Below are 72,089 nucleotides of genomic sequence, written 5' to 3' on the forward strand. Positions count from 1 at the left end.
ATTTTGTTGATCGCCTATGTGATGCTTTCGTGCTAACTAAACGAACCTGTAGGGAAACGCCCTTCTCTTCTTTTGATCTTTTCTATTTCATCTGCCAGTTGTGTCCGGTAGAGATATCATACTGACTAGCAATATTCAAGTAAAGGTCGAACTGGTGTTTTGTGAACTACTACCTTTGTTGGTGAAGTACACTGCCTGAGGATTCTTCCAATGAAACTCTGTCTTGTTAGATATGAATTTTATGTGGTCGTTTCATTTCAGATCTGTCCGTATGCGTACTTGGACATTGTAATTAAAAATGCCCTCAAAATATTACGACCTTAACACATACGGTGGCCTGTAGCTCAATGCAGAGTGGGATCCAGTGATCGCAAAGTTGAAGCCGGCACATCGAACATGAAATCAACACATGTCCATTTATGGCGACGTCGCGAGAATCAGTCGGCAGACATAGTATATGAAGGCGTAAACTCGCATACCATTCGACACTGGCGGAGAGCTTTGTCGAAAGCTCTTGGCATTTTAACCACTTGATGCGGCTGGAAGTTCCAGAATATTTTACTCACAGTCGCTAGATAATTCGAAGGAAGTAGTTTTCTGAAAGGTGGCTGCGTGTGAAAATGTGCAACAGTAAAATTATTGATTGTAAGACAGCATTCGACAGCAAAGCTTCTGTGTAACTTCTACAGCCTCCTACATAACTAAAGTACGTAAGAGTATGAATAAGCAATATGAAATATAATGAATTAGTAACAGACTTTCACTTAACGGGGAGTTGCTGCAAAAGCTTTTTTAATCTTTTAAGGAAACCGAGATCAAGACACTGATACAACTCTGTTTGCCACACGGATGACACTGTAACAGAGATGCCAAGGAACAACACTGGGCATCTTTGAAAGTAAGGGGACGTTGTTATCACGAAACCCATTTCGGTGAATGAAGACAACTGCAGTTTCACGGGTAACATGCCATGTATCTCCTGGCTAGCAATAAAATAACAGACATCAGGGCAGGCCGGTGACGTACAGGTACTTTTGCCTCCTTAGAAAAGAAAATGAGTGTTGGTACACATTATCTTACTCTGCCAGTCCACATACGTTTCCGTGTAATACACGCCAGAGTTCACTCTGCTGACTATGGAATGAGTTCTGAAGATGACTCTGCGATTATGATTTTTTTTTTTCATTGAATACACAAAGCATTCCCCTTTCTGCGAGAGGCCATAAGCTCCTTTTATTTTAAAAGGAATTTTAATTCATGAAAGCATGCTACATTCAGTACGTACTTTGTAGATACTGGTGGTAGAAACTGAGAAAAGTTAAAACATTGCAGTAAGTCCAGGCTTAAGACTACGGAGCGACTGAAATCTAGCAAAAGCGTAAAGATAATCTAATGATTGGAGTCTTCGAAGACGCTGAACTGTGAGCCTTTTACGCATGGATTTACATAAATTTCTCGCTCAGTATTTGAATTTAGTTTCCGCTCCCTAAGTTTGGTGCCCAGTTAACAATTATATGTAAAGTAATCACTTACTGAAACAGAAACCGTTCACTGTTCGTCTAGATAACAGTATTATGCCCTTCAGTCTGTTGGTTTTTACCGTATTTTAAGGAAACGAAAGTTGTTAATAAGAGTCTTGAAGAAGCAGTGTGGCGTGAAACTTTTGATCCAGCAGCGCAGTGGAGAGACGACACAGATTTGAATATTCATAACACATCCATATGCAACGTTTATTGAAATAATTGTGAATAATTCAACAAGAATATCGGATAACGAAAGACGATCCCGGTATTCTTGCTGCTGATGCTGCTCTTACCTGAGCGTTGTTTGGACAGCTCTGGATAACTTGACCTTGGAGCCTCGGAACACGAAGTTTGTATTACGTCAGCTTCATCATATACGAAAGGTATTTTTGTTTTTGTTTGAAGTGTAACTGAGGGATGTGACGATACATCGTCTCTAAAATTAGAAAAACAGTAAGATCCTGCGGCAACATAGGTCTGTCAAGATATTTGTACAGCTCTAACTTGTAACTGCCACAGATTTTATAAATTACATTTCCTCAGATAAAACGACAGTGTTTAGCTACCTACTCAACTTCTGGAAAAAAAATTACAATTTTTTGCAAGGTAGCAAAATCTACATCTACATCTAGATAGATACTTCGCAAGCCACCGTACGGCGCATTGCGGAGGGTACCCTGTACCACTACTATTCATTTCCTTTCCTGTTCCACTCGCAAACAGAACGAGGGGAAAATGACTGTCTACATGCCTCCGCATGAGCCCTAATTTTTAGTATCTTATCTTCGTGGTCCTTACATGTAATGTATGTTGCCGGCAGTAGTATCGTTCGGCAGTCAGCTTCCAACGCCGGTTCTCTAAAGAACGTCGCCTCCCCTCCATGGATTCCCATTTCAATATTATTCAAATACATGGTGAAACCTTCAAATAATTCATTTTACACAGCTCGCTACTAGTTTTGGTCAACGACGAATATCAAGCTTAGCTGACAAACGGAAGGAAAGTTAAACCATAATTTGAACAAAAGTAATTAATTATGGTTTAACTTTCCAGCCGTTTATGCCAGCTACTCTTGATAATGTTTGTTGACCGAATCCAGTACGCATTGTGGAAAGTAAATGGCAGTTAAAGGTTTCACCCTGAATTTTAACATATCCCCACCTACTGACGTACATTAATTCCCATCTGAGTTCCCGAAGCATCTCCTTACAGACTTACGTGTTGCTCGAACATACCAGTAACAAATTTAGCAGACCTCCTCTGAATCGCTTCGACGTCTTCCTTCAATCCGACTTAGTACGGATCCCAAACACCAGAGCAGTACTCAAGAATAGGTCGCACCAGTATCCTACATGCGGTCTCTTTTACATGTGAACCACTCTTTCCTAAAATTCTCCAAATAAACGGCGGTCGACCATTCGCTTTTCTTACCACGGTTCTCGCATGCTCGTTCCACCTTTGATACTTTACACCCAGAGACACTATGTGACCAAAAGTATCCGGACACCTGGCTAAAAATGACTTATAACCCCTCTATTAATACTACTTATTTCTTACCTTCTTCTTGAGACTTGGTTCGGTCTCGGACAACGTTGAACGTAGGTCATGCTGTACGTTCATTCGATTTGTGCTTTCTGTAGTCGTTGCTATCACAGACTGCATCCACATGGATCAACAATGGGATCGGATACTTTTGAACACCTGACTGAAAACGACTTATGCTGGAATTCAGTATGTTGTTGGCCCACCCTTAGCCTTGATGGCAGCTTCCACTCTCGCAGGCATACGTTCAATCAGGTGCTGGAAGGTTTCTAGGGGAATGGCAGCGCATTTTTCACGGAGTGCTGTTCTGAGGAGCGGTATCGCTGTCGGTCGGGGAGGACTGGCACGAAGTCGGGGTTCCAAAACATCCCACAAGCGTTCTATAGGGTTCAGGTCAGGACTCTGTGCAGGCCAGTCCATTACAGGGATGTTATTGTTGTGTAACCATTCCGCCACAGGCCGTGCGTTAGAAAAGGCGCTCGATCGTGTTGAAAGATGCAAGCGCCATCCCCGAATTCCTCTTCAACAGTGGGAACCTAGAAGGAACTTAATACATCGATGTAGGCCTGTGCTGTGATAGTGCCACGCAAAACAACAGCGGGTGCAAGCTCCCTCCATGAAAACACGAGCACACCATAACACCACCGCCTCCGTATTTTACTGTTGGCACTACATACCCTGGCAGATGACGTTCACTGGCCATTCGCCATACCCACACCCTGCCATTGGATCGCCTTGATGTGTACCGTGATTCGTCACTCCACACAACGTTTTTCCGCAGTTCAGTCGTCCAATGTTTACGCTCCTTACACCAAGCGAAGCGTCGTTTGCCATTTACTGGCGTGATGTGTGGCTTATGAGCAGCCACTTGACCATTAAATCCGAGTTTTCTCACCTCCCCCATAACTTTCATAGTACTTGCAGTGTATCCTGATGCAGTTTGGAATTCCTGTGTGATGGTCTGGGTAGATGTCTGACTATTCACATTACGACTCTCTTCAACTGTCGGCGGTCTCTGTCAGTCAACAAACGAGGTCGGCCTGTACGCTTTTGTGCTGTACGTGTCCCTTCACGTTCCCACTTCACTATCACATCGGAAACAGTGGACCTAGGGATGTTTAGGACCGTGGAACTCTCGAGTGCAGACGTGTGACACAAGTGACACCCAATGACCTGACCACCCATTCTGCTCTTTCGCGAGCTACTGAGGTCGCTGATGTGGAGTACCTGGCGGTAGGTGGCAGCACAATGCACCTAATATGACAAAAGTATGTTTTTGGGGGTGACCGGATACTTTTGATCACATAGTGAATTTAAACGGCTTGACCGTGTCAAGCAGGACACTAGTAATACTATCCAAACATTACAAGTTTGATCTTCCTACTCATACGCATTGACTGACATTTTTCCACATTAAATGCTAGTTGCCACTCATCACATCAAGTGGAAATATTTTATAAGTCGTCTAATATGTTTCTACAATCACTCAACTTCGATACCTTACCGTACACCAAGGCATCATCAGCAAACAACCACAGATTGCTGTCCAACCTGTCCTATCATACTTCCCTGGAGCACTCATGACGAAACCCTTGTATCTGATGAACATTCGCCGTCGTGGACAACATGCCGGGTTCTATTATTTAAGAAGTATTCGATCTACCCACATATCTATGAACTTATCTGGTATGTCCGTACCTTCGTTAACTGCCGGGAATGGGGCAGCGTGTCAAATGCTTTCCGAAAATAAAGAAATGAATTTGGCATGAGTGATGCTTTCTCAAACCATGCTGATTCGTGGACATAACCTCCTCAGTTTCAAGAAATTATTTTATATTCAAACTGAGAATATGTTCGAGGATTCTGCAGCAAACGAAAGTTAGGGATATTAGTATGTAATTTTGCGGATCCGTTCTTTTACCCTTCTTGTATGATGGAGTCACCTGCACTTCTTTCCAGTCGCTTGAGCAAGAGATTGTCGATTAATGCAAGCTATATGAGAAGCCAATTGTAATACAATTAAATTCTCTTGTAGACCTTAATTGTCCTCTGGTTGAAGGGTCTGGAGGCTTCAGGTCTATGCTGCTGATGGTAAGCAAATATATATTTGAAACATTGTCGTGATTAGATAATATTTATGAAAACGCTGTTTTTAAACAACCAAATAATTAACTGCATTTACACTGCATTTTTCTGTAAGCACAGAAGCAGAGGGACTATTAATTAACATTTTCTAGTAGATTCTCGTATCTGTTACGAGAGACGAAGGAAAGTCGATGGTAGAGGCCCTGAGCACCGTGAATGAAGACTTCACCACAACCGAACGTAAATAAACCATGTCACCGCTGACCACTCAAGGATATCTGATTGGTGCCCTGGAAGATGGCGATATGACTGGCCGCAACGCAGGCGCAAGTAGGTATGGCGGTTGTCTCTGAAACAACCGGATTTCAGTTACATCTTTTTGTTTCATCTCCAGCTTAACGAGACTTAAAACTGCTCAAAATAATCGGTTTTTGAAACCATTTGTTCTTGGTTTTTTATTGCTATTATTTATGTTATTCCACTGAAATTATATGACTTCAAATCTAGTTTCTCTACCGGGGAACGAAGTGGATATTTTCTCCTTATATGATGTCGCAAGTTTGTTGTTCCTACTCCAGTTTTAAATTTCTGAAAGCTCTTGGAGGAATGTAATTCGTAGCTACTTCCAGGCTAAAGATGGGGTCATTCTACAATACAACATTTGTCCGCGGGACGACAGCGAGAAACTACCATATAAATCAGGTACTGATTAGTCTTGTGCACTACACGTGCAAGTGCGTCTTCTAACAGGTCACGCTACACGTCAGCATGTAGATTATTGTCTCAGGAATGCTGTACCGCATCTTCGGTCATGTGTGTGATGTTCGTTTCTAATTTACAATGTTGTAATTAAAAGAGCTGTGATCGTTTCCCCCATTTTCTATAGTTCTATATTTGAAGGCAAAGACGAAATAACGAATAAACTTTACTCGTTTTTAGAAACATTTTCTTTGAACAACAAAAAATTTGTATCTTTGCTACGGCAAACTGATGCACAGTTTTTTTACCCGGTTATAACCAAACAAACACCGAAAGATGCTGATTATTTGGAACTAAAATACCGGTAACGGTTTTAACTGATTTTCCCCATTGTAGAGATGGGAGCCTGAAATCAGTTCTGCTTATGGAGCCATCTTAGAAGTTCGCCGCGGCTTTGGCAAATCACCGGTTTCCCTTTGCCAACGTCGCTAGACTTCAAGAATAATACCGCTCAGTCAGATTCTGCCACAGGAATTTGCCACGAGTGCTCTACAAGGAATAGAAATATTTTCTTCGGGTATTTGTGCAGTGTGGAACAACCTGAACTTTTTCAAGTTAATATCAAGTGATAGATGCTGAACTTATACTGAACTTTTGGATCTTCACATGTCAGTCCCTTCTCCACTTCCTGAAGTAGAAATTCTCGCCAGCTTCAACTTCCCAGTTGTCTCCAGCATGTCCTGTCTTGTCATCGACCTTATGTCTTCTTCCCCTTCGGAATGTAAGCCGATGCTGCCTTGGTGAGTTTGTTACTTTTCATTCTTTGTAATTCTGTTATTTAAAATTGTATTATGTACTAATTCCATATATAGTTCGTTCCTAGTCTCTTCATTTCGTACGCTATCTATCTCCGAACATTCCATAACGCCCTTAGTAACTCCTTTCTGGCGATTCTATTTTACTCAGTTCTTGAGTCAGCACACAGTTTTCACTGCCATAAAGCAATGTGGGTACAGTCATTATTTTATAAAATTTCAGTATCGTTTCTTTCCTAATTTCACTTTACAAGAATCATTCTAGTTTTTTTCCTAACTTTACTTTTAAAAGTTCTTTGAGCAAGTGCATACACATCTTGAAATTTTATAATTTCTTGCTCTAAGCCTTTGTCACATAAAAGCCTATGTCGCCGGCATGATACTATAAATTCGATGCATGCTAAAATGTTTTCTAGCACAAACATCAATCTGACTACATTCTTTTCTCTGAAAACCTTAAAAGTCTAGCAGCATCAATGTCTTTTCCGTAACGTGCATTTCCAAGGGCATTGTACGGAGGATGGGAGGTACTGTATGCTCAGCCTAAAAAAGCCTTAAAAAGAGCCAGCATTTGTTAACTGAGCACACACTTACCAATATCACTGCATTTTCAATAACATGTACTAACAAGCTGGCGATATTTTCCGATCACTACAAGAAATTAAAAAATGAAAGTTTAATTGTTTTTGTTGACTTTTGCTCGCAACATACTATTTAAAGAGACACTGATGCATTAATAGGCCATGGACCTGAAAAAATTGAATATAACATTCACTGCTGAAAGAAACATCTATTACTAAACTTAAATATTTTGTGTATATTGAAAATAAAATGTCGCAGTTGCAAAGTTATTTTTGTTTAAAACTAACGTGTTTTCCGTGGCTAGGCGTCATCAGATTATCTAAAACAGAGAAGGAGAATAATTAAATAACTATCCTATAAGCGTTGTAATGCAGGCTTCTAAGCTGCACCAAACATTTAATTATGAACAACGCTTATGAAAAACTGTCAAATGAAGTTGATTGTGCTCTGTAGCAAACCTGTATATTTTCCACATACATATAAAATAGTCTGAATGAAAATATGTTGTCAGAATAATTGAAACGAACTGTGGAAACATAGACGAAAAATTTCCGAAATTAGCCCCCAGCATCAACGGAAAAGAGGTCTGACCATTTAAGAAAGATAACCAACGAAGAATAAGAAATACCTTCAAAGTTACAGCATCAAGTAGAACACAGCCCAGAGACATGCGTATATATCGGCCTGGATTCATAACACCTGAAAGGTTGAAACCTCCCCTTAGAAAAATTTATGAGTTACAGTGCTGATAAATCTCTTACGTTATTTGATTTTCAAACAGCTCAGCAGAACTGAATGTACTCAGACATTTCTCTCATTACTATTCTGATCAACACTAAACTGACACATAATATTTTTAGCGCAACGCAATCTGAATTTCAATAATCCCTACACAAGAATGGCCCTGACTAACAATAACCTATACCTTTCATGAATCACTTACCTCACAAAAATCTTCGTTACTCGAACTATTGCGATACAACAAGCGCCAATACTGCCAGCTAAATAAAAGATTCTAACTACTGAATGCACTAACTACTGATAGGCACAGTTAGCAAATGAAAGATTTTGATAGAGAACAGACAATGTATTTACTTTAATAATATTCAGAAGTCATCATATATATATATATATATATATATATATATCAGTTTAAGATAAACAGTATTACAAATTTTTCTTTCTGATGGAAACACGTCCAGATCGTCCGCTGTCAAAATTCTCCTATCTCTCTCCCCACATCCACCACTGCTGGCGGGTCACCTCCAACTGCGGAACGCTACGCGCTGTTCACATCCAACTGCCCAACACTACAATAGCAAATATTGCAACAATGCCGACCAGCCTCAGACTGCACACAGCACAGTCAGTGATTTTCATATAGAGCGCTACGTGGCATGATCAACATAAAAACCTAAACAGCCTACTTACAAGGTCCAACCAGCAGCGGCACTACAACTCCTAAACGACGGATTTCCGCATATAGCTACGTTAACACAGTGAAAGCACAGTAGATGGCGCTAGTAACTTAAGTTACATAAAACGCTAATATGGGTCTGATTAATCCATACTTAATAAGATGGAATAAATTACATTAAAATTTAAGTTGAAATATAATGAAGATTAAAATTATTGAACACTTAATATGGGCCATCCAAATCACACCCAATATAGTGATACCACTTCATGCACTAGACAAACAGTACTTCGGTAAAAAATAGCAATATCAAAAGTTAACCAGCAAGTACAACACGGAAAAGCGTAAAAAAAAGCAGCGTTGGCATACGAGGAAATAAATAAACTGCAAAACTGCAGTAACATTTTTACAGATTTTATAATCGTTGAAAATATACATGTCAGCGTGAGGGGCAGAATACCGTAACCCTGCACTTTCAAATTCACGCTCAAGTACCATACAATTATAGCGATTTTTTTCAATACATGTAAAAGTTTTATTTGCAATTTTACTTGTTACTGAACACTGATTTTGTACGCTTTATCCATGTGGTACCTGCTGGTGAACTTTTTTACTATAGTTTACCACAGTACTGTTGCCCTAGTGTGTATAGTGGCATCACTGTACTGCACGTGATTTGGATGACCCATATTACGTGTTCAATAACTTCATTACATTTTAACTTAAATTTTAAACTTATTTATTCCTTCTTATTCACTATAGGTTAGTCAGTCTTATATCACCTTTTCCTGTAACTTCTGCCACTAACGCCACTTATTGTGCTTTCACTGTATTAGCGCGGCTATGTGCGGACATCCGTCGTTTAGTAATTCTAGTTCGCTTCAAGTCTGAGAGTTCATCTGTCTGGTATCCAGTACAATATGATGTACGCGCGACTCTACGCTGTTCTGTACTTGATGCTGTGACTTCAAAGGTATTTGTAATTCTTCGTTGGTTTTAGTTATTAAATGGTCAGACCTCTTATCCATTTTGGCTGGGGGTTGATTTCCGAAATTTTCTGTCGTTTCCTATAGCTCCTTTTAGTTATTCTGGTGGCCGGATTTTCATCCGGGCGACTCTGTGTGTATGTGGTTGATGTAGAGCTTTGGTATCAGGCGCAATGAACTTCATTGGACAGTTTTACGTGAGTGCTGTTATCGGTTTTTCATTAAACGTTTGGTGCGGTCTGGAGCCAAGCCTTATAACGTTTGTAGGATAGTTATTTAATTATTGTCATTTCTCATTTTAGATAATCTGATGATGCCTAACAACGGCGAAAAGTGGTGTTTTTAAATGAAAATAACTCTGCAGCCGTGACTGTTTTATTTTTAATGTACAACAATGAACACCGGTTGCTGTATCAACCATCCAACGATGGAGTGGAATGAATACTAAGTTTTTTTTGGTTAAGTTTAACTAAAAATTTTGAACCTTTCTTGAGTCTGGTAGAATAATCCATTGAAAATAATAAACATTTTTTTTTATTTTAAAATATATGGTAACGATTAAAATACAATATTTTCAAAAGGTGAGCACAAAGTATCCCCCTCCCCGCTTTTCGATATTGCGTGGATTAGTTTTCCTTTTATCAACTAAAATTTGAAAATTATGTCGTTTACATAGATTATGTAAAAGTTACGTGTCTTTCTGGAACTGTGTATGTTTTAGTTGAATCATTATTTGGTTTTCGGTAAACGAAAGTTTGTTACAGTAGACAGTGTTTGATAATGAAATACCAGGATCTACAAGATATTTCATTTCCTTTAAAATGTGGTCAAAATATATAGCAAAAGTATTGGTGATAACCTGCACCTTTGTCCATGTCAAATGTTTTCCACAATCCGTTCGCTTCTTTTAATTCCTGTCTCTACGATAGAACTAGTAATTCTATGCAGGCTCCTTATTATCAGGATTTTGTGTCGTGAATAACCCTGATTTCTAATATTTTCCGTAATTTCATTCGATTTGTCCTGTCAAACGCCTTTTCTCTTTCTTGTACTGATATTTGTCTAAAGGCGAAGACAATATCCACGCAAGATATCCCTTTCCGAACTTTAATTTTCTCTTCTCTCTGTCGATCGCTTTTCTCTGGTTTGCTCTGTTATTTTTCTAAGCTGTGAATACATTATCCATGCAAGAGTTCGTCTTTCTAACTCCACTTTGCTCTTCTGCTAACAGACAATTTACAAATGTTTTTAGTCTGTTATCTATTATATTAGTACAGATTTCATAGCTTATATTCATAAGACTACTTGATTTTAAATAATCACAATTTTTGATACCTCCTCTTTTAATTTGAGCTTTCGACTAGTAGAGAGGTATTTGGCAATTTTCACAGTATGGATTTGTGCAGATGTAAAAAACTTAATTTACATGGTAGGGACTGTATTTAATAAGTTGCACATTCATTCCATTTAACCCAGGTTCCTTCCTTTTTTTACGGATCTTAATACCGTATCTAAATCTTTTAATGTTATAGGGTCTACATATGGAAAAATGCTGCCTGTTGATATCTGTCTCGGCTTCTTTGGCGGATGTTCGTCTGACGATTTTCTGACGGTTTGCCAGCACGAATGGCTGGTATTATTGAAGCTTTTCTGAAGGTGGTCTGGCGTCGAGATCGCGGGGGCAGATTTCGCGTACCTGTGGCGCCAACCTCTGCAAACGTCGTCGACATTGCCGCGCCAGAAACATATAATCTGAGGCCACGAGCTCGACTCCAAACGACCAGAAGCAATGAGGGGCAAGAACTATGACAATCAAAGCCACTCTTGCTGGCGAGACATCAGAGGAATCATCAAACGAACGTCCGCAGAAGAACGTGAGGCAGAAACTCTCAATATATTTGTATTGATTCTCTAATTTTATTTTCATGGGAACTGCCTATCTGTTTCATTCACTTTCACATTATTCTATACGTCTACATAATGTTTCATCCGTTGTTATTCGCGCGTTAGGAATTTCTCGCAGTATCTATTTCTTATTTATAAATGTGCTTAATAGGCTTATATCCAATTAACTGTCTCCCATGTACCCAATTAAAAACTTATTCCCTGTTTCTTCGCGAGTCTTTTAGTTATTTCGTTGACAGATGTTCTCTCCTATTTATACACGTCAAAGGATGTATGTTTCATTTTATAAATTTATCTTGTACCTTTTCCGTTTTCCTTCCATTGTTTCTCAAATGCTTTTTATTTTTGACCTTTTTCTTCTATCCTGAAACTCCATAGGCGGTTTTGTACTTTTATATTTCATTTCCCATTCTTTATTTACATCTTCATCGTGAGTATTTCCATTACATACTTTGTATTTATTTTCATAAAGAGTTCTCAAACTTTCTTGTTAAACGGGTACAAGCTATATGATTTCTTCACATTCTAATTTTTGTTTTGGGTAACTTTTCCTCCACTTTGCGATTATTCTAATATTGATCCGAATGTATATCATGTTTTCTGTGTACTGTAACATCCTGTGCTTATTACTACATATTCGCTCGATAATCTATAATCTCGACTACTAAATGTAAATTAATGAACAACTTTCTTTGGGTAATAGCTATTTGTCAATTTTAGTAGTTCAAGATTTGCAAATTGCCTCATTTCCTCTTCATTTTCATTTACTGTTACTCCTCCGAAAGTCCCCATAACATTTGGAACAAATATTTTGCCTTCTCCAGCATGTATATTTCGACAAATAATCGGTTGGTCACTCTCGATACATTTATCTATTACAGATTACAGCACTTTTCTAAACAGTTCTCTTTCACCTTATTTCACTTCTTGAAGAGGCTACGCCACTATTACGGCCCTATTTCCTCGTTCTGTTTTAAATCGCGCTGTTGCCTTTCTTTCATGTATGGTAGGAACAAGTTTATAATTTGTTCCGCTTTTGGTCAATGAATAAGGCTGCTCCAAGCCGAGCTTCTTTTTTTATAATTTACTTCGTTATGTATCGTTGCGTGTCGATTCTAATCTTTCGTTCGTTTTAATTTCCTTCGTTTTTTCAGTTACTGTTTCGTTTATTTGCTCTTTCGTATTTATACAGCTTATATTCCACGTTCCGAGTTTTAAAACATGTTTTATTCCAGATCCGATGTAGTCCTACTAAGATGTTCATTTTTGTTTCCATTAATCCATCCGGCTTTGTATTGTGAAGCGACTGACTTAAATATGTTTTACACTGCAAAGACTCCACTATTGCAGACAATTCCTCGCGGCAGGAATAGGATTTGATTTCGGAGCTACTCGTAGACAGCTCACTTTAACCACGGTCTACGAGCGTGTTCTACCAGGTATTTTTATCAGCAGCCATGTCTAGATCCGCCTTGAGACTGTTTGTTAGTTAAACATCTCAGAGAAGTTGCTACTTCCGCACTCCAAGCCATTGAGGGACTGCCTGGTCGCACGTTGGATTGTCTATCGCTGCAGTTTCCACAGTGGCGTAACGCTTAAGCAGTTCCTTCTACTTCGTTTCTTTCTTTTCTTTTTTTAAACGTATCCCGTTGGATACAACGATCCGCCGATTTAGGCTGTATATTGATGATCGGTAACTAATGTAACTGTACACCTTTTTATTCGTTGCTACATACTACATAGTGAGATTGGAATAGGCTGTTATCTATCATACTAGCGAGATGTGATAATGATTACCTTGTGAATATAATAAACAAGCATAGATTTCCACTAGGCTAACCATGACTTACCAGGAGGCAAAGGTAACAACACGAGTACAATGTTTTATGATACCGTATCTGTGATCTGTCTAAGCAAACTGGTCTGAAATGAAACTTCCTGGCAGATTAAAACTGTCCGCCAGGAAATTTCATATCAGGGCACACTTCGCTGCAGAGTAAAAATCTCATTTTGGTCTGAAATGATTGGCGCTAGAGCGGAAATAAAGACTGGGACTTATAGTGTTGTTGACGAAAAAGTAAAAGAAACAGAGTGGACCCTGTAACTGGACAGATATTGGTAAGGAAAAACAGCAGCATCATATACAGAGAAAACGCTGCGGAATACACTTTAAACGGAACTCATAAACGTTAATGATTGGTTATGGGTTTGAATAGTCGCCTTAAATGTGACCCCTGTGCCTTAACTGTTAGGTCTACAACTTGACTTCCGCTGTTTTGCAGTAGATAGCAACACCGGCAAGCGGTGGTGCAGGTGATACGTCGGAAGCGTCATGCAATAAGTTTAGGATATTTTTAACATAAGAGCATCAAAATATTAATTAATGATTGCATATTGAAGTAAGTCCCGATTGGATGTGTTAACTTGCGAGCCCAAGATTGATCATTTTCGGGAAATTTTAATTTTCTGTTTACTTGGAAAAACCTGCTGTTGAAGCTCATAAAATGCTGTGTGAAATCTATGGCAAAGCACCTGTTGTTGAAAGAACGCGTCAAGAACGGTGATTTTGATGTCCAAGACCGGCATAGTCGTTGGAGAGAGAAGGTTTCCCAAGCTACTGACATCGACATAAATCATCACAGGATACCGTTTTCGAAAGCTATCGATGCGATTGAGCCGAGCACTGAGAGATAAAGGATACAATACAGAGATTGACATGACACGGTGATTCTGCAGGATGACAGTGCTCTACCCCATGATGCAAAACCCGTCAAAACTTTTTGGAAACGTTGAAATGGGAAGTCCTACACCGCCTGCCGTTTTCCGCAGCCACTGCTCCCTCTGACTACTCCCTTTCTCGATCAGTAGCACACGTGCTGACTGAACTGCACCTCCGGTCATATGAACGAATGCAATTCGTGGATCTCATCGAAACACATTCAGTTATTGCGTCGCGAGATTCACACGCTGCCCAAAAGACGGGAGAAGTAATCGTAATTTTATGAGAATTTCACAATAAAGCCTCGAACTTCCAGAGAAAACTGTGGAAACGAAGTTGTAGATACTATATATTGGATATACAGCAACGTAAAAATATTTGTAAATAATATGAACTTGTGGGATTACACGGGGTAATGGATTTAGAATAGTATTACATTTTGCAGGAGAGAAGCATTGCTTCTGCAGTCGGGTTCGTGTTGCCATGTTCTGAGTGATGAGCGTGGTCGAATTTAAGACTTACAAGCACAAGTACAAAGCATCTGAGTAAAATACGGCGTTACAGAAAATGTTCAGTATAGGGAATTTGTAAGAACTGAAAACATTATGTTCTGAACCAATTTCTTTTATTTTATTCTGCGAGAGAAGGGGAATACAAAAGTGCATCGTAACATTGTGAACACGGAAAATACCTTCAGTTTGGTACAGTATCAACAGCGTACCCAGTAATAAAGCTTGGTGGAAAAGGGCGGCTCATTTTAGTTTTGCGGTGAATCGCAAAACAGTTCAGCGATATCGGACGACTGGTGGGACAAGCTAATGCTGGTACGCTGCGGTACTTTTTTATCTATCTATTTTTAAGAGGCAGCCGCTCTTACCTGCTCGTCGCTCCCTTCGCATGGAGCCCCTCTGTTAACACTACTTGTTTCTTACGTTCTTATTTACACTTGGTTCGAACTCGGGCAACGTTCAACGTATGTCATGCTGTACGTTCATTCGGTTTGTGCTTTGTGTTTTCGTTGCTATCACAGGCTGCATCCACAAGGATACAAATAAACTATGTGTTCAGAAGTATTCGAACACCTGGCTGAAAATGGCTTACAAGTACGTGGAGTCCTCCATCGGAAATGCTGGAATTCAATAAGGTGTTGGCTCACCCTTAGCCTTGATGACAGCTCCCACTCTCGCTGGCATACGTTCAATCAGGTGCTGGAAGGTTTCTTGGCGAATGGCAGCCCATTCTTCACGGAGTGCTGCACTGAGGACAGATATCGAAGTCGGCGTTCCAAAACATCCGAAACGTGTTCTTTAGGATGCAGGTCAGGACTCTGCGCAGGCCAGTCCATTACAAGCATTTTATTGTCGTGTAAGCAGTATGCCATAGGCTCGATCGTGTTGAAAGATGCAATCACCGTCCCCGAATTGCTCTTCAACAGTGAGAAGCAAGAAGGTGCTTAAAATGTAGGCCTGTGTTGTGATAGTGCCGCGCAAAACAACAAGGGGTACAAGCCCCTCCATGAAAAACGCGACCACACCATAACACCACCGCCACCGAAATTTACTTGCGGCGCTACACACGCTGGCAGACGACGTTCACCGGGCGTTCGCCATACCCACACCGCGCCATCGTATCGCCACATTGTGTACCGTGATTCGTCACTTCACACAACGTTTCTCCGTTGCTCAATCGTCCAATGTTTACTATCCTTAGGCCAAGCGAAGCGTCGTTTGTCATTTACCGGCGTGATGTGTGACTTATGAGCAACCGCTAGACCATGAAATCCAAATTTTCTCACCTCCCGCCTAACTGTCATAGTACTTGCAGTGGATCCTGATGCAGTTTGGAATTCCTGTGTGATGGTCTGGAGAGACGTCTGCCTATTACGCATGACGACCACCTCCAAATGTCGCCGGTCTCTGTCAGTCAACAGACGAGGTCGGCCTGTACGCTTTCGTGCTGTACGTGTCCCGTCATGTTTTCACTTCACTATCACATTGGAAACAGTGGACCTAGGGATGTTAAGGAGTGTGGAAATCTCGCGTACATACGATCCCACAAGTGACCCCCTGTCACCTGACCATGTTCGAAGTCCGTGAGTTATGCTGTGCTCCCCATTCTGCTCTCTCACGATGCCTAATTAGTACTGAGGCCGCTGATATGGAGTACCTGGCAGCAGGTGGCAGCGCAATGCACCTAATATGACAAACGTATGTTTTTGGGGGTGTCTGTATACTCTTGATGACTTAACTTGTGAATAGTGACATCATTATTATTGAGGTAACAACAAATACTACTCATTTGACTTTCCTTCAAATGTTGTCTGTTCTATCAAAACTTATTTTCAATGTGTTCTCTTGATGAGAAGGGAGAAATCATATTTCGGCTCTAACTGCACTATTTGAAATTACTTTTTTCTTCACCTAGAAGTATCTTACAACCCAGTCATTTTCTTCTCGAGTTAAAATATTAGGAACATAACTGCTAGAAAAAATTCTTTCGTCTGAGAAGTGCAGACTTATTTCTTCAGTGTAATATCAATCCTTATGACCTAGAGGAAAAGTGCTTTCTGCCAACCGGGAGGTCGCAGAATCGTATACCAATCGGACCACAAGATTTGCAAGTCTGCCTTCAATCTAGCCTTCACCTCTCAACGATGTGAGGAGTCCACAGAAAAGACAAGTCGCTTGGATTCCACGTTAAACTTTAGGTTCCCCTTCTCCGGCTGGGCAATTAGAGTTGATCAGGGACACAGAAACCACCGAAATGAAGTCCAGTTGAAAGACGAACACCCGGTCACTGACCTCAACGAAATTTTTACAAAGGCACAGACGGTGTTTAGAAAGGATAGAATGCATGCAACCGGTGGTGGCCTGTTTGTCGCTGTTAGTAGTAGTTTATCCTGTAGTGAAGTAGATGTGCATAGTTCCTGTGAATTATTATGGGTGGAGGTTACACTCAACAACCGAGCTAGGTTAATAATTGGCTCCTTTTACCGACCTCCCGACTCGGCAGCATTAATGGCAGAACAACTGAGAGAAAATTTGGAATACATTTCACGTAAATTTTTGAGCATGTTATAGTCTTAGGTGGAGATTTCAATTTACCCGATATAGACTGGGACACTCAGAGTTTAGGACGGGTGGTAGGGACAGAGCATCGAGTGACATTATACTGAATGCACATCCGAAAATTACCTCGAGCAATTAAACAGGGAACCGACTCATGGAGATAACATCTTGGACCTACTGATAACAAACAGACCCGAACACTTCGACTCTGTAAGTGCGGAACAGGGAATCAATGATCATAAGGCCGTTGCAGCATCCCTGAATATGGAAGTTAATAGGAACATAAAAAAAGGGAAGAAGGTTTATATGTTTAGCAAGAGTAATAGAAGGCAGATTTCAGACTATCTAACGGATCAAAACGAAAATTTCTGTTCCGACACTGACATTGTTGAGTGTTTATGGAAAAAGTTTAAGGCAATCGTAAAATGCGTTTTAGACAGGTACGTGCCGAGTAGAACTGTGAGAGACGGGAAAAACCCACAGTGGTTCAACAACAAAGTTAGGAAACTATTGCGAAAGCAAAGAGAGCTTCACCCCAAGTTTTTTTTTTTTTTTTTTTTTTTTTTTTTTTTTTCATCAGTCTACTGACTGGTTTGATGCGGCCCGCCACGAATTCCTTTCCTGTGCTAACCTCTTCATCTCTGAGTAGCACTTGCAACCTACGTCCTTGACGTATTCCAATCTCTGTCTTCCTCTACAGTTTTTGCCCTCTACAGCTCCCCCTAGTACCATGGAAGTCATTCCATCATGTCTTAGCAGATGTCCTATCAACCTGTCCCTTCTCCTTATCAGTGTTTTCCACATATTCCTTTACTCTCCGATTCTGCGTAGAACCTCCTCATTCCTTACCTTAATAGTCCACCTAATTTTCAACATGCGTCTATAGCACCACATCTCAAATGCTTCGATTCTCTTCTGTTCCGGTTTTCCCACAGTCCATGTTACTACCATACAATGCTGTACTCCAGACGTACATCCTCAGAAATTTCTTCCTCAAATTAAGGCCGGTATTTGATATTATTAGACTTCTCTTGGCCAGAAATGCCTTTTTTGCCATAGCGAGTCTGCTTTTGATGTCCTCCTTGCTCCGTCCGTCATTGGTTATTTTACTGCCTAGGTAGCAGAATTCCTTAACTTCATTGACTTCGTTACCATCAATCCTGATGTTAAGTTTCTCGCTGTTCTCATATCTACTACTTCTCATTACCTTCGTTTTCTTCGATTTACTCTCAAACCATACTGTGTACTCATTAGACTGTTCATTCCGTTCAGCAGATCATTTAATTCTTCTTCACTTTCACTCAGGATAGCAATGTCATCAGCGAATCGTATCATTGATATCCTTTCAACTTGTATTTTAATTCCACTCCTGAACCTTTCTTTTATTTCCATCATTGCTTCCTCGATGTACAGATTGAAGAGTAGGGGCGAAAGGCTACAGCCTATTCTTACACCCTTCTTAATATGAGCACTTCGTTCTTGATGGTCCACTCTTATTATTCCCTCTTGGTTGTTGTACATATTGTGTATGACCCGTCTCTCCCTATAGCTTACCCCTACTTTTTTCAGAATCTCGATCAGCTTGCACCATTTTATATTGTCGAACGCTTTTTCCAGGTCGACAAATCCTATGATAGGTCTTGATTTTTCTTTAGCCTTGCTTCCATTATTAGCCGTAACGTCAGAATTGCCTCTCTCGTCCCTTTTCTTTTCCTAAAACTAAACGATGTCAAACTTAGCGTGAGGAGGGCTATGCGTGAAGCGTTCAGTGAATTCGAAAGTAAAATTCTAGGAAGTTCTGGTCTTACGTTAAATCAGTAAGTGGCTCTAAACAGCATATCCAGACACTCCGGGAGGATATTGGCATTGAAACAGAGGATGACACGCGTAAAGCTGAAATACTAAACACCTTTTTCCAAGGCTGTTTCACAGAGGAAGACCGCACTGCAGTTCCTTCTCTAAATCCTCGCACAAACGAAAAAATGGCTGACATCGAAATAAGTGTCCAAGGAATAGAAAAGCAACTGGAATCACTCAACAGAGGAAAGTACACTGGGCCTGACGGGATACCAATTCGATTCTATACAAAGTACGCGAAAGAACTTGCCCCCCTTCTAAAAGCCGTGTACCGCAAGTCTCTACAGGAACGGAACGTTCCACATGATTGGAAAAGAGCACAGGTAGTCCCAGCCTTCAAGAAGGGCCGTCGAGCAGATGCGCAAAACTATAGACCTATATCTCTGACGTCGATCTGTTGTAGAATTTTAGAACATGTTTTTTGCTCGAGTATCATGTTGTTTTTGGAAACCCAAAATCTGTAGGAATCAACATGGATTCCGGAAGCAGCGATCGTGTGAGACCCATCTCGCTTTATTTGTTCTTGAGACACAGAAAATATTAGATACAGGCTCCCAGGTAGATGCAATTTTCCTTGACTTCCGGAAGGCGTTCGATACAGTTCCGCACTGTCGCCTGATAAACAAAGTAAGAGGCTACGGAATATCAGACCAGCTGTGTGGCTGGATTGAAGAGTTTTTAGCAAACAGAACACAGCATGTTGTTATCAATGGAGAGACGTCTACAGACGTTAAAGTAACCTCTGGCGTGCCACAGGGGAGTGTTATGGCACCATTGCTTTTCACAATATATATAAACGACCTAGTAGATAGTGTCGGGAGTTCCATGCGGCTTTTCGCGGATGATGCTGTAGTATACAGAGAAGTTGCAGCATTAGAAAATTGGAGCCAAATGCAGGAAGATCTGCAGCGGATAGGCACTTGGTGCAGGGAGTGGCAACTGACCCTTAACATAGACAAATCTAATGCATTGCGAATACATAGAAATAATGATCCTTTATTGTATGATTGTATGATAGCGGAACAAACACTGGTAGCAGTTACTTCTGTAAAATATCTGGTAGTATGCGTGCGGAACGATTTGAAGTTGAATGATTATATAAACTTAGTTGTTGGTAAGGCGGGTACCAGGTTGAGATTCATTGGGAGAGTCCTTAGAAAATGTAGTCCATCAACAAAGGAGGTGGCTTACAAAACACTCGTTCGAACTATACTTGAGTATTGCTCATCAGTGTGGGATCCGTACCAGATCGGGTTGACGGAGGAGATACAGAAGATCCAAAGAAGAGCGGCGCGTTTCGTCACAGGGTTATTTGGTAACCGTGATAGCGTTACGGAGATGTTTAGCAATCTCAAATGGCAGACTCTGCAAGAGAGGCGCTCTGCATCGCGGTGTAGCTTGCTGTCCAGGTTTCGAGAGGGTGCGTTTCTGGATGAAGCATCGAATATATTGCTTCCCCTACTTATACGTCCCGAGGAGATCACGAATGTAAAATTAGAGAGATTCGAGCGCGCACGGAGGCTTTCAGACAATCGTTCTTCCCGCGAACCATACGCGACTGGAACAAAAAAAGGAGGTAATGACAGTGGCACGTAAAGTGCCCTCCGCCACATACCGTTGGGTGGCTTGCGGAGTATAAATGTTGATGTAGATGTACATGTAGATGAAGAGGAACTGGCCGCTTCCTTAGCTCATGGAAGTTGTCACTACTATTTCTTTCAGCGGAGAATTGTACCCAGTTTCAGTCCGCATTGGTAGAGCTCAAATTTGTGCGGAAATTTCTTGCCTTATTTTGTGCTTCCAAAATATCGATCATATATTTTACTACAAACTGAAGAACAACTACCTCTCCAGACACATAAATGATTTCACTATGCATGACTACATTATAAGTTATCCAGAATCGAATGACGAGCGAACGCAAGAGTGCGAAGCTGTGAGTGACGAGGTAAGTGTTAACCAGGTCAGGCCATTGGAAGCGCTTTGTCAAGTTGTCCGACACTCCAGTTTGTCGTCATCCGTAACAAGAACCGAATTTAAAACAATTTTGTTCATGTATTCGATTCACTAATTGAGGTTTCCGCTGCATTCGACATAAATTAATGACCATACTGTAACGTAGCAAGTATGCTGTAAGGCATGCAGCCATGTAGCACGGTGGCTTCAGGATGGCTACGTTTTTTATTCGCTCTGACTCACAGCGCAGCTGACACTACCTGCTGTGTGAACGGTCTCAAGTAACATTCAGTCGGTACGCAAATTCATACCCCCTACAAAACTAAATAAACCATAGTAACTATCATACGATTTTGAAACTTGGTACGCAATATATTGTTACTAAGGAAGGGATTCTGGTAAAATTTCAGATTTTTATCTATTACAGTTACGGAGATTGAGAAAATTACCTAAACGTCCTAAAACCGACACATATATTTCAAAACTCAGTTGCGAATAAGAACAAATTGTCTGTTATTAGCCTCTGAAGTCATAACAAAGTTCTCAGTGTATAAAATTACTTAATTAGAATTTCTTTTCAAAACTTTAATTACTCTGCATTACGTAGAATAAAAAGTCATTCAAAATTATTTGCTTATCATTTTGTTGTGTGCATAAATGTAAATGAATGAGAGTGTGTATGCGGAACATACGTTAAAACATAAATAATTTTACGTGAAACCTTACAAAATTAAACCATGGGAAAACTGTGGTGCAACCACAGTGATAATGGTGTACGTTGATGTGTGCTTGCTTTTGTAAGAGAGCAGCCACAGTAAAAATCTGAAGCGGAATGAGTTTCTCAATTAATTTAAAGATTCTTTTGCGGTTAGTTTTATTTTATTAAACAATATATTAGAAACTGGAATTGTAATGATGTAAACAACTACCTGATTAGTGGTTGGCTAAGGCAAGTGTTGCCCCGTGAATGATCTGGAAGGATCGTTCTGATTGCTCATTCAGATCAGTAACCAATCAGAATTAAGCGGTTCCCGCTTGCAGACAGTTAGTTACGCAGAGAGGAGAGGAACATCGAGAGAGTCGCTCGCTAACCTGCTCCGAGTAACAACATGTTAGTTGTCCCCGTGAAAATAATATGTAAAGTGAAGAACTAGTGAGTTCATTGCGTTCAAAAAGTGTGGTGACTAAGGCGGCGTATGTTACGAACATTTTGAGGAAAGTTCGATGTTTCTGAATAAGTTAAAGTTTTATAAGCGTGCAATCTTTTGGTCGTACAGACAACTCCGCGTGGCATATTCCGTGTTCTTTATGGAATACTATGGCGAGCACTTCTAACATAAAAGACCACTGAAACGATTAAATGTTCAGTTCGCTAATAGTGATGGGTCAGTGACTGTTAGATCGCAAATTCAACAGGGTCGGACCTGCAGAAATTTTGACTGCTTTTAAGTGTGAAATATGTTGGATAGACAATGAAATTCCAATGATAGAGTGTTACCATAATAAATACGGACTTGATAGCCATTTCATGGGCTTCCTTATGAGGAAAAAAAAAGTTAATAGAAATTTCAAATGCTTACTGAAATTAAACTGCATTCTCCTACCGCCCGACATTTGTGAAAATGAACTTACTGGAACTGATTTGCAACTTGAATTACGCTGCCTCTGTGTGATAGGTATTAGGTAGTGATTTCACCAACGCTGCTTTACACTGCCTAGCGTGTATCTATTACTGCAGAGTGAAGGGACGTCGGAAGGAAGATACGTAGAGGTAGCTGAACTACTCGATGAAAATGAGTGAGGGAGAGAGAGTAAGGAGACGACAGAACGATCACGCCCCGGCGCAATACGTGAAAATTAAGGGTAACTGTTGGTTGCTTATCTAACACACATTAGTGTAATGAAATAGAAGCAAGCCTTTTTTACTTTAACCCTCATGTCACTATTGGAACATGGATAAATTTGTTAGCCTCATCAGTATTTATTTCAAAAGGACTAATTTAGAAATAACATGAGTACAGCTGTAGCTAATCCTCACTGTTTCGAATGGCAGGAATTCAGACTGTTTTCTCATTGTATCAGAGTTTCGTTTTACTTGTCGCGGTAGGTGTGCTGAAAATAATATTCGTCTGCAATTGTCAGCTTCCACAAAAACAGTTTCATACATGCTTTCCAAGCGGTAAGTCATGCTCTTAACACTCATTTGGAACACCTTTGTCCAATTTTTTATTTTTATTTTGCCTTTAAGTGTATATTTTAGGCTTCACATGACTTAAGTAATTAATAATCTACAGAACAAACGTAATTTGATTGTTAAAGGTTTCCGGTTTTTACAGATGAAAGCACAAGCTGCATGCTCTGTTCCTCAAAATCAAAATGAGGACAGTAAATAACTCACGACGGCTCTTTCCTCAGAGGTGCCAGACCATACTTAAATTTGTGCCGCAGTGCAATCAGTTGAACGAAGTTTGGCTAAACGACACTTCAATAGCCGGAGCTGGCGATTCAAATCAGATTACAGTTCAACTCCGGAGGACAAATTAGATTTTCTCCACGGTCTCACGGAGCAGTTCCAAACCGACGTCACAGTGACAGCAAGGGGTTGGGAAGTGCGACGAATAAGACGAAAGACCACCTGAATGTACTTTACGTGGTTCCGTGCTGCTGGTTTCCTCACAAGCTATCCCTTTACGTTATCTCACATTTCAACTTACGCTCAGTTCTTCTGGCGGGTTTAAGAAGAAAACCTTTTTTGAAACTATTTTATTCAGCGTACAAAATAACTCTTGGAACTTTTCTGAAGTTGTTTTCCTATACCTTTTTCTATACCTGCTCTCTCTACGTTTTAAGTTATCAAGTCAGAGGTGCCATCAGGTATTTACAATCCACCTGATGCTTTTTGCTATAAAGATTTCTCGTAGTCCTCTTTCCCAGCGTATTTGTCTTTCATCTCATCATTTGAAACATAAATTTCTCCGTTTGGTTTTAATAGAGTTCAATAACATGACTTCCAAAATTTTTCTATTCTATGTTAAAGTTTCTCACATTTATGAGATGCAGACGTGCAATGTTTTGCTGAACATTTTTGTTTTCGTCTACCCTAGTCTGCGCTCTAGAAAATTCTCTCCTCGGCTTTATTGAAATAACTGGGGTACTTCAGTTACTCTTCCATTAAGAGGGTCTAATTTACTTTATCTTAATCAAATCTTTAATACACGTAGTTATTATGAAGGAAATAAGATTCAGTTAAAGAAGGAATCTGACTACAGAGGTTTTTTAAATTACAAATGTCAATTCTAAGGTTAAATGAAAGCATAAACTTTTGAAATGATTATGAATACTTTTCTCTATAGGAATGAGAAGCCGCATGCTTTAGATTCAACAAATTATGTACTAACTATATGGCTGAAATAACGTTTGTTAACAAAATAAACTTACCCCCACATTTTGTCTGTCTCCGTCAGGGTAACGTAAAGTTCATATTTGGCGGTGGAAGCAAGGAAGGTAATACGATATCACAAAAACAGTTTTAATCAGCCCTATGGAATTTTACATCCCATTTATCGGAGAACATGGAATATATCTGAAGCACCTCCGTTTTGACAATGACTTGGCACTGCTACCTTATGGTGAAAACTAACTTCAACAGGGAATGGGCGATAATTTAGTAGGATTCATTGCAGATTTTAATGTTGCCTTTGTTGTTGTTTCGATCTTCACAATCCGACAACAGGTCTCGTACAGCTTCCCGCTCTACTTTATCCTCTGCGAGTCTCTTCGCTCCGAATTTCCTTTATTCGTTCCTTGGTTGCTTCCCACAATTTTTACTCCCAGCAATTGCCTCCATTATCAAATTTAGCATTTCTTGATGCATCAGGACGTTGTCTATCAATCAAGCCGTCGTGTTCGTCGGGCTGTGCTATCAGTCTCCTTTTTCCCCAGTTCGATTCAGTACGTCATCATTAGTTATTTGATCTACCCACGTAATTTTCCTCAGTCGTGTATAACAACACAAATCAAAACCTTCCCTTCTTCTCTGAATAGCTTATCGTTCACATTTCGCTTCCGTACAATACTACACTTCAAATATCTTCAGAAAAGCAGATATATATAGTCATATTTAACAAAAATCTCTTTCTCTCTGTTGCCAGTCTGCATTTCGTGATAACCCTACTTCCGGTATCATCAGTTATTTTGCTGCCAAATAGCAAAACTGATGTATTCTGTTTCGTGTCTCGTTTTCTAATATAATTTTTCTGCATGGCTGGAGGCTATTTGCACCTGGGATAAATGAAGAAAATAGCGTATAGGAACAGAGCTATTACTGAGCGACATACCATACAACCAACAAACCTGGAACAGGGCGTGTCACATAATAGCCGCACATTGCGAGATTGACTACGGAACTACCAAGATATATCGAAGCAATAATGAGCACTTTGAATCGGTATCTGAACGTAGCACAGACCAAACTTGATATTAATTAATAGAGACGCATTGGCTACACTCCTACAGCAACTAGCGGACGGTGTATGGGTTGCTAGAACTGTAGAGAGAAATAAGTGATCATGATGTGTCCGTAGTGACAGTCGTAACTAAATAAACCCATCATAAAGGGTAAGAGATTATTTTTACAAAAAAGGCAAATAGGCAGTAGTTAGTATCCCACTTCGTAGGTGAATGGACGTCGTTTCGTTCCAGTATGATGGACGGGGAGGAATTATGGGCAAAGTTTCAACGGATTGTAAAACTCTACTTGGAGAAGTGCTGTTCTCCAAACTTAAAGTCTCAGAAATTTCTTCCTGAAATTAATGTCTGTGTTTGAAACTAGTAGACTTCTCTTGGCCAGGAAGGCCCTTTTCGCCAGTAGTAACCTATTTTTTATGTCTCCCTCGCCCTGTGCGTCATTGGTTATTTTGCTGTCTATGTAGCAGAATTCCTTAACTTCATCTACTTCGTGACTATCAGTCCTGTTGTTAGGTTTCTTGCTATTCTCATTTCTCATACTTCTCATTACTTTCGTTTTCTTTCGATTTACAGTCAATCCATATTCAGTACTCATTTAAGTGTTCATTTCATTCAACAGGTCACGTAATTGTTCTTCACTTTCACTCAGGATAGCAATGTCATCAGCGAGTCGTAACATTAATATCCTTTGACCTTTAATTTTAATTCCACTCCTCAGCCATTCTTTTATTTCAATAACTGCATCTTCGATGTACAGATTGAACAGTAGGGGTGAAGACTACTTCCCTGCCCTAAACCTTATTAATCCGAGCACTTCGTACTTGGTCGTAGACTCGTATTTTTCCCTTTTGGCTCTTGTGCATATTGTATATTACCCTTCTCTCCCTACCGATATTTTTCTTAGTATTTCGAATATCTTCCACCATTTTACATTGTCGAACGCTTTTTCCAGGTCGCCAAATCCTATGAACGTGTCTTGATTTTTCTTTAGTCTCGCTTCCAATATCAACCGCAACGTCAGAATAGACTATGTGATGCCTTTACCTTTCCGTAAGCCAAACTGATAGCCATCTACCACATCCTAAGTTCGCTCTTCCATTCTTTTATATGTTATTCTTGTCAGCAACTTGGCTGCATGAGCTGTTAAGCCGATTGTGCGACAATTCTAGCACTTGTCAGCTCTTACAGTCTTCTTAATTGTGTAGACAATATTTTTCCGAAAGTCTGTTGTTATATCGTCAGACTCATACCTTCTACACAACAACGTGAATATTCGTTTCGTTACCACTTCCCCTAATGATTATAGAAATTGTGAAGGAGTGTTATCAATCCCTTCTGCATTATTTTATCTTAAGTCCTCCAAAGCTCTTTTAAATTCTGATTCTAATACTGGATCCCCTATCTCTTCTAAATAGACTCCTGTTTCTTCTTCCATCACATCTGACAAATCTTCCCCCTCACAGATGCTTTCAACAGGCTCTTTCCACCTATCGGCTCTATCCACTGCATTTAACAGTGGAATTCCAGTTATACTCTTAATTTTATCACCCTTGCTTTTAATTTAACCGAAAGTTGTTTTGACTGACCTATAAGCTTAATCCAACGATCATTTCTTTTTCGATTTCTTCATTCTTTCGTGCAGCCATTTCGTCTTAGCTCACCTGCACTTCTTATTTATTCCATTCCTCAGCGACTTGTATTTCTGTATTCCTGAATTGCCCTGGACATTTTTGTGTATCCTTCTTTCATCGATCAATTGACGTATTTCCACTGTTTCCCATGGTTTCTTCGCCGTTACCGCCTTTGTATCGATGTTTTTCTTTGCAACTTCCGTTTTTTCCCTTTTTAGAGACGTCCATTCCTCTTCAGCTGTACTACCTATTGAGCTATTCCTTATTGCATTATCTATAGCCTTAGATAATTTCAAGCACATTTCATTATTTCTTAGTACTTCCGTATCCCAATTTTCTGAGTATTGATTCTTCCTGACTAATCTATTAAACTTCAGCCTACCATGATGTAATGTAACTGAAATCTTCCGGTATCACCCTGCCTCCTGTTGTGATTCTGTATCAGAGTGTTCGCTATTAGTAGCTCAAATTTATACGTAACTCGGTTAGTCTTCCTCCTCTCTCACTCCTGATCCCAAGCCTATATTCTCCTGTAACCTTTTGTTCTACTCCTTCCCCTATAACTTCATTCCAATCCCCCATGACTATTAGATTTTCATCTCCCTTTCCGTACTGTATTACCCTTTCAATGACTTCATATACTTTCTCTATCTCTTCATCTTCAGCTTGCGACGTCGGCTCGTATACTTGAACTATACCTGAATATGTTGGTTTGCTCTCAGTTCTGATAAGAAAAACCTACCACTGAGCTGTTCACAGGAACACAGTCTTTGCTCTACCTTCCTATTCATAACGCATCCTGTTCCCGTTATACCATTTTCTGCTGCTATTGATATTACCCGATACTCATCTAATCAGAAATTCTTGTCTTCTTTCCATTTCACTTCACTGATTCCTACTACATCTAGATGGAGCCCTTACGTTTCCCTTTTCAGATTTTTAGCTTGCCTACCACGTTCAAGATTCTGACATACCGTGGCCCAATTCGCAGAACGTTACCTTTCGTTGGTTACTGAATAGGTACGAATGCCCTCACCTCTTCAGAATCATACTTTTGCCATATTGACGAACATTATACGACATCAGCATTTTTGTAACTCCATCATCTTCCCTGCATACGAAGACTTAACAAAATGTTGCAATAATAGAGATCGTCAACTTTGTATGAAAAATAAAGGTCCTTCTTACTTTGATTCTCTTGATATGTGTATCTATTTTTTAATTATTTTTCACAACAACAGTGACCCCCATATCTGTCTGGACTCTTAAAAATTTGTGGCCGTCACATAATTAGGAAATGAGAAGTAATTAATTGCACTTTCCTATCTACAATTTTAATTTATATTTGTTGTGTTTTAAGGAAGACTTCTAATTTTTCTTTGAGAGTGACTATTTCTCCTCGTAGCTGTTTTGGTCTTACTTTGATGAACCGTTCGGAAACTAAGAAAGCGTTACTCATTGAACATACTTAGTTGGTAATTAAACATTTTGTATTCATAAAAAAACCAATTGCCTAAATATTTCTTGATAAAGCTCACAAAGTTCTAAATTATCTCATATGTAAAAGAAGCTTTTGAGTTCTGGAGAAAAATGTAACGACCAGCCATTTCTAAAAGTAATTTATTACAAAACGGAGACCGGGTTTAGGCCTTATGACTGATTTCCCTATTTTCCCCAAAGGGTGCAGAAGGCTAACAAAGCTGCTTACACATTGCATATAACAAACTTTATCCAACGAATATTATTATGTGCATATTTAAACCGTGGAATTTTCTTAAACAAATTTAATTTACAAATGTAGCAGGGCTGTATTTAAAACTCTATGAATGAAGTTTCGTACCTGTTGTATGAATTGTCGATTTGAACCAAGGCAGCATCTGATTGTGAATTATTGCCTCGCATCTCCCCTGAAAACGAAACTCATTGCGAATGCTATGGTAAGTAGGCAAGTGTCGGTGTCTTGTAAACAGTCATTGGCTCTCTGGGATAGAGGCTTTCATATTCTAGCCAACTCAAAAAATATTTCTTTTTCTTGAAAAACAGTTCTACATTTATGAGATTCCTCACAAAAATGAGTTGCTGGAAGGATCACTGTATTAAAAATAAAAAAAGCTGGGAAGATCATTAATGTAATTAAATAATAACAAACTCCAGTATGGAAGGCCAGTATACAAGGAGAACAAGGCTATCGCTGATGAGAGTCGTTAGCTTTCAGAACACCAGTAGACACAGAAGAAGCTTTAGCGGTAAGTCTCACTAGAAAACATTATGGAATAATCAACATATGGAGGTTTTCTTATTACAAATTAAGAAGAATAAAGAAAATTGTGCCTGATATTGTCAGCCAGTTACTATCTCAGATCATTGTAAATTGTATTCAGTATTTTCATTGTGGAAGAATGGAGCTACACTGAACATCACAGAGTTCAAAATACAGCCCTATTACATTTGTAGATTAAATTTGTTTTAGCAAATGCCAGAGTTGAAATATGCACATAAAAACATTCGTTAGATAAAGTCTCCTCATTATAAAGGATTCGTTTTACTAAGCCTCTCTCAATAAAATTCGTCAGATGCCTCCAAAGTGTAAAAGAAAATTTCTTGAAGGGCATAAGGGCATCCTAACGTAGCAGACAACTGAGGAGAGGACATATGAAGCCACGGTACCTACAATTTGTATGTTGTAATATTCAAGTATTTGGTCTAGTGGAAGACATTCTCTTAGAGAAATGACGCTCTAATAGGTGTCATGAAGATGCCAAAAGAAATAATTTGATAATGTATACAGCTGGGCCAATAATTGTTTCAATCTCTGAAAATGCATTTCAACGAGATGTGTTTGAATTACATTCAGAAATGGAAATTTGTAGCAATGAAATGTTGCTGAGTAAAATGAGATTCATTACTTTTAGGATCACCGCGCTGCAAGTTGATAGTAAACAACAAAGACATATCAAAATGGTTCATACGATACCCTTCCAAGGTGATACTATTTTAAAATGTACAGAATTTATGTTAATATCAAAATAGGAACATTCAACAGCACACATGGTGCATTAACGAACCTGAGGAAGAAAACAATGCTAAAATCCAACCAGCTGAGGCGATAACGATACATCTGAAAGCTGCGGAACTATAGACACTTATTGGGAAGGAAGAATTTAGATTCTAGGTAAAGGATATCCGATGACTTGGAGGAGTTATACTTGTACTTAATATATCCTAACTTAAAAGTTGAGAACAACTGTTACTGTTCCTCGAACGCCGACATATTAATTTTGACGAACAGATAACGTAGGTAGCAAGCTACTTCCGTAATTCAGTAGTTCATTTGAGAAACATATAGATTCGACGCAAAAAACTGGTTTCTGCCTGCACACCAATCGCCGTTGCACGACTGTTAGTACGTACACAACCGGAATACATAAAACGATATGACGCCATGTTACGCAGAAATAGGGGGACGCGCAGCGAAACACTCCAGCGTTTCATTCAGCATGTCTCATTTCAGTGAAAATGTAACTGGCAGGAATGACACCATTTAGCGCTAAGAGTTATGGGCAATAGTTGGTGCTTTTATCTGGGTAGTTTCCGTTCAACACAGTACGTACGTGATGAAATGACACGAGCTTGCGGTAGTGGCAGTTCTATGCTTCAAGAGACATCGGGATGAATGGGTGCTGCCAGAACTCTGTGCAGTTTAACTGCATCCTAGACGAGCGAAGTGCCTTTATGGCAATGACACTAACATTCGTGGATAGCAGGTCTTGCGTAAAATGAGCAGTGATCGAGTAATTCATGCAAAATTTCCCGCTGCGTAGTGTGCTGTTTCAGTTGATGATAATGGTGCTGTTAATTCTCCAGAAATGGAATGATGTATGGGTATGTCGGTTGTTAAGGAAACTATACGAATAAACCAAATGGTCAAACGTGCCTCTATAAAGATACATTCTGTTTCCAGTCGTAAAATACTACCTACAAATACCATATGAAAACATTTTTTGAATAACAGTCTTTTATTAACATTATGCCATCCATGCTCCCACAGTGAAGTTTTGCGACCAATTTACTACACATTGAATCATGCAAATATTAGTGAACAGATATCTCTGGCAGGATGAGTTCTGCTGAGACATCAGACTATTCTTATGTATAAACTGGACACCCTTCACATTCCTCTGCCCTGTGCTTCTTCCCCAACCTGCCAGTATCTTCGTGTTTTATAATGTCATTGAGCACACAAAATTTCTTTGCATTGCAGGTAATTTATTCCTGTACGTCCCAGCTGAGACATTTTACTATCATTTTAACTAGTTATCTTTCTTATACTGTCAAATGCATTCTTCCATTAGCATTTTGTCGGTCCATTTAATTGTTATGATTTATTTAGTATCTCTGAGAATCTTAATGGCATTTAATTCTTTGGTTAACGGTTCATTTCGTCACGTCTTGGACGTTTATGTTCTTGTGTTTCATACAGTTTTTCAACATATTCTTTCCATACGTTCTTGTTCTACGCCAAACACCGTTTCCGAACTGTTCATATCTTTTTCCTCTTTCCTATTGACTCTTCGTGGTTTTCTGCCAGCTAATTCTACACCCCCAGATCAAACACAAGAACATCTCATACTTAATTAACAGAATTGTTTTTGTTGTAGAAAAACCTTTTAATTTTGCGAAAGCTCTTTTACTCATTAATGTTCTACTTCTTATTTCCTCTAGACGGCTTCCGCTTTCTGTCACTGAAATTCCTAACTGTTTAAAATACTTCATTTCCTCAAAATTCTTTCCTTTAATAATTTGATCTGATCCTCACTACTTTGGTCTTTTCTATATTTGTTACCACTCCATATTCTTTTCCCGTTTACACGAGTCCCTACATCGCTTGATGACTTCCTTATTTAATTGTCTTTATCCTTCTTCTCCTTATATTATACCTCTTGCTTTTTCTAATGCTTGGCGTTTTTATTGAAATGTGTCAGCGAAATCAGTAGCCTTCTAGCATCTCTTCCACTGCAAGTTTCATCTCTTTCCTCACCGTCAATCCCTACTGCCACTTTCTGTCTTTCCATTCTGTACGGTAATCTGTGAAGGTCTTAAGAAAGATAAGGAGGATATTCCAGTCCACCCTGCCAAATGCGTTTTTTGAATTAAACTATGGCGAAATCCCACTTAAAATATAGCATATGTGGTTCTACCATCACCGAATATCCAATAGCATTTCGTGTCTCTCCTCCTTTTATGACACCAAACTAATACTCTTCATGCTTTCTTCCATTTACCTTGCTAATATTCTGAGTAAACTTGTACATAAGGCCTACGTAATGTCGTATGCGAAAAATAATTTGCCTGTAATTCTAGTCATAACCTTTACCATTCTTCTGTAGCATTACATTTCAGAAGCTATATCGTCTCATTGTCTGAACCGCTTATTGTCCACATTTCAACCCTAAGCGGGATTACATTTCAGAAATACACCTTCAAAAAAGACCTCCAAACAATTACATTTACATACTTCATAATCAGTTATTTACGAGAATGATCCACGTGTGACGTGGAAATGTCTCACAGTTCAATATCTGGGTTTCGAAACTGTGTCTTACCATTATATAACCATTTTGAAATCTTCCAAAGTCTCCATGTCTTTTCCACGTATAACCTTCTTTTGTGGTCCTTCAGCTAAATGTTATCAGTAATTAAATTATGCTCTGTGTAAAATTCTACCAGGCGGCTTCCTCTTTAATTCCTTTTCTCCAGTCCGTACTGTACTACTATTTTCCCGTCTCTTCGTTTTCTTTAATTTTAATCCACCGTGTGTATCTTATAGTTACAGGCGGCATCCACATATGTGAGGGAAATCCCCTACGGTTCAAGATATTGTTTCGAAATCTGAATCATTCTAGTGTCTCGCGGTCTTCTCAGCGAATACAATTCTTCTTCATGATTCTTAAACCATGTGTTATCAGTGATTAAACTATGCTCTGTACAGCTAGGTGGCTTTCTCTTTAATTCCTTTCCAAAGTCGACATTTCCTCTTCTCTTTCCTTTCCTACTATTGAATTACAGTCCCCAATAGGAATTCCATTTTTATCTCTATTAACTGTTTGGGTAATTTTTTTATATCTTCATGCATTCATTTATGTTCTTCAGCGTGTGTTAGTAATGTGCTTGACATTGACGTCGTGTCTATTTGAGCTACGATAATGCGCTGTCAGTGACTTTTATAGATGCTTCTGTACAATCGTAATGTCTTAATCATTATGTGACCTGCTCCTGAGATACCCCAATTTGATTTCATATTTATAAGCCTGTACTGACCTGACTGGAAGTTTTATTTTTCTCTGCAACCGCACTTCACTAATTTAAACTCTAAATAACTTGAACCTATCCATCTCCAGTTTTAAATTCTCTAACCTGTCTTCCCGATCAAGGGATCTAACGTTCAAAGATACGATCTCCAGAATGCCAGTTTAATTTTTCCTGATAACGGCATTCTGAGTAGTTCCTGCCCGGATATAGGAATGGGTATTACTTTACCTGTGACGTACTTTTTTTTCAAAAGGTGCCATCATTATTAAACCACGCCCTAGAGCTCCACGCCACCGGGAGAAGTAGCGGTTCTAATTCCACTTTGCAGTGGCAACACAGCAAGAGCATATTGGCTGAAACACTACTGGCCATTAAAATTGCTACACCAAGAAGAAATGCAGATGATAAACGGGTATTCATTGGACAAATATATTATACTAGAACTGACATGTGATTACATTTCCATGCAGTTTGGGTGTATAGATACTGAGAAATGAGTACCCAGAACAGCAAACTCTGGCTGTAATAACGGCCTTGATACGCCTGGGCATTGAGTCAAACAAAGCTTGGATGGCGTGTACAGATACAGCTGCCCATGCAATTTCAACACGATACCACAGTTCATCAAGACTAGTGGCTGGCATATTGTGACGAGCCAGTTGCTCAGCCACCATTGACCAGACGTTTTCAGTTGGTGAGAGATCTAGAGAATGTGCTAGCCAGGGCAGCAGCAGAACATTTTCTGTATCCAGAAAGGCCGTACAGGACCTGCAACATGCGGTCGTGCATTATCCTGCTGAAATGCAGGGTTTCGTAGGGATCGAATGAAGGGCAGAGTCACTGGTCATAACACATCTGAAATGTAACGTCCACTGTTCAAATTGCCGTCAATGCGAACTATAGGCGACCGAGACGTGTAACCAATGGCACCCCATACCACCACGCCGGGTGATACGCCAGTATGGCGATGACGAATACACGCTTGCAATGTGCGTACACCGCGATGTCGCCAGAATCGGAGGCCACCATCATGATGCTGTAAACATAACCTGCATTCATACGAAAAAATGACCTTTTGCCATTCGTGCACCCAGGTTCGTCACTGAGTTCACCATCGCAGGCGCTCCTGTCTGTGATGCAGCGTCAATAGTAACCGCAGCCATGGTCTCCGAGCTGATAGTCCATGTTGCTGCAAACGTCTTCGAACTGTTCATGCAGATGGTTGTTGTCTTGCAAAAATCCCCATCTGTTGACTCAGGGATCGAGACGTAGCTGCACGATCCGTTACAGCCATGCGTATAAGATGCCTCTCATCTCGACTGCTAGTGATACGAGGCCGTTGGGATCCAGGACGGCGTTTCGTATTACCCTCCTGAACCCACCGAGTCCGTATTCAGCTAACAGTCATTGGATATCGACTTACACGAGCAGCCATGTCGCGATACGATAAACCGCAATCGCGATAGGCTTCAGTGCGACCTTTATCGAAGTCGGAAACGTGATGGTACGCATTTCTCCTCCTTACACGAGGCATCAGAACAACGTTTCACCAGGCAACGCCAGTCAACTGCTGTCTGTGTATGAGAAACCGGTTGGAAACTTTCCGCATGTCACCACGTTGTAGGTGTCGCCACCAGCGCCAACCTTGTGTGAATGCTCTGAAAAGCTAATCATTTGCATAACACAGCATCTTCTTCCTGTCAGTTAAATTTCGCGTCTGTAGCACGTTATCTTCGTGGTGTAGCAATTTTAATGGCCAGCAGGATATTATAGGGCCAGATCAGTCATCCAGGCTGTTACTATGGAAACTGAGGTTGCTGATGCCTGCAGTAGTTTCGCCTATTTTTCCGCTATTTGGAGCACCAACACAGCAAGGCCATATTGGCTGCTATTACAGGGACAGATCAGTCAGTCATCCAGGTTGCTTCACCTGCAACTACTTAAGAGGCTGTTGCCCTCCTGCAGGAAGCAACTATTATTCTGAGCTGCCCACAGATATTTTTCCGCTGTGGTCGCCACTGTGCCATTGAGCCACGCACGCTACTCCACCTTGACAAGGTCCACGGTTCTTTCAGGAGGCGGGGGAAGGGGGTGTTAGGTGTAGCATAAGGACATTGTGGAATGTTTGACATGATTGAGTGAAAGCACTGTACCATTTTCACAAATCATATCACGAACTCAAAATGGCGTATAGCCACAGAAGACTTTGCAATTGGTATTGTTGATAATGATAAGATCGGGGAAATTCAACACTGGAGCATCTAGCAACTTTAACAAAACAGTTAGACGGCTGTCGTTTATTAGTAATAAAATAAGACATAAGATTTCGTATTGAAATTCTTTATTTAATGCCATGTTGTGAACTTTATAATCAGATAAGCATAACGTCCGTTCCAAGGGAGGACATACAACAGAAAAGCAAGTTGGATGGACACGTTTCACGAAAACAGTATTTCAGTCACTTTGGAACACACTAAACATCCAGACTTAATGGCTACCCTAGACTTCATACGTTGTCATTAACTAAAATAGAGGGCAGGCCTCATTCAATTTCATTCCGCCCTTTAGTCAAGTTCTCAATCGCACTGCATTAAAACGTGCCTTATTGAATTGTGTACACCACAAGTAGAAATATCACTAAATCTCACACCGACAAAATGATCGAACAGACCCCAAGAATCCGTGAATTGCGACGAAGTATTTTCTATTCCCAAAAGAGAGTCATTTGTGACTTTTACGTACAGAAAGAGGAGTAACGGTGGTTTCACGTAGTCTCTTTGACCGCCAGGTTGAACGCCCCAGTTAGATCGTTCTTCGTTCAATTTCTTCTGTTTCTTTAGACTTCTTTCTTTCCGAATGCAAATCAGATTTAAATTAATGCCAAAAAGAAGCCGAGGTGATGTTTCAGTCCCATCATGCTGTAAAAGACCAATATCTGCCAAATCAGTTTCTGGAAAACGCAAAAAAATAGGCTCAAGGAAACAACTTTATTTCATGAAATTAACTTCAAAGATTCTATGGTTTTGAGAGCAGTTGTATAGCATGGAGGTATCTGAGCTGCGGTGTATAATTCCTATATTTGTGGTGCTGCATGAGTAGTAGACTTCAGATGTGGAGTGGGTATGTGTCAGCCTCTTAGCAGAGATTGGAAGTGGAGCAGATCCAAACTTACGGGATTCCACCTTAAATCCCTCATGGTGGGCTGACAGATCTCTACGCCAAACATACGTGATGAATCGAGAACCTAAGAAACTCAGTGCGATCCCCAAGTACCATGAGCAATAAATTAGGAAATTGCAAGCTTTCACGGATCGTTTCGTGAGACTCTTCAGATCTTAGAAACTTATAGGTATCAGTTTTTATGACTGGTCTGATGCCGCCCGCCACAAATTAATATCATTATTCACGTTATTGTAATACTGTATAGTATAACACACAATAAACGGAAATTCCAGCTTTCGTTTGCATCCATCTTGGCATACCAAGTTGTTCCAGGCTGCTTGGACTTTACTTCCAGGCAACTGTACACGTTGTTGTTTCTGTTTCCTGCGTTCAAAACGAAATACCAGGTGAAGTAAATATATACCAGTCCATCGATACTGTAATGAAACAGACGATGTCCTCTGTTATCTTACTGAATTCGCTTGATTTGTCACTCATGACGCCACACGTTTTAAAGCTGGGGTGCAGGTCATTGTTATCTGAAACGTAAATTAACCGTGACTTATTAACTTGTATCATGCTCTCAGTGAAAAGGATTATAAATAACATCAGAAAAGCTATAATTTTAAGAAGAAAATTTACAGGAGAAGATGTACTGTTGTCACACATCACAGTCATTCCAACAAATGTTGTTGTTGTTGTTGTTGTGGTCTTCAGTCCTGAGACTGGTTTGATGCAGCTCTCCATGCTACTCTATCCTGTGCAAGCTTTTTCATCTCCCAGTACCTACTGCAACCTACATCCTTCTGAATCTGCTTAGTGTATTCATCTCTTGGTCTCCCTCTACGATTTTTACCCTCCACGCTGCCCTCCAATACTAAATTGGTGATCCCTTGATGCCTCAGAACATGTCCTACCAACCGATCCCTTCTTCTGGTCAAGTTGTGCCACAAACCTCTCTTCTCCCCAATCCTATTCAATACTTCCTCATTAGTTATGTGATCTACCCATCTAATCTTCAGCATTCTTCTGTAGCACCACATTTCGAAAGCTTCTATTCTCTTCTTGTCCAAACTATTTATCGTCCATGTTTCACTTCCATACATGGCTACACTCCATACAAATACTTTCAGAAATGACTTCCTGACACTTAAATCTATACTCGATGTTAACAAATTTCTCTTCTTCAGAAACGCTTTCCTTGCCATTGCCAGCCTACATTTTATATCCTCTCTACTTCGACCATCATCAGTTATTTTGCTCCCCAAATAGCAAAACTCCTTTACTACTTTAAGTGCCTCATTTCCTAATCTAACTCCCTCAGCATCACCCGACTTAATTAGACTACATTCCATTATCCTTGTTTTGCTTTTGTTGATGTTCATCTTATATCCTCCTTTCAAGACACTGTCCATTCCATTCAACTGCTCTTCCAAGTCATTTGCTGTCTCTGACAGAATTACAATGTCATCGGCGAACCTCAAAGTTTTTATTTCTTATCCATGAATTTTAATACCTACTCCGAATTTTTCTTTTGTTTCCTTTACTGCTTGCTCAATATACAGATTGAACAACATCGGGGAGAGGCTACAACCCTGTCTTACTCCCTTCCTAACCACTGCTTTTCTTTCATGTCCCTCGACTCTTATAACTGCCATCTGGTTTCTGTACAAATTGTAAATAGCCTTTCGCTCCCTGTATTTTACCCCTGCCACCTTTAGAATTTGAAAGAGGGTATTCCAGTCAACATTGTCAAAAGCTTTCTCTAAGTCTACAAATGCTAGAAACGTAGGTTTGCCTTTCCTTAATCTTTCTTCTAAGATAAGTCGTAAGGTCAGTATTGCCTCACGTGATCCAGTGTTTCTACGGAATCCAAACTGATCTTCCCCGAGGTTGGCTTCTACTAGTTTTTCCATTCGTCTGTAAAGAATTCGTGTTAGTATTTTGCAGCTGTGACTTATTAAGCTGATAGTTCGGTAATTTTCACATCTGTCAACACCTGCTTTCTTTGGGATTGGAATTATTATATTCTTCTTGAATATGCCATTCAAATTCAAACATTAACTTTTATCTGTTTCAGCATTTTGTTGGCAGGGAAGCAGCAACATTATTAAATTTATTAAATCATTTAATAACGATTCTGTCGGCAGTTTCAATACCTTACCGGCTTGAAACTAAACTTTCAAGTTTTCAAACTTCAAATGGTTCAAATGGCTCTGAGCACTATGGGACTCAACTGCTGTGGTCATTAGTCCCCTAGAACTTAGAACTACTTAAACCTAACTAACCTAAGGACATCACACACACCCACGCCCGAGGCAGGATTCGAACCTGCGACCGTAGATGCAGCGCGGCTCCGCACTGGAGCGCCTAGAACCGCACGGCCACCGCTGCCGGCCTTTTCAAACTAGTCGCCTAATATAAGTACTGCAACTGTTTACAGAATCGTTAATATACGCTTTAAGAAATTTAATCAAATACTTGTAGTTTCATGTGGAACTATCCTTTGCAGTGATCATCAACAAAACACCAGGACCACTCGCTACTAGTATTTGCACTAAATTCAGAATATCCATGCTTCTCAGATGGACCGCTGTAAAGACGCAAATCGTTGATTGGTGACTTACCATATTCAAAGATTCGGAGATTATTAAACACAGCAGGTTACCATAATTTGAAATCCTCCCTGAATGTTTCCCACTCTATCCCCTTAATACCTCCTAATCAAATATCTGGTCTATATATGATTTGTTGCCCATCATTTTAGTCCTGAGATAAACAAGGATAACTAGCGTAGAGCGAGGACAAACATTCAGAGCGCCCATAAAAGGGAAGTGGTGCGGTACAACCATGGCCTAGGTCTGGGGAACATACAGGTTGGAGTTTCAGTCAACGTGATAAATTTTAGGGGTAGCGACTTTGCGAGTAAGGCTTTGTGGGGCTGTACAATGTGTTGGAGGTATTCGCTCTGGTCAAGCTTACACGCTTAGGGTACGCAACGAAGATAGTGGAAATGAGTTGCAGGTGCATCTTGGCCAAGTTAAAAAGAGGTAGTTTCAACTGAGTTTCCTTTGTGAACCGTACCCTGCCCCCCCCCCCCCTTTCCCTCCCCCTGGATTTCCTTCTTTTTTAAGGGATGGGAGCGGCAGGAGGCTGAACCGTTGCGCGATCGATAGCTCATACCGCGTTTCTGGAACGCAGTCTTTGGGGTGAAGTGAAGTGGCATGTTTGCCGCGAGTGCTGTTGAGAACGTTTGCCTGTTAGAGGAAGTGTGTAGGAAGCAGCACGGACAGCGCAGGTCTGTGGGGCTATGGGCAGCCTTTTCGTTGTACCACTCGTGTGGCTTCCAAGTTGGTCTGGCTGAGCATCTTCCAGACGCGAGGGGCCTGCACCGGAAACGGAAGTGGACACACTATGCCTCTGACATACCAGGTCTGGAGGCGAGCGGGTTTGTCGTCGTCACCCACTCATCTTCTGATGGCTCCAGGTTTCCCACTGTCTGTCACCGCTCAACGGCTTTGTATACTCTGTGAGCTATATTTAGTACGTTGCTGGAGTGCCGTGACAACGCGGCTTTCGTAAAGACTGATCTTGTGATCTTGTTCTCCGTTGTGAGAATGGTAATTGTGACTGATTCGCTTTCTGCACGTGTTTGTGTCCTGCTGCTTCTATATCGGCTTTGGTTCAGCCTTCTACTGCTCATGTTATTCGTTCCTGCGTCTGGCCGGGCAATTTGAGGAGCGTGTCGCTCCTATAAAACCTAACAGCTTTCATTTAGTAATTGACATAGAACTGATAGTTAATGGTTTATTTGAAATTACTGGGACTCGGTAGTTGTTTTAATGTTTAATGCGTCATTATTTATGACGTTCAAAGTATGTTTTTGTGTGGTTTGTTGTGCGCTACATCTCCAAGCCGCTTTCTTTAGTTATTTCGAGCCCGCTAGATTATGTCTCTTACCGGGGGATATTTTGTTGCATGTATTTTGGTGTGTTATACTTCCAAGCCAAGATTGTGTTTGCGTATGTGAGGTTCATCAGTCAACCGTTCGTGTCCTCCTTCCACCTATGTTTCCTATCTCGTGCGACGATTAAGTTTTTATTGTTTCCACCTCGCTGCGTGAATTGGAGATGAATGTTGGTTATCCGCTGAACTCCTTTACTGTTGGGGGAAGTTGGTTGCCTCGGCCTGTTAGCGTATTATCTTGTAGCAACTTTTCACAACTCTTTTGTCCGCAATGCCAGCATGTAATCTGATGACTCAAGTCTTTACTCGTTTTACTTAAAAATTAATTTTCTGTGCATGAGGCTATTATTGTATGTTTGTGCCTTGGGGCGTGTTCCCAATGGTTGCTTAAACATAGTTAGCAACGTATCGAGTATGTCCTAAATAATTTCGGGTCCATTCGTCCAGACCACATTTCCAGACGTGTGGTGGTTCCATATGAAGGACGTTTAATTGTTTCTGTTAGGTAAACCTCAATTATTTGTTGTTTATAAGTCAAACATGTTCAATAAATTTTTGGGGACTACGTATCTGAAGAAGATTTTCTCAGAACCTTTGAAGAGGTTATGTATTTTCAATGGCTCAAAATTTATCTTGCTTCTCTTATTAAAATCTGTTATAAATATTTCAACAATAGTAACCAGTGGCACACAAGATTTGTACATTTTTGCAAAGAGAGTAATATCTGTTGTAAATTGAAATTATCATGCTTCATGTTTCCAAGAATGGATTTTGGAAAGTTGGCAGCAAATATTTAAATTAACACTGTAGCCTGTTATCCGATCTCATTGAAGTATTCGATAAATTATTGATCTATTATCAGTAATTATTTTCAAGTAACGTTTTTAAAATTATAAGTTTAGTCTTAGTATCGCGGGATCCTGTTGGTCTATTTAATAAAAATAATTTTGCTGCAAGTGTTAATAAAAATATTTATATGAATGATGTTCAACTCTTGTTTCGGCCAACCCTTCCACACCCAGGCAACTTTATACAGTAGTGCGTAGCATTATGGTAGTAGTGTGTAGTTGTTAATGGAAGGTGAAGGATGGAATTACATTGCACATCATCGATATAATTCAACCCTAGAACGTGTATTCCGTCTGGCTAGGCTGGGCACAGTCTGTCGTTTTTTGGCTTTGGGTTTCAGGCGCATTCGTCTATTATGGGGACTCCAGTCGTGGTGGGAGTGTGTAACGTCTCTTAGCACAAGACATACTATGTAATAAAGAGAAAGCATTATGTGTCGTGTTTTGTTCTTGTATAAAATTATGTACTGTTTTTTTATTTATTTTAGATAATATCTGTGTCGGCGAGTACTGAAGCCGGCACAGACGATACTTATTAAATATCAATCAAACATGAGAGTATGTGACTAGTATAAATAATACAGAACGAACATTAATTTCTCTGTCGTCTTCTTGGAGTTACGTGAGTAGGATAGCCTGTGACGTCATATTGTACGCTAGCGTAGCATTATTTTGTCAAGATTGTAAGAGGGACGCCATTAGACATAGCCTTGGAAAGGTGTGTAATTAATTGAATTGTTTAAATGTTTTGAATACAGTTACTTAGTGAAACCTTGCATTATGTTTTGTAATAAGCTTGCCTGGTATTTTATCCCATCCCTTTAAGACATTTTCGGTTATTTAAATATTATTCGTGGTGCAGAGCTGCGCTACGAACGAACGAGCCGCTGCCGCGGCGCATTCAAATTGCATTAAATGAAATCTATCATACCGCAAAGAAGCGGGCAGGTAATAGTGAAGTAAAATTATTTCCTTCAGCTTTCGGAATTGCAGAGCAGAGCAGCAGATTTTATGATGTGTTTTAGAGGTTGACGCGGGCTGCTGATAATATTTTACTAACAGTGCAAAAAGGTAATTTACCTTCATAACATAAAAGAAATCTTGCTGTGCGTAGTTCTGGTCTGGCAAACCCTATAGTAAATCATCTTTTTTCTCCGATAATAGTCTCATGTTCTCGTGTTAGTCGTGGTACTTATTGTTGTTTTACTGTTAACAAAAATCCACTGCAAAATTTTGATGTTGAACAATCATTGCGTACTGTAATATCAGTATTGATAACGAAGTAATTTTCATTAACCTTTTCAATAACTATAAAGTAAGGAAGATATGTTGAACGTTATGGCGAGTTACAGTAACGAAAATATAGAAAGCCAGATCCAGAACAATAAGAACATAATATATTTTGTTTTGTTGAAAATTAATGATCCAAAGAAAGTCATAGCACAGCATCACTAAAAGGTATTTCGGGGCTCTTTTCGTAGCAACATATTTTGTCTCATATATTACTTGTTACGCGAGTAATAGTAATAATAAAAAAAAGCAAATAATAATAGAGCCAGCGAAAAGTGGACTGCCTTCGCAAGGACCAGCTGAGATGCAAGAGTAAAATCCGAGGATTGGCAGAAGATGTGGGCATTGCAGAGCTATCGGCGCATCATCGCGCAGCTATAGGTGCGTACTGGTCAGATTGGCGAGGCCTTAGGGCAATGCGTCGCTTCCCTGTCAGAGATAGAACAGAGCTTTAAGTTTCATTAGTTCAGTGGGCCGTCGAACGCTCAACTGTACAGCATGCAGGCGCTGATTATGCACTGGGTGCACAGGGTCGAAGGCCTGGTTTCAGTAGTCACAGATTCCCAGTTCAAACTCGAGGTTCATTAACTACATAATAGAGTGGCAAATTTTCAAATTAGCTTGAGCCCTTAGAGTGTGTGAGTGATCAGGGGCTTTGTGAACCGCTAAATCCAGTGGTTTTCGGAAACGAAACCGTTTCTCTGAGGCCCAGAAGTGGCTATATAGAAAAGCCGCAGTACAGTTTTGCTGCATTATCTAATCCCTTCTTGAATGTGTTGCACGCGATAGAATGCCTTGCTATCAATACTCAACAGGGGTCGCTCAAATTTTTGTTGTTACTGTTACCTTAGAAGAACAAATCAATGCTTTTAAAATGTCGTGGGAAACCGTTTTCCAGTTGATGTATCCGTTGTGTCACGGGTCCTTGGCCGAAATGATGAGTGAGGTTCTAGCGAGGAAGGCCTGTTTAAGGGAACTGCGAGCCCGTGTGCTAAGGGAGCGTTAATCAATATTGTTTTCGTGTCCAACATGATTATGAGAGCCTAGTTGAGCATATTCGTGAAGCATTCACGGTAGTCATGGCCCTTGATCTAGAGCTGGTTGAGCACAAGATTGTTGCCACCATTCTGCAAGGAATTAAACCGGGGAATAATGCCTTGGTCTTGCTTGTCGACTACCTGTCGTGACTTGGATTAGTTAGTCACTTCTGTGAAAAGCGTTAGCCAAGCCGATCGAAGGAGGGGCTGTGAGAAAGCGTTATCTCAGTCTGAAGCCAAATCCACCTCGGGCACCTTTTTTGCTAGTAAGAGGTTCTCTCAAGGTAGGTGTCATCCCTGTAATCAGCAGGGGCATTTTGCTCGCCAGTACGAGGTCAACGGGAAAAGACGTTTCGACAACTGACGCCATTGTCAGGGATAGTGTAGCAAATTTCCACGTTTCCGAATGTATGTATTAAAGTAAAAGGGGGTGACCCGTAATTCTCTTCCGTTTGTGTGCATGTATATCCATCTTGAGCCACTCTATAAGCTGTTAGGTTCCGGCAGCAGTCTTCCCTACTACAGATATCGGATCATTTATAAGTTTCCTAATCTAAAGCCCATGGATAAAACTTGTTTAACGGTTGACGTTCAAGCTCATAATTTTATAGGATCCATGCGCACTTCTTGTCGCGTCGGTGAATTCTCTTGTGCCATGGAGGTGTTGGTGGGGGAGGATTTTAGTACTGACTTCATCTTTGGGTGTGATTTTGTAAGTAAACCAGGATTAGTTTTGGATTATGCCCTTAGGAAATTCTTTTTCTGTTTCGACCTGAGGTGAAGTTTGCTTGTGCCGCCATTCTAGGAGGGCAGGTGTCATTAATACTGACGTAAGTGGGGCGGAGTTCGACATTGCGCACTTACCTCCTTATCAGACTGAGGCACTTCTTCAGATGTTAAGTAGTTACCCTGAAGTATTGACAGATAAATTAGGCGTGACTAAGCGTACTGAATAACGAAATTTTACGTTCTGTCCATCATCCAGTCAGAAAATCACAGTGCCGGCTATCTCAGCACAGATGAAGGTATTGCGTGAGTTGGTAGATAAAATGCTCCCTGAGGGGGTTAAAACGCTGCCCACATTGCCGTAAGCATCGCTGATGTTTGTGGTGCCTAAGAATAAAGCCGGGATGAGGGATATCAGAACCGCTGTGGACTATAGTGTTCTTAATCAGAAACTAACCTGTAAGTCTGTCCTTCCTTCCGATCTACACGGGTGTTTTTCATGGTTTTGCGACATCCACTACATTTTCTTTGTCGATCTCAACCACGCGTTTTACCAGATTCCCTTGTACGAAGAATTCACGGTGGCTACTGCCTTTTGAACTGACTGACACTTATATGAATTCAGCTGGATTCCTGCAGGCCTTTATACTGGGGTGGCAGTTCTTTGGAGATTACTTGATTCCGTGCTCGGAGATCTTAAGTACGGCCGCGCGGGATTAACCGAGCGGTCTCAGGCGCTGCAGTCATGGACTGTGAGGCTAGTCTCGGCGGAGGTTCGAGTCCTCCCTCGGGTATGGGTGTGTGTGATAATTTAGGTTAAGTGGTGTGTAATCTTAGGGACTGATGACCTTAGCAGTTAAGTCCCATAAGATTTCACACACATTTCAACATTTCAATTTTCATTTCATTTTCCTTAAGTTCAAGTAAGTGTATATCTACTTAAACGATGTTGCCATTTGTTCCCATTTACAGTGCCATCTCCTCCGAGCATGTGGAACTCTTACTACTGGTTTTGGAGCTTCTAAGGCAAGCGGAGCTAATTGTCGAACTGTCTGAAATTACCGTAGCTTGTCGTGAGATATCTTTTCTCGGGCATCTAGTTTCGGCTGAGTGGATCACGATTCATCAGTCTAGGACCAGAGCTATTTACAGATTTCGCCCTCTTACAAACAAGAAAGGTGTAGCATATTTCATTCGAATAATTATGTTCTTCCGAAAATTCGTTCCGATTTTATTGAGCTAGCCGTTCCGTTAAAACTCTTACGAAAGAAGTGCGAGCCGTTTGTCTAAACCGACAGCCAGCAGGTTGCATTTGGTGCGCTTAAGATCTCTTTGAGCAATGCCCCTGTTCTGGTCGTTCCTGACCTCAATGAATCGTTCGCTGTCCTGATCGACGCTTCTAATTCAGGATTCGCCGACATATTCCTTCAGGAGGAAGGTGGCGAGGAGAGACCCTTAACCTACGCCTCTACGCGCCTGTCTCCGGCTGAGGAGAAATATTCTGCTTAGCTCTTTCCGCTAGGGCATTTTCGATACTACCTCGCACATCGGAAATTCTCATTGTAGACGGACAACCGGGCCCTTAATTGAGTTCAGGCTCGCCGGCGTAAAACTGGGCGTATTGCGAGGAGGGCTGTCCGAATTTCCGCCTTCCGCTTCAACGCGCTCCACATTAGGGTGTGCGATAACGTTGTAGCGGATACCTTTGGCAGAATGTTCGAAGAGGAGGACTTATCTCCTCCCCAAGATGCCGAGGTGGTGAGAGATATTCTTAAATCAATGCTTACCAAGGTTCCAGCATTATCTGTTGACCATGCGCAACAACAAGAGGATCCCCCCCCCCCCCCTCACAAGTTGGCACGATTAGGAAGCAGTTGAAAGCCGGTGAGCAAGTTTCTGGGTATGAATTGTGGAGGGACATTCTCTGCCTCCGAAGGTACCATGATGAAGAGCTTAAAATCTTACTGCCTACCGCGCTTGTTCCAGATGTTCGCAAAAACTATCATAGTTCGGTTGTGGAGATCATTTGAGGGTATATAATTCAAAAGATTCGTGAGTCTCTAACCTGGCTCACACAGTATCGTGATGTTAGAAAAATAGTTAGTCAGGGTTGGGAATTCAAGATGCCTTAGCCCAATTCAGATTCGCGTGGAGGGTTATTTCAATCTACTCGGGCGTAGATCCCCATGGAGTATCTTTTTATCGACTATGCCGGTCCTCCTCCGAGGATACAAGGTGGGTAGCGCTATATATTTGAGGTGGTTGATGGTTACGCTCGGTTCAACTCGTTGCTCCGTAGTGGTGGTATTATTTCTGGACAAAGTACTAGGCGTTCAGTACAATTTAGTCCGGTCCTCCGAAGGCATTTGTCAGTGATAATGCACCTTGTTTATCTTCAATGGAGTTTCAGAACTTATGTTTCCGATCAGGGGTTAAATGCGTCACCATGACACCTTATAACACGCAATTATCGTTCGCAGACCGGGTTAATTACAACTTAAATTTCTCTTTGATTGTTTTTGATTCTATCCCCTTAACTCTCCCGTATTAAAATCTGTTTTATACATTATTTGTATCCCAGTGATATTAGTCCTGAGTTAATGAAGGATAATTGGCGTAGATCCAGGGCAAATATTCATAGCGCCCACAAGAGGAAGCGGCACGGTGCAACCACAGCTGAGGTCAGGACGGAGATTTATTCTACATGAGAAATTTTAGAGGTAGAGACTCTGCGAGTAAGGCGTCCCGAAAACTGTTAATAAGCTCTGTGGAGCCGTATAAGATGTTGGACGTATCAGCTCTGATCACGCTTAGGCTCCGTAACGAAGAGAATGGAAATAAGTTGCGATTGCACCTTAACCAAGTTAAGAGAGAGAGTTTCAATTAAGTTTCCTTTGTGAGCGCTGCCCCGGTCCGACCCGAACCTGGGGTCCATGTTTTGCGTATTGGGGAAGGGAGGAGGGGAGGGGGTGGAAGGCTGAACCATTGCGCTCTCGATTGACTTTGCCACGTTCCTGGTGCTTAATCGTTAGGGGTATAGGTGGGCGGCATTAGTTCGCACCACATGTAACACTATGCCTCGCCGCGCCTTGACAACTGGACCATAGAAACGATCATGTTCGACAGTGCTCCTGGGGTACAATGTGCCCTTGCACGGCAAGAAATAGGGACGTTTAGTAAACCTAGGAACATTGTAGAACATTGTAGAACATTACCGTAATGTTGTCCCAGGAGTTACGTTGTGGTAGTGCATAACGTGGGAGTAGCGTACTGACCATATATTTGAAAGCTGTGTGCTCATCGATCAACGTTATTATGACTGTACTCCTTCCCCATGTGCCCTCTTTATGGGCGGATTCGGCCCTGACTTCATCCTTATGGGTGACAACGTGCTACCACATAGGTCGAAAATCTCTTCGAACGAGAGGATATTTAGCAAATGGACTGGATTGATCGTTAACCTGACTAAATTCCCATGGAGCGCGTGTGGTTTCCGTTAGGGAGGCGTGGGCAGTATCAATCGCACTGATGGATAAATGGAACGCCCTACCACGAGACCTTGTGGCCAGGGTGGGAGCATGTCCGTACACTGCCGTTCGTGGCGATTACACACCCCGTTAAGAACGACATCACACCGTTTGTAATGTCCATGTGGAGAATCGTAAATCTAGGTAACTTCTATGTAATTATTGTCTTCGAATAAAAATTGTGGTTTCTGTAGGTCTCATTGTGTATTACTTTCAGTTACCATCCTTACTACAATGTATCTTTTCTTCGTACTTCTAATCCAAGTTTCGTGCATCTATGCTGTTTGGCATCACCCGAAAGCAACACTCGTCTTTAACTTTAGCACAGCTGAGTATATGAGATCGTTACGGCGCGTTGAGTGAGGAGACCATAAGCTAAATTTACCATTTATGTCACGTTATCCATTTGAAAATTTACAACACACTTTCGTTGGAATGCAGGAAGCGAATATACAGCTAGTACGGAATTATCCTTTTCACTTTTTCTCAGCGTCGCGCTCCATCTGGCTCGACACTGTATCTCGCGGAATACAGCCCGCGTATAAACGCGAACGAGCGGCCTGGTATGAGGGGCTGCAAATTTGATAGGGAGCCCATCGGAAACGAGAGCGAACAAGAAACGCTCCCGCGTCCAAGTGGATCAATTTCGCGCGGCTGTCGATACGCCGGGCGGCGGGGATAAAAGAAAGAGACGCCAGCTGCCAGTGTCGGGAGCGCTCAGCTGGGCGGGGCGCCCGAAAAGACGAGCGTCAAGGAGAGCGAAGCAAATAACAGAAGCAAAGGGCCACGGAGCGCGCGCCGCGGGGCTGCGTCTGCGCCGAAGGCGCGGCCGGAAAATTTAATTACCGGCTGCGACTGCTGCGAGGAGGCGCGGGCGGCCGGCGCAGCGCCTGCGCCTTGCTCTGCTCGGGGATAATTATCGCGGCCCGAGAACAGCGGCGCCGCTCAGGTGCTGCTGCGAGCCGGCGAGGCGGCGATTCCGTCGCGGCGAAAGACGCCGCTTACCTCAGCGCCGAGTTCGGCAGCAACCGCCACTTAATGAAGGTGGTGGAAAAAAATTACGCATCGTCCTTTCTGACTTATCCGCAACACTGTCGCCTCTTTTACACTACTGGCCATTAAAATTGCTACACCACCAAGATGATGTGCTACAAACGCGAAATTTAACCGACAGGAAGAAGATGCTGTGATGCTCAAATGATCAGCGTTTCAGAGCATTCACACAAGGTTGGAGCTGGTGGCGACACCTACAACGTGCTGACATGAGGAAAGTTTCCAACCGATTTCTCATACACAAACAACAGTCGACCGGCGTTGCCTGGTGAAACGTTGTTGTAATGTCTCGTGTAAGGAGGATAAATGCGTACAATCACGTTTCCGACTTATAAAAGTCGGATTGTAGCCTATCGCGATTGCGGTTTATCGTATCGCGACATTGCTGCTCGCGTTAGTCGAGATCCAATGACTGTTAGCAGAATATTGAATCGGTGGGTTCAGGAGGGTAATACGGAACGCCGTGCTGCATCCCAACGGCCTCGTATCACTAGCAGTCGAGATGACAGGCATCTTATCCGCGTGGCTGTAACGGACCGTGCAACCACGTCTCGATCCCTGAGTCAACAGATGGGGACGTTTGCAAGACAACAGCCGTCTGCACGAACAGTTCGACGACGTTTGCAGCAGCATGGACTATCAGCTCGGAGACCATGTCTGCGATTACCCTTGACGCTGCATCACAGATAGGAGCGCCTGCGATGCTGTACTCAACGGCGAACCTGGGTGCACGAATGGCACAACGTCTTTTCTTTGGGATTAATCCAGGTTCTGTTTACAGCATCATGATGGTCGCATCCGGTGAACGCAAATTGGAAGCGTGAAATACTAAATGTATTTTTCCAAAGTTGTTTCACAGAGGAAGATTGCACTGTAGTTCCTTCTCTAGATTGTCGCACAGATGACAAAATGGTAGATATCGAAATAGACGACAGAGGGATAGAGAAACAATTAAAATCGCTCAAAAGAGGAAAGGCCTCTGGCCTGATGGGATACCAGTTCAATTTTACACAGAGTACGCGAAGGAACTAGCCCCCCTTCTTGCAGCGGTGTACCGTAGGTCTCTAGAAGAGCGTAGCGTTCCAAAGGATTGGAAAAGAGCACAGGTCATCCCCGTTTTCAAGAAGGGACGTCGAGCAGATGTGCAGAACTATAGACCTATATCTCTAACGTCGATCAGTTGTAGAATTTTGGAACACGTATTGTGTTCGAGTACAATGACTTTTCTGGAGACTAGAAATCTACTCTGTAGGAATCAGCATGGGTTTCGGAAAAGACGGTCATGTGAAACCCAGCTCGCGCTATTCGTCCACGAGACTCAGAGGGCCATAGATACGGGTTCACAGGTAGATGCCATGTTTCTTGACTTCCGCAAGGCGTTCGATACAGTTCCCCACAGTCGTTTAATGAACAAAGTAAGAGCATATGGACTATCAGACCAATTGTGTGATTGGATTGAGGAGTTCCTAGATAACAGGACGCAGCATGTCATTCTCAATGGAGAGAAGTCTTCCGAAGTAAGAGTGATTTCAGGTGTGCCGCAGGGGAGTGTCATAGGACCGTTGCTATTCACAATATACATAAATGACCTTGTGGATGACATCGGAAGTTCACTGAGGCTTTTTGCGGATGATGCTGTGGTGTATCGAGAGGTTGTAACAATGGAAAATTGTACTGAAATGCAGGAGGATCTGCAGCGAATTGACGCATGGTGCAGGGAATTGCAACTGAATCTCAATGTAGACAAGTGTAATGTGCTGCGAATACACAGAAAGATACATCCTTTATCATTTAGCTACAAAATAGCAGGTCAGCAACTGGAAGCAGTTAATACCATAAATTATCTGGGAGTACGCATTAGGAGTGATTTAAAATGGAATGATCATATAATGTTGATCGTCGGTAAAGCAGATGCCAGACTGAGATTCATTGGAAGAATCCTAAGGAAATTGCAATCCGAAAACAAAGGAAGTAGGTTACAGTACGCTTGTTCGCCCACTGCTTGAATACTGCTCAGCAGTGTGGGATCCGTACCAGAGAGGGTTGATAGAAGATATAGAGAAGATCCAACGGAGAGCAGCGCGCTTCGTTACAGGATCATTTAGTAATCGCGAAAGCGTTACGGAGATGATAGATAAACTCCAATGGAAGACTCTGCAGGAGAGACGCTCAGTAGCTCGGTACGGGCTTTTGTCAAAGTTTCGAGAACATACCTTCACCGAAGAGTCAAGCAGTATATTGCTCGCGAAGAGACCATGAGGATAAAATCAGAGAGATTAGAGCCCACACAGAGGCATACCGACAATCCTTCTTTCCACGAACAATACGAGAATGGAATAGAAGGGAGAACCGATAGAGGTACTCAAGGTACCCTCCGCCACAAACCGTCAGGTGGCTTGCGGAGTATGGATGTAGATGTAGATCTAGATGTAGATATTCGTAGCCGCCATACTGGCGTATCACCCGGCGTGATGTTATGGGTTGCCATTGGTTACACGTCTCGGTCACCTCTTGTTCGCATTGACTTCACTTTGAACAGTTGACGCTACATTTCAGATGTGTTACGACCCGTGGCTCTACCCTTCATTCGATACCCACGAAACCCTACATTTCAGCAGAATAATGCACGACGGCATGTTGCAGGTCCTGTACAGGCCTTTTTGGATACAAAAAATGTCCGACTGCTGCCCTGGCCAGCACATTCTCCAGATCTCTCACCAACTGAAAACGTCTGCTCAATGGTGGCCGAGCGCCTGGCTCGTCACAATACGTCAGTCACTGCTCTTGATGAACTGTGGTATCGTGTTGAAGCTGCGTGGGCCGCTGTACCTGTACACGCCATCCAAGCTCTGTCTTACTCAATGTCCAGGGGTATCAAGGCCTTTATTACGGCCAGAGGTGGTTGTTCTGGGTACTGATTTCTCGGGATCTATGCACCCAAATTGCGTGAAAATGGTATCCTGTGTCAGTTCTGGTTTAACATATTTCTCCAATGAATACCCGTTTATCATCTGCATTTCTTCTTGGTGTAGCAATTTTAATGGCCCGTAGCGCATGTAACGCTTCTACGCAGAAAAATGCGACACCCACGAGTTCGACATACTGCAGTCAGTGTTGAAAGTTGGACGATGATATTAATTTTCAAAGTAGACCACTGCGGTGTCCATACACAAACTTTGAGTCTAAAATATTATTGTCGCTAGTAGTAGCGAGAGAACTCTTGCTGCGAATCGGATGTGGTCGGACGTAGCATTATAAATAATAGATCAAATGCAACTCAAACAGTTTTCCTTACAAATATTCAGCAGTACCAATCGTGATACGACAGACGTCGAATCGATAAGCGACTACTTCCCGAAGATTGATCAGTGTGTCTGGGGTAGTTATTGCAACAACTGCTTTAATCCTGCCGGTAGCGGGGCATTTGCACATGTACACATCATGTGGATGTGGAGCCCTGGCGGGACCAGCTTTGTCATTCGGCCCCTTTCGGCCAATCCGGCGGTCGGATACAACGTCGTTTAAGCAATCGCGTACTGAGTCACCCCAGTGAGACGGTGCACCACTTGAGGCAAAATAAAGTTCTTTGGTTCACTCTCTTGTAGCTGAGAAAAGAACCGTAGTTCTAGCGCAAAGGCATAAAAAACACCAGTTACAGATGTCAGTTCTAGCGCATCAAGATACCAAACACCAGCTAAAGATTTTTCACCGAGAAAGAAAGGACCAACAACTTTGCGATGGCATATGGCACAGAAAACATTCAATTTGGTGGGTGGGGGGGGGGGGGGGGGGGAGGGTTGTTGGAGCTGCACCATCGCGTGCGGATTTTGGTTCAAATGGTTCAAATGGCTCTGAGAACTATGGCACTTAATATCTGTGGTCATCAGTTCCCTAGAACTTAGACCCACTTAAACCTAACTAACCTAAGGACATCACACACAGCTATGCCCGAGGCAGGATTCGAACCCGCGACCGTAGCGGTCACGCGGTTCCAGACTGAAGCTCCTAGAACCGCACGGCCACACCGGCCGGCGTGCGGATTTTCGCACCCCAGATGCTCACATTTTTTGTGTTCATATTTCCACTTAAGTGGATTGTCGGTTCATCACTGAAGACGACACGAGCCAGAAAAATCTCTATCTGCCGTCTTTGTTACTAGCTCTTTCTAACGGAAGATACAGAAACAGTGAGTGCCACAGGTATACAAACAAAGCTGATTTGATCTTTCTTTTGACATATTCTGTATGAGTTTAATAAATGTTACAAAGCCATATAACAGCTTGAAAACCCGGTGAATGTGAAAATGCCCCGACTAATTTTATTACGATGGCTGTTCTTTCCTTGCCACACACTGCAGTGGCAATGATTACTGTCCTGCAGTGTTTGTGCTGTCCTCATCATTTCATCATCATTCCTAAAAGTGGCGAGATTGGACTGAGTAAAAGCTGGGAATTTGTACGGGTGCTGATAACCACGCAGTTGAGCGCCCCACAAATCAAACGTCATTATGATCATGCTGCAGCGTGTTCGATAGGAAGTGCTTGATCATTCACCTTACAGCTCGGACTTGGTGTCCTGTGATTCCCATGACTGCTCAAATGAACCTTGACTGTGAACACAAGATAATATTCAGCTTAGCTCTTCGCGCTAGGGAAACTTAAATACTACCGCGCACAGCGGAAATTCTCACTGGAGACGGACAATCGCGCCCTTAATTGAGTTCAGGCTCGCCGGCGTAAAAGTGAGTGTGTGTAAGGAAAGATAGGTTGTGAAATGGAAACCACAGTAGATATCTAATGAAGCTTTGGACAATAGTCTACTGTCCCCGTAGATTGTGTCTAGTCGCTCTCCTCTGTTCTGAGCGCACAGTGACTGCGTAAATACGTCTATAAAATAGTGCCAACCACCAAGTATGTGTGCCTGCCGAGAGATTACGCCTGATTTCACCAGCCCAACATAATGTATCTGTCACGTAGTTCCTGCTTCGACCACACACTGCAGTTTCAATGATGACGCTCCTGCAGCGTGTCCGATGGGAAGCGTTTGATCATTCACCTTACAGCCCGGACTTGGTGTCCTCTGATGCTCATGTATGCTCAAATGAGCCTTGACTATGAACACATGCTGTCCAGAGTAGAAAACTGTCAGAAAGCACAGGAGGTCTTCTATAACGAGGGTATTGGAAAGCTGGTACAACGCTATGACGGATGTCTAAGTTGGTGAGGCGACTGCGTGGATAAGTAACAAGAAGGCTGCCAATAAAACAGTTTTGATTTTCAATGTGGTTTCCATCTCACGAACGAACAGCCCTCGTATCTCGTCAGGAGTATATTAGGTGTGATTTCAGCCAGCAGTTACCCGATATTCTTCTCAACGGTATCCCAATACTATATCAGAAAGCGTAATGCTCCATCTTACCAGTAATTTTAGTATACCGTTAGTCCCGAAGTCCACGAACATTTTTTTCATATTCTTGTTAGTAATGTTCTACTAAGGTGTCAGAAAACGGTGAAAAATGTGAGCGGATGTTTCACCTCTACTGGGAAGAAGACACTGTCGCCACGTGAAGAAAGAATTCGCTAGCCTCGGAAGAATACAGAATTTATGGATCATATTTCAATGGCATGTGAAAAGTAATTTATTCTTCCGTACATTTTCAACTGCGATCTGATAAAACGTGGAACGAGTGATCAAAACTCTAAACGTGTAGAACTAATCTAGATTCTCAGTTGTGGTGATCTTTATTACAATGTCATTCGGAAAATTCTTGTCAATTTCTGCTGTCCACCTTTGGAGCAATTTACCCCGCATTCTGTGAACAAACTCAATACTGAGCTGCGTTTAGGAATAAGCTGCTTTACTTCCTTCTACGCGATTATTAAACGGTACATAAACATGTAGCGCATATGAAAATTGCACTCTCTCTAACAGTGAGGCAGATACGTTTCCAACGTACCTTTATTCCTGTTTTAGTTGTTTCAGGCATGCCATTTTCTTTCTCCCTGTCTTCTCCTATTCAGTCACATTCCTCTCAGTCACCCTTTCCCGTCCTTTCTATCGAGCCCATTTCTGTCACTTTTTAAGTCTACCTGTTCGTAATTTTTATTGTTCTGCTAGTAGAACACTAAAGGTTACGAGCCGGCGTACGTATTTACAGCTGTGCGTCCACGCCCGTACCATGCAGCGTCTGGCCTTGTGCTTGATTTTTATGTTGTCTCCTGCAGTATGTGTCGTACAGTGATACAGTCATGTACGTACATTAAGCGGAGTTTTAGAATAATGTGTGCAAAATGTGTTGCGAATGTAAAACGAAGTAATAAATTTAAATGTCACGCACGACGCTGAAGTTTTTCATGCTTCTCACTGTTTATGGTGCCGTAGCTACTGAACTATGTGGCGTAAAATGACACCATTTTGCACTTACATTCAGTGGAATATGTGCACACCGACTGTGACCAGTGCCGCAGAAACAGTTGGTTGTAAAGAAGTAATAAATTAAATGTCATGTCTCGTGCAGAACGTTTGCTGCATGAACAGTGGGAAAGTAGCACGCGATAAACGTTTCTCCTTTCTTCGTTTTGTAAGGGTTGTCAGCGATAAAATTTTTATAAAGGTTTGAAATTATGTGTAAAGTTTGTTGCAAGTCTAAAATTGCTCTCATTCTCAAATACTGGAGGAATACATCCTGGGAATTCCCGCGTGGCGGGATACGCTTCATTCTCACCCCTTTTGTCACACACACACACACACACACACACACACACACACACACACACACACACACAAACATATATTTTATAATATGTATAGTCTTCACTAGAACAAATGTAAACTGAGTTTTTCCTGCTAGACCTATTACTGTTTCCACTACTTGCCACAACTGTTTACCATTGTTAGAATCAAAATTAGATGTAGTACTTACTCCGTGCGTCAAAATGAAAATAAAGTAAAAGCATGTAGGACGTTAGGAAGGATGTGAAGGTGAGCGTCTTGGTCCCAATCTCGCCAGGCAAACAAATAAAATATTTTACATAAATAAATAATGAAACGAGCGGTCAGTAGGTGGATGAGTCAATTAAATGTCTTCCCAAAGTATTCACAGGACTGTGCATGGAGGGATGAATAGAAGAAAAAAAGACACGAAGCCTTCAACTACTAACTTCTGTTAAAACAGTTATGTGTGCTAAGTTCAGTCGAAATTAGTAAGTGAGATATCTCGTGGAATGCATACTACAGTGAATAAATGCATAAAGATAATTTCTTTATATAAATTTCAGTACTGGAAAAGTTGTTTCGATGATGTATGCGATATTGGTACCATGTACGGGATACATGCATTGAACAAGACATATGTTTAAGACTGGTTTATAGGCCTTTAGGATGAAAATAAGTCTGTAAATGTCGCACCAAGACGATCTTATACTACCATAGTGCCGTGAAACACTGAGGAAGTGTGCCAGCGATGATGGGCAGTGAAGTGCATGAATATTGGATAGGAAATTATTAGCATCATTATTCACAAAGACTGAGATAAGATCATCCTCTTCCGTTAGACTGATTGTAGCCGACCCAAATAACTCTACAAATGACCGAGAGTTCTGTTTCCTGTAAACTATCATCACAAACAACGACCCGTGGTTGTGTAAGTTACTGAATAATAATGAGCGTTGCAGTCCACTGCTGCGTTTATCATATGTCAATAGATATTCTAAAATTATATGACGTCAGTGTTTCCATTGATTCCATAAAATTCTTCGCTGAAAGTACCCAGTTGGTTAATAATATTTAGCCAAATTGTATAGCCAATCAGAATTATTTACAAGGTCCACACAAGTTGTTCCTCATATTTTATTGTTTTTAATTATATTACCTACCTTACTTTCTGTATGAATCTATTACATATCATCTACCAAACTGAATGGACCTAGCAGATCAGCGATTATTGTGTTGTTGTACTGACTACCATCATGTTAAATAATCCTGACTACTGACAGGAGAAAATGTAAGCTTAGTTGAGCTGTCCTGAAACCATTCTGAAATGTACTGTCTATGTGTATACATTGACCTGGTAGCATACACAGTTCGTAGCAAAATTCCTTGTACTAGAATTATTACTATATAGGATAATGAACTTACTGAGACATGGCGGAATATAGCCGGCCGGTTTAGCCGAGCGGTTCTAGGCGCTTCAGTCTGGAACCGCGCGACCGCTACGGTCGCAGGTTCGAATCCTTCCTCGGGAATGGATGTGTGTGATGTCCATAGGTTGGTTAGGTTTAAGTAGTTCTAAGTTCTAGGGGACTGATGACCTCAGAAGTTAAGTCTCATAGTGCTCAGAGCCATTTGAACCATTTTGAACCATGGCGCTATATTACGTGTATAAGGAAAACGATTGACATAGTGCCGTGCGACATATTATTTTGAGCACTCAAAATGTGGACATTAGCAGTGCAACAGGAGTTGTCAAACATAAGCGTTCATGGTAAAAGAAACTGAGACGTTTAGCGTTATAAGGAGGCCCCACAATTTTGGTTTCGTGCGGTTCTCTACCATAGGACCGTTTAGATTTCGAATAGGTATTTGGAACTCTTACAATCCTAACTGCTTCTTTCCAAAAGTTACCTATGGTGAAGATTAAGGAATAATCTAAATACTCAGGTCTCGGTGTTCGTTGGATGCAAAGGTTCCATTGAAAGAGAAAGGTAACTGCAACCACCGCCAATTTAACAATGGTATTCTTAAATTTTCAATTCGTTAACAAGTTTTCTTAAAAAAGAAAGAAATGCTGACTACAGAACACACTCATTACACTAGACATTTTTGATAATAGAAATCAGTTTAACCGTACATCTACCTATATAATGTAACGAACGTTCGTAGTGGAACAAACACATTCGAAGTAGATATTTAAATACGGACTAGTAATTAAGTTTCCAGAGAGTTACAATGACTCTTACGTATGAGTATTAGCCACATTTTACAAATATTTCCATATATTTTCACTTACTCTCATTGCTGAAAAGAAGTATTTTTTATCGATGTAGTGATACAACAGGTACATAACTGGCGTTGCTTGTAGACACCAATAGCGTCCATACCGCTGCCATTCTCGCCGTAGCCACGTATAACCATGTCAGAGAGCTGAACTCAGAACCTTACAAGCGTAAAGCAATATTTGCCAAGCGCAATTGAGGCCTAATAGCGGAGGGAAGACCGACAACCATTTGGTTACGAGGTGCTGCATAGCATAGAAGTGCTTCAGTTTTCTGAATGACACAGAAACGACATATTAAGGACATATGTTCCTTAACAAAACGAGATCGTCATTTTCCAACTTCTGGTTCCTATTGATTGCTTGTGAAATACGAAATCTTCATGCCTCAGTTATTCTTAAACTTCTTTACTTGACGTATAAACGGGCCTACGTTACATTGCTATTCACCGAAACTTCTAGTAAGGGACGTTTAACAGGTAGATACGATGGTCATCGATGTTCCTCAACTTCATATCATCAATTCGGAAACTACTGCTTGCTTTGGCTTGAGTTCGTGCCATAGGAGATCCTATCGAGCAGTGAGACAATACTTCCACTGTCCAAAATTCCAGAGAAACGTTTCTGCAACGTGTGATGAAGCCACACATTGTGTAAAAGATGCAGAAGAAAATCGTAGCGTATTTCCGGTGGTACAACGGGCGCCAATCACTACTTGGAACAAAAACATGTCGCCTTTATTTTCTTTAGAATTTGTCTTCAAGTTTTCCCATTCGAGAAGTATTTTAATCCAATATCGACGAAAGAACAGTCGACTGTATTAGCCAATGTAAGAAAAAATTATGTTTAACGCAGTCAGTAAATCCATTTAATTTTACACAAAAGTGTCAAATGTGTTCATATACATAACCAGTGTATGAGCGTTAACGCACAAACAAACTGGACAACACCAAGATCTATAAATTTTGTCTTTAAATTAGATAGTGACGCAGTGTGGACAATACTCACCCTGTGGATCACGGCAGTCGCTTTGATGGCTGCTGATTTTTTGGGGCTCTTCTGATTACAATGAGGTTGGCAGGCTAGCCGATGTTAACTCTGGAACAGAGAAGTAAATCGTCAGCTGGCAAACTAAAACAGAGGAGCTAAATGATATGCTGTAAATGATGCAAAATTTGTTTCTGGACGAATATCATCGCAGTCCTGAAATAAGGGCCCCAAAAAGGAAAACGCCTCATATGTACAAAAGTTCCAGTTGAGCAAGATAACTTATAAATATAAGGGCAACTCAAAAAGATAAGTATCGAGTGTTCTTACGCTTTTCCAAGTCACAAACGCTTTACAATTATATAAATAAACAATGAAATACGCACCGATACAAAGTACTTGTCATTGAACTCTCTCTCCCTCTCTCTCTCTCTTTCTCTCTCTCTCTCTCTCTCTCTCTCTCTCTCTCTCTCTCTCTCTCTCACTCACACACACACACACACACACACACACACACACACACACACACACACACAGTGTTCGAAATATAGTAATGAGTCATTTAATGTGGTATAGCACAAATAATGGATTGTACATGTTCCAATAGTACAGTGACAGACCCCTCTCTAGGACGATTATCACGAGAGCGTAGATTTCTAGCAGTGTCGCAGTGTCACTGCGTTTGGCCTTGTTGACGTAAGTATCCCTCCTAGCGGCTTTACGAAAAGCAAGCAGCAACGGTGTAATAGTGATATCATTTTTCTATCGTTTCTTAACTTAATAAATCTTGTCTAATTTTCCTGGTTACACAAAAAAAAATTTCGTTTCTTTTGACCTCTTCGCTGCTACCCGTTTGAAGCACTGTATGCTGTTTACTTTATGCCATACACTAGTTCCTGTAGCAGCTCGTCATAGTTGTCTAATCATCACGTGTTACATGTCATTATGATGTTACGTGTTCGATGACCATCAGGTATTCCGTAGATACAAATAAAGATTGCAATTTGGCCAATAAATCTCCTCAATGGACTGCTGTAACGACACAAAATAGTCTCAGACTGGCCTTATTACCCTACAGAGTGAAGTCAACATAACATTACAACAAAGCAATGTAGTGTCAGATAGGTGCCGTGTCTCTGGCAGACATTGTAACAACGTTACACTTCGGGGGTCTCCACACTCCATCCACTCTGAGCGTTGCGCGACACATAGTGAGGTCAGTCGCCTCCTGGACAGCGTACATACCAGGAACAACTTAATTCTTCAGCTACAAGACGTTCATATGTCTATTCATCCGCCAATAGTTGCGTCCTCCACCACAGACAGCGACGAAACCCGGAATTATTTGATGTATCCGCCAAATAAACCACAGCTGCTTACTAATATGCCGAGCACGATATTTTAAGCTGCCACAAGCCGACACTCGGCCACTTTCTGTTCCAGTTGCCTACACTGATCGGACAGTTCTAGTCTGAAGTCATCAGCTACCCATCAGTTCCAGTCGTCATATGTTAATACCGACAGTCGAAATTTAGTCACAGTGTTAAAGGAGAGATTTAATTTATAAACTCTCTGACTATAGTCCTAAATGAACTTGAATCAGATTTGTTAGTAATCATTTATTGTGTCAGAATAGATTAGGTTCGGAACGTTACATCATTGTCAAGCCTTCTCAGCAAGCAAATGCTGCGTCTATTTTGATGTACATTATTTTAATAAACTAATGTTTTTGTTTCTCATATCCCATCCTAGTTATTCTGTTAAGGTATATTGCCCTGTGACGTGACCATGACAAGCGTGCAGATACGGCGCTTTCCTATATCCACGGAAGTCTGTAGATGGGGGTCGCTTCTTGTTATTTTTATGTAGGGCACCTAAGTTTTGCTGAATACAACAATCAGGAAGACCACTTGAGATATTGACACCACGGTAATTTGTTTAGAAATGGTTAACATTTGCAGAATATTCAGATTGGAATTGACAATACTTCCTACGTGGACCTTCGTTAAAGGTGTTTAACGACGATCACGATTTCGGTATACTTATAACGCCAGAGACAGATCACTATGACCAATGTTATGCAACACTTCGCAGTGAGCTGCCACCTCAGAATAGCGTTACAGGCAGAAATCTACATCGTGAATAAACACTTTTAATAATACCTCAGGCGTAAAATGTCAATACCGATCTGCCAGTTACCTCCCATTTATAGAACGGCTTCATACGTCTGATTAGTTTACAAATGAGTTAATGAGTAACACATCTATAACTAACCGTGTAAGTAAGAAAACGACATAAAAGTTTGAAATTATCTTTAAAGTTCTTTAGAGGATACTAAATGCTTTTATTTGAAACTCTGGATCAGTGTAATCTTGTTATTTGGCACTCCATTTCAAGCGAAAGTCAGTTTTCCACATATCTCAAGGCTTATGGCATCATACCTCCTGAACAACATTGCAGAGTCGCAGAAACTGGTAGATCTGCCTAATATCATGTAGCCCACCGCCAACACGCAGAAGTGCCGCAACATGATGTGACGTGGACCTGACTGATATCTGAAGTAGTGCTGGAGGGAACTGACACAATGAATCCTGCAAGGCTGTCCCAAAATCCGTAAGAGTACGAGGGGGTGGAGATCTCTTCTGAACTGCACGCTGCAAGGCATCTCATATATGCTTAATAATGTTCATTTCTGGGAAGTTTGGTGGCCAGCGCAAGTGTTTAAAGTCAGAAGAGTGTTTCTAGAGCCACTCTGTAGTAATTCTGAGCGTGTGGGGTGTCGCACTGTCATGCTGGAGTTGCCAAGTCCGTCGGAATACTCAATGGACATCAATGGATGCACGTGATCAGACAGGATGCTTACATACGTGTCACCTGTCAGTCTTATCTAGACGTATCAGTGGTCTCATATTACTCCAATGGCACGTGCCTTACACCTTTACAGAGCCCTACCAGCTTGAACAGTCCCCTGTCGACATGCAGGGTCCATGGATTCATGAGGTTGTCTCCATACCAGTTCATGTCCATCCGCTCGCTACAATCTGAAACGAGGCTCGTCCAATCAGGCAACATGTTTCCAGTCATCAAGAGTCCAGTGTCTGTGTTGACAGGCCCTTGCGAGGCATAAAGCTTTGTGTCGTGCGGTCATCAAGGGAACAGGAGTGGGCCTTTGGCCCCAAAAGCCCATATCGACGATGTTTAGTTGAATGGTTCGCACGCTGGCACTTATTGATGGCCCAGCGACTAAATCTGTAGCAATTTGCGAAAGAGTTGCACTTCTGTGACGTTGAACGATTCTCTTCAGTAGTCGTTGGTCCCATTCTTGCAGCATATTTTTCCGGCCTCATCAATAATGGAGATTTGATGTTCTACCAGATTTATAATATTCACGGTACACCCTTGAAATGGTCATACAGGGAAATCCCCACTTCATCCCTTCCTCGGAGATTCTGTGTCCCACAGCTCGCGCGCCACCACAATACCATGTTAAAACTCACTTAAATCTTGATAGCCTGCCGATGTAGCAGCAGTAACCACTCTTACAACTGCGCCAGACACCTGTTGCCTTAAACAGGCGTTGCCGACTGCCGCATCGTGTTTTGCCTACTTACATAAGTGTGTATTTGAATACGCACGCATATACCAGTTTCGTTTTCGCTTAAGTGTATATGTCATACAATGAACCAAGTTTGCAGGTAAATTTTCATAAGTTCGAATATCCCACACTCAATTCATTTGTTCACTACAGGGAGGATATACTGTGTTACATGTTTGAGTGCTTCTGCAGGTTCCTTAGTGAGGGAAGCGGCGTCCATGATACGACTAAAACATTTCATCTCTCGTAGTCACCTTCGTTTTTATACCTCAGTCCTCATCCAGCCACATAAACAATAACCCAATGACGTAAGGTATGCCTATGCTCGTGGCCTGTTAATTGCATTACCACGATCAATCCAGTGGTTAGCGTATGGCGGCTGAGATGTTATCCCATACAGCTATTAGAACATGGAGTGATTCGATCGTGCCAGTGGCAGACCACAGTTGAATGGTCATAGGAACATCGTCAGGTTGCTCAACAAACGGATTTGCCAAGAAATGCAGTTAATTCCGTCCCTTTATTCGGTCTTCTAAAGTGACTGGGTCTATCATCAAGCACATAAAATGTGCTCACGCTAACCACGGGACCACGGCTCTTCTGAGCTCACACTCTCCTCAATGTTGCCTATCTTGCGCATGGACTACTCAGTTTTTATATTTTGCTTATTTTTTTCGTAGTTCCACACAAGCTCCTCCAGTTTTATCGATTGATCTGTGTTCAGTTTTTCAAGGCCTATCCACTGTGATAACTTATAACTAAATCTGAGGGGGGTGCGATGGGGAGGTTCCCTTGTAATAAAACTTATCTAAATTCGTTAAGGATGATACGTGTTAATGAGTTAATTGTAACAACGTTTCAAATTTTTATGTTCCGCCAATAATTACATGAAATATTTAAGATGAAACCATTGTCGCCTCTGGAAGTCCGTAGTTAGGCTACCAACAACTAAGAGCATGAACCATGAGCCATGAACCACGTTAGTCGGTGAGTGATGTAGATTGCAGGAATGTGGAGGTAAGTAAATAGTAAACGTAGTCAGACTGTAAGATACTCACTCGTGTTGTTTGAATCGATCAAGCTAGAATGAGAATTGAAGAGTGAGGATTGCGAGACTGCAGAGGCTCGTCGTCGTCGTCCTCAGAGAGAGGTCTCGTCGTCCTCAGAGAGACGCGCGCTGCAGAGGACGCGCGGCTGCCGGTGAGAAGGGCAGCAGGGAGGGAGGGCTTTTCGATATTCAGCAGGAAATGGGCGCGCCAAGGGCTGCGTGCGAGGTGCGACGCGTTCTATGGGATCGCTCCCGCAGGCGCAGTTCTGCTGGCCGAAGTCTGCTCCTAACCGCTTCGTGGAAAACTCGATGCGGCCTACTGACCAAATGAACTACAAAAATTTCATCGCACTGTAGGTTTCATGAGCTCTGAAAGAAGAGTATGTTTCATATTGCTATGACCAGACGAAACTACTTTCGTACAATAACTGTGGGTTCTTTCATCTTGGGGAGGAGGAGGATATTAGTGTTTAACGTCCCGTCGACAACGAGGTCATTAGAAACGGAGCGCAAGCTCGGGTGAAGGAAGGATTGGGAAGGAAATCGGCCGTGCCCTTTCAAAGGAACCATCCCGGCATTTGCCTGAAGCGATTTAGGAAAATCACGGAAAACCTAAATCAGGATGGCCGGAGACGGGATTGAACCGTCGTCCTCCCGAATGCGAGTCCAGTGTGCTAACCACTGCGCCACCTCGCTCGGTTTTCATCTTTGGGTTGAAGCTCTTTCCTTCCATGTTTGCTTTAACAATACGTTTGTTTTTTGATAGGGTCCGCCTTTAGCAAAACAAAATTTTGTTTTTTTAACTCAAACATGTTTCATTGCAGTTGCAGCATCTTCAGTGGGCTTTTATTTTCCATCTTTAAGGAAACACAACACATCACAAAAACCACACCATGTGGTAATAAAGTATGAATTCGTAATTTATGTGTTTTCTTCAAATATCTGTAATTACGATTTAAAAACTAATAGCTACATGTATACAAACAGGAAAGAATACACTTTTCCTTTAACAGATGGAAAATAAAAGCCCGCGGAAGATGCTGCAACAGCAGTGAAACATGTTTGGGTTAAAAAAACAAAATTGTGATTTGTTAAAGGCGGGCTCAAATGGTTCAAATGGCTTTGAGCACTATGCGACTTAACTTCTGAGGTCATCAGTCGCCTAGAACTTAGAACTAATTAAACCTAACTAACCTAAGTACATCACACAAATCCATGCCCGAGGCAGGATTCGAACCTGCGACCGTAGCGGTCTCGCGGATCCAGACTGTAGCGTCTAGAACCGCTCGGCCACTCCGGCCGGCCACTAAACATGGATTCGACCTCAGAAATAAAGGCTTTGGCAAATGTTACTGAGCAGATATATTTGATTTGTAAACTACTGGAGAAGAAATGTTCTGATTGCGAGAGAGTGGCTTGAGCAACGATATCGTAATCTGACTTCACAGGCATAATATATTTAAGGCAGACTTCTTGATAGCGTAAAGCGAAATTAAATTTTGGTGATCTTAGAGCAAAAATGAAAGATAGTACTATTTTCGATATCGTCATTTACTGGATGGAAAAAATTAAAACTGACGACTAATTCCGATATGTAAGGTGGTCACTATCTGAGAAGGCTACAAATTGAAGATCTAGTAAACGAGATGCTGGAAAGTAATTTTGTTTTCCGTTTTGGCTGTGTTACGATCACCGTCTTACTACCAGCTGATTTTAAGGGGAGCTGGGGGAGGTCAAATCCAAAAAATTACGATTTTTTTTTTTGCTACCGAAAATTAATTGGAACATTCCTCTTTAATGTAAACTTTGAATTATTGTTCTACTCGCCCTAGAAGTGGAGTTATTACCATTTTCCCCCACGCCTGCAGAGGAAATGGGCGGCCGCTGAATGCATGTAACCCCCTCTCGTGACTTCCTGGCAAACTGCTTGGGATTTTCTCGGCCTGTTGCGTATACAGCGCCTTATGTTACGCATACAGCGAGTGTGAAAGGGTTGGCTACATTGTTTTCTGTGACAAATGAAGCGCTAAGAAGCTCAAACAAACTTTGGGTTCAAGTAAGCTCAGTGATGGAAAGACAATAGGAGGGAGAGGCAGGCTTACTGATGAGGTGATTGAACGTCTACAGAGATACTATGGGTATGCTATAAGGCAAAATACTAGTAATGTTAGTGACATGCGAAAAGCAGTGTGGGCATTGTTCCTTCATACTGCCTCTTCCACAGCCTGTGCCCAAAAGATTCCTGGTGCAAATATAATGCAAAAAAGGACTATGATCACAAACATGGTTTGCCAGCAGCGGTGATAAATGCAATAAAACCAATTTTTCATGACTTAGCGCAGCCAGAATTGTTACACAAATGTCTACACGGAAAGACGCAGAATCCTAATGAGAGCGTAAACGATTTGATTTGGAAAGTGATTCCTAAAAGGGTGTTTGAAAGCATAAAAACACTGCACTTCGACATTTATGATGCGATAGCAACCTACAACCAAGGGAACAGCGTGAAGTGTGAAGTTCTGAAGGCATTAGGATTTACCGCTGGGGTGAACACTGTACGAGCACTAAGAAATATTGACAGAGAGGATAAGAGGAGCAGAAAGAGGAGAAAGGCATATGAAGTATGATGGAACAACAGGCCAGAAAAGAAGACAGAAGAGGAAGCTTTTGGAGGATGAAGAAGAAGACCCTGATAATCCATTCTATAGTGCAGGAATGTATTGAGAAACTTTGATAGCCATTTCCCGTAAATGAGAATTTTTCGAGTATAAGGAACATTTTCTCAAAATCCACTCAAGCTAGAGAGATGAAATTTTTATACAGCACTCCTAGTGGTCAAACTTACATTGTAACACAGCCATTTGGCAATATGTTCAGTAGTTTCATTTCAGTTTAATTACATAGCAATTATTTGTAAAAAAATTTGAGTCATTAATAAAAAACTAATTGGAAGGAAACTAGATACAAATTTTTCTGTTTGGTAGTTTATTCATAAATGTTCCTCAAACTAAGTGATTTTAACATGGGCAGCATAGGCACCTCCGGCTCCCCTTAAATACATAGTCATATGAAAGTATTTAACAGTCATCCTGTGCTGGTGTATACAATGTACCTCTGTCTGTCTCACTTATGAGTTACCAATGAAATCACCCCAAGGAGAACACTTTCTGTGCAATAAATCATGTGATCTTATATTTTATTAGATATGCTAGTACGGTGGTAGGGTAATTCAAATGTATGATAAATATGGAATGATTTTATCGCTCAAGTCTAAAACGTCGCTAGTTATACAGGGTGCTTTTGGTAAATGTAGACGAACTGCAGGAAACGCTCCCTGAAAGTGTAAGGAGTAAAAGAATGTCTAGCGCGTTGCAAGGGAGGTATACCAATCAGACGGTGGAGTCAAAAGGTCTTTGAGAGCGTAGGTCTCACTTGTTGCAAACATACCTGAGAATGCAGCTGAGAAGTACGAATAATCTGTCTGCTCTAGTGTTTTAGTAGTATGATGGCACCAAACCAGCAGTACCGTTGTAGTCTCAGTGTGTGGGCATAGATTATTGGCGACCACCTCGTGCGACGAAACGTCCTTTAATAACTCCTTGCAGAGCCTAGATATCTTGAGTCGAGGCCTTTCAGTGGTTGAGCGGTTGAGCCTGCCTCTCCAGCAGGAAAATGGGTCTTCGGTGTACAGTGGATAATGTGGCGATTACATGATGGTTCTCTAGCTTAATACCGTATTTCTGTACAGAGGAATCTCCATAATATCTACCCCGACCACGTACTGAGGCCAACCGGTGCTGATGCTTCACTGACACCAGATCATTCCCTAGTGCGTGGTGTGTTCTCATGTATCCTTTCAATGACTGAAACCTAGAATGTGATAAATCTTTTATCTCGACCTTCAAGTAGGTGTACCTCCCCTGGAAGCCACTTGTGGTCACATGCCCATACGACATTTTTGCTCCTTATCCTCTCTGGCATCTTTTTTGGCAATTTATTCTCAGTAATAAACATCACCCTGTATGGCAGCTGCCGTAGTTGACTCACTAGACTATTGAAACAACCTGTGGAGAGCAAAGTATGTGCTGTACATTTTCTGTTTTTATACTTACTCACGTATGCCACCACAGTAGTAGTGTAACTGATATGGTTGACGAGCATAGAACGTCGTTGACGTTTAGATATATGCAGGGTGAGTCAGGAGGAAAGGTACGTGTTTTGATGAGTGATAGCATTACCGCTTCTGAACAAAAAACTTGATGTGGACATATTCCCTACTTCGAGTGGTTTCCGAGATAGAACATTTTTAATTTACATTTCTATTTATTTACTGTAGTATTCATTGTCTTTATTTACAGCGTACCACAGTAATTTAGAGGAAGTTGAGAGTAACGTTTTGATACGGGACGCTCGTGGTCTATCAAGTTGGAAAACTACCTCAAACCGGCCTACAAAAAGTACACAAGCTACAGCGCACGAGCGTCGCCCGAGATTTTCAACATTCTCGCGACCTCCCGCGCAAACTGTTAGTCCTAGACACAAAATAAATAGGACCTTTCTTTGTATCGAATTTAATTTAGTTTAATTGTGTACTGAGACACGTTTTCGTTGCAGTGTGCGGTTTTCGAGTTATGAAAGAAAAACGTACAATAGTGATATTAAACGTGTTCTAACTCAGAAACAATTCGCAATAAGGCATATGTTCATATGGAGCTTTTTGTTCAGAATCACTAATACTGTCGCGTCTCAGAGCATGTACCTTTCCTCCTGACTCACCTATATATATGGGGGAGGGGGTGAAAAAAAAAATCATATTTCCACCAATGGGTTCAACTGTTTTGTTGTATGCCAGTCTTGTCTCTTTTCGTGTTTTACGCTTTAAGGTTCTATTAATTATTCTGCGAATACTTCCGAATCCGTCCGACTTAATCTGCGTATCTTCTTTATTATCATACGATATTTTACATCCAGAAGAGTTAAAATATTTTACCCATCCTATTGTGCTTTCATCAGCTTGTATGTTAGTTCAAAAATGGTTCAAATGGCTCTGAGCTCTATGGGACTTAACTTCTGAGGTCATCAGTCCCCTAGAACTTAGAACTACTTAAACCTAACTAACCTAAGGACATCACACACACCCATGCCCCAGGCAGGATTCGAACCTGCGACCGTAGCGGTCGCGCGGTTCCAGACTGTAGCGCCTAGAACCACTCGGCCACCCCGGACGGCAGTATGCTAGTTCTCACTGAATGTTTTCCAAAAAAGCCATTGACTTAGATCTCGTAGAAGATGTTTTATATTATATTCTTCACATACAGTATTTAGTTCAAAATTCCATTTTGTAAATTATCTTCTCCTGAAAAAATCGGTTAATGTTATCAGCATGTAGCCTTACAGATGGTTTTAGTTTTTCATATTGTTTAATTGTGTCCTAGTGTTTAATCTTAAATTCCTTGCGTGAACAGCTTCGTCAACGTCAATATTAAACAGCTTAGTTGATAAACTGCAGCCGGGCGGTCTAAGGCGCTGCAGTCATGTACTGTGCGGCCGGTCCCGGTGGAGGTTCGAGTCCTCCCTCGGGAATGGGTGTGTGTGTTTGTCCTTAGCATAATTTAGGTTAAGTAGTGTGTAAGCTTAGGGACTGATGACCTTAGCACTAAAGTCCCACAAGATTTCACACACACACAAAACATATTAGCTCGGTAAGACGAGGCAATGACCTGGGCAACGAGTCGTATTTGTGGGAAATAATTTTTTTTTCGTTTAAAGCTTCAAAACGTGTCTCTTCAATGTGGTATCTTGTGTGCTTCTGTTACTGTTACCTTTGTCTCAATATTAAGAAATAACATGAACTTCTTACAGACGTAAACGACCACATCGTTTCGTCCATGACTGAAATAAAGCGAAGAAATGATGGATATAGTAACATCAACTCTATCCAATGAAGTACATAAATCACAATAGGCAGGCTAAGCTAGACTGCACATTGTGATGCGTACTGTAATTCCATTCTGCACGTTTAACGTCCAGGCTTATCTCCACACAGCCGATACGTAAAAGTACGAGCAACGTTCACTTCAGAGGAAATAGTCAAGGAATTTGCAAACACTTCGCCACTCTATGGATTATAGTTCGCTGGAGCCCATGCAACACACCTACATCCACCATTGCCGAAGTGGCACACACGCGAGCTATTCGGTTGTGTACGCCCATGGGTGAAGTAATATAAATTTCTTCCTTTAAGTGACCCCACAAACAAAAACCTAGTGGATTAAGGCCCGAAGCATGTGAAGACCAGAACATTGGACCTAAACGACAAATCTATTTCCCTGTAAACGCTACACTTTAATTGTTACGCACATTCATTGCAAAGTGTGGCAGTGCACCATCACTCTGAAACCATAGTCGTCACCGAATGTCAACTGGAACGTATCCTAACGCGTCAGGCAAAGTACTGCAAAAAAAAATAATGGCTGTTGGGGAGGTTGAAAGTATCTTCACGAGTAAAGCTATAATCGACAGTCTATATAATGGCATTTATAAAACGTTCGTTTTCTTCCACTTCGTGCAAAAACCATTCACAAAACTGTACTCGTCGAATGCGGTCTTTTGGTCGATGGTGTTGAGTTTGATGACATTGATGCAGTTCTTCATTGTACAATTCTTCAACAAACAGTCTTTCAGATATCAGGAACTACCTCGCATTATCACGGGCACTTCTTTCACGTGATATGTGAATGGTTTCAGGAACCGCGTCCTCTGTGAAGTACGTGTAGTCTTTGGAGATCTCGGCCCATTACTTGTGGACAGAGATTACTAGTTGCCCGAGGGCGTTGCTTCAATTGACGAAAAACACTCTTATCAGGATGGCTACTTTGAGGGTACCGAGCCGACCGGTGTGGCCGAGCGCTCTTGGCGCTTCAGTCTAGAACCGCGCGACTGCTACGGTCGCAGGTTCGAATCCAGTCTCGGGCATGGATGTGTGTGATGTCCTTAGGTTAGTTAGGTTTAAGTAGTTCTAAGTTCTAGGGGACTGATGACCTCAGACGTTAAGTCCCATAGAGCTCAGAGCCATTTGAACATTTTTTTTTTAAGGGTACCGAGCAGCATACACAGAGCAGCAATATCTTGGTTATTAGATGTACCCAGCATCAAAATCATATCGAAGTGTGCATTGTTTGTGTGCTCCATCGGAGAGGCATCCTATATCAACTTGACTAACCAGTTAAGGGGGGTAGGACGTCACACGGGCCGACTTGGAGCAGGAGAGGCATCACAGGACATTTTAATTTTCAGTGTCTGTACTTTTATAAATAAATTCGTACAACTTTGTCAGCATCAGCAGGAAGCATTCAGGATTCACACTCATTGCAGTGGAAGTTCGAAAACAGCAAAACAATTTTTTTACTTGCGAAATTTCATCATTTTTTTCACTTACTAATGGCTGCATTTATTGCTATAGGTACACTTTTCTTCATAAGCTAGAGAGATTCTTCGATGAATTTTGCACAGCATAAATAGCATACTCACAGACGTATGAAACTCTAGAATTGATTAATTTATGAAAAACGAATGAACTGTTATATTTTAAACTTAATGTTTAGAAAAAACACAAATTTTATAGATAATTACCTCATTTTTACCACAGTTTTTAATATATTTGGAAAATTCTAGAGTTTCATACACCTTTAAGTATGGTTTGTATGCTGTGCGTAATTTATCGAAGAATCTCTCTTACTTATGAAGAAAAATGTACCTGTAGCAACAAGTAATGCCATTAGTAAGTGAAAAAAATAATTTCACATGTAAAAAAAATTTTTTCGTTACGTTTTTCAACTTCCACTGCTATGAGATGGTTCAAGTGGCTCTGAGCACTATGCGACTTAACTTCTGCGGTCATCAGTCGCCTATAACTTAGAACTAATTAAACTTAACTAAACTAAGGACATCACACACATCCATGCCCGAGGCAGGATTCGAACCTGCGACCGTAGCGGTCGCTCGGTTCCAGACTGTAGCGCATAGAACAGCACGGCCACTCCGGCCGGCTACTGCTATGAGAGTGAATTAGGAATCCTTCCTGGTCATGCTGACAAAGTTTTATTAATTTATTTGTAAAAGTATAGACAATGGAAATTAAAATGTTCTGTAGTGCCTCTCCTGCTCCAAGTCGGCCCATTTGACGTCCTACCCCCTTAAGATTTTGCATTGTGCGGTTAATAGACGCATGTATGTAGTTTAACGGATCTCACTCTCACGTGATACGCAATTGTCATTTGACAATATGATTTTCTGCT

Source organism: Schistocerca americana, chromosome 3 (assembly GCF_021461395.2).
Source record: "Schistocerca americana isolate TAMUIC-IGC-003095 chromosome 3, iqSchAmer2.1, whole genome shotgun sequence".
Lineage (NCBI taxonomy): Eukaryota > Metazoa > Arthropoda > Insecta > Orthoptera > Acrididae > Schistocerca > Schistocerca americana.